At 42.8% G+C, this 64,242-nt stretch overlaps 8 protein-coding genes across 17 annotated transcripts in view; 6 read left to right on the forward strand and 2 right to left on the reverse strand.

The window, feature by feature from the left end:
* The window catches only part of pds5a (PDS5 cohesin associated factor A), a 27,210-nt gene extending 23,861 nt beyond the window's left edge, over positions 1-3,349 (reverse strand). Inside the window, exons 1-2 of one of the 2 annotated variants that reach the window (XM_031876299.1) lie at positions 3,207-3,349; positions 2,129-2,285 (exon numbers count right to left, since the gene is read on the reverse strand). In XM_031876299.1, the coding sequence (XP_031732159.1) occupies positions 2,129-2,242 (114 nt within the window). In that variant the 5' untranslated portion in view covers positions 2,243-2,285; positions 3,207-3,349. Of the gene's footprint in view, positions 1-2,128; positions 2,286-2,993; positions 3,177-3,206 lie in introns of those variants that run through there. The other variant, XM_031876300.1, reaches the window with a different exon arrangement.
* A 675-nt stretch (positions 3,350-4,024) lies between these two features.
* n4bp2 (NEDD4 binding protein 2) lies at positions 4,025-14,680 on the forward strand. Of its 6 annotated transcripts, XM_031876356.1 has the most exons (16): positions 4,027-4,508; positions 5,130-6,117; positions 6,338-6,462; positions 6,638-6,726; positions 7,006-7,082; positions 7,211-7,351; positions 8,241-10,756; positions 10,900-10,985; positions 11,121-11,166; positions 11,669-11,892; positions 11,986-12,110; positions 12,286-12,412; positions 13,517-13,693; positions 13,917-14,085; positions 14,313-14,436; positions 14,522-14,680. In XM_031876356.1, exons 1-16 carry the CDS (start codon positions 4,220-4,222, stop codon positions 14,565-14,567), a joined length of 5,349 nt encoding a protein of 1,782 aa, XP_031732216.1. In that variant the 5' UTR covers positions 4,027-4,219; the 3' UTR covers positions 14,568-14,680. The 6 variants fall into 6 exon arrangements, with proteins under 6 accessions (XP_031732217.1, XP_031732213.1, XP_031732214.1 ...); XM_031876353.1 differs by having other exon boundaries at positions 4,026-4,508; positions 11,669-12,110; XM_031876354.1 differs by having other exon boundaries at positions 4,026-4,508; positions 11,669-11,907; positions 14,313-14,536.
* A 2,193-nt stretch (positions 14,681-16,873) lies between these two features.
* On the forward strand, positions 16,874-21,531 carry rhoh (ras homolog family member H). 2 transcript variants are annotated; one of them, XM_031876328.1, is made up of 2 exons: positions 16,874-17,522; positions 18,583-21,531. In XM_031876328.1, the coding sequence occupies exon 2, from the start codon at positions 19,032-19,034 to the stop codon at positions 19,617-19,619; it is 588 nt and encodes a 195-aa protein (XP_031732188.1). In that variant the 5' UTR covers positions 16,874-17,522; positions 18,583-19,031; the 3' UTR covers positions 19,620-21,531. The 2 variants fall into 2 exon arrangements, with proteins under 2 accessions (XP_031732188.1, XP_031732189.1); XM_031876329.1 differs by having other exon boundaries at positions 18,586-21,531.
* Positions 21,532-28,015: 6,484 nt separating this feature from the next.
* On the forward strand, positions 28,016-33,500 carry chrna9a (cholinergic receptor, nicotinic, alpha 9a). The gene is made up of 7 exons (XM_031876361.1): positions 28,016-28,061; positions 28,155-28,300; positions 28,798-28,952; positions 29,040-29,217; positions 31,296-31,647; positions 32,133-32,743; positions 32,832-33,500. Exons 1-7 carry the CDS (start codon positions 28,016-28,018, stop codon positions 33,000-33,002), a joined length of 1,659 nt encoding a protein of 552 aa, XP_031732221.1. The 3' UTR covers positions 33,003-33,500.
* A 2,729-nt stretch (positions 33,501-36,229) lies between these two features.
* Positions 36,230-37,657, forward strand: LOC116399276 (GTPase IMAP family member 4-like). Its single transcript, XM_031876309.1, has 4 exons — positions 36,230-36,265; positions 36,364-36,427; positions 36,644-37,364; positions 37,636-37,657. The coding sequence occupies exons 1-4, from the start codon at positions 36,230-36,232 to the stop codon at positions 37,655-37,657; spliced, it is 843 nt and encodes a 280-aa protein (XP_031732169.1).
* Positions 37,658-41,212: 3,555 nt separating this feature from the next.
* Positions 41,213-42,722, forward strand: LOC116399292 (D(1) dopamine receptor-like). Its single transcript, XM_031876343.1, has one exon. The coding sequence runs from the start codon at positions 41,261-41,263 to the stop codon at positions 42,626-42,628; it is 1,368 nt and encodes a 455-aa protein (XP_031732203.1). The 5' UTR covers positions 41,213-41,260; the 3' UTR covers positions 42,629-42,722.
* Positions 42,723-49,203: 6,481 nt separating this feature from the next.
* LOC116399258 (intelectin-like) lies at positions 49,204-54,905 on the forward strand. 3 transcript variants are annotated; one of them, XM_031876267.1, is made up of 8 exons: positions 49,204-49,292; positions 50,634-50,723; positions 50,801-50,956; positions 51,082-51,329; positions 52,838-52,996; positions 53,471-53,588; positions 53,780-53,889; positions 53,992-54,902. In XM_031876267.1, exons 2-8 carry the CDS (start codon positions 50,636-50,638, stop codon positions 54,133-54,135), a joined length of 1,023 nt encoding a protein of 340 aa, XP_031732127.1. In that variant the 5' UTR covers positions 49,204-49,292; positions 50,634-50,635; the 3' UTR covers positions 54,136-54,902. The 3 variants fall into 3 exon arrangements, with proteins under 3 accessions (XP_031732127.1, XP_031732126.1, XP_031732128.1); XM_031876266.1 differs by having other exon boundaries at positions 50,798-50,956; positions 53,992-54,901; XM_031876268.1 differs by lacking the exon at positions 49,204-49,292 and having other exon boundaries at positions 50,636-50,723; positions 53,992-54,905.
* A 124-nt stretch (positions 54,906-55,029) lies between these two features.
* slit2 (slit homolog 2 (Drosophila)) overlaps positions 55,030-64,242 on the reverse strand; it is an 85,957-nt gene continuing 76,744 nt past the window's right edge. Inside the window, exons 30-36 of the mRNA XM_031876310.1 lie at positions 64,016-64,153; positions 62,921-63,161; positions 61,615-61,745; positions 61,371-61,525; positions 60,430-60,784; positions 59,774-59,988; positions 55,030-58,248 (exon numbers count right to left, since the gene is read on the reverse strand). Coding sequence (XP_031732170.1) covers positions 57,992-58,248; positions 59,774-59,988; positions 60,430-60,784; positions 61,371-61,525; positions 61,615-61,745; positions 62,921-63,161; positions 64,016-64,153 — 1,492 coding nt within the window. The 3' untranslated portion in view covers positions 55,030-57,991. The remainder of the gene's footprint in view (positions 58,249-59,773; positions 59,989-60,429; positions 60,785-61,370; positions 61,526-61,614; positions 61,746-62,920; positions 63,162-64,015; positions 64,154-64,242) is intronic.

Below are 64,242 nucleotides of genomic sequence, written 5' to 3' on the forward strand. Positions count from 1 at the left end.
CACACACACACACACACACACACACACACACACACACACACACACACTAACTGGGATATATATTCTGGTAAATACTTCTGCAACATTCAGATAAAAAAACCAACAACTTATATGCAGGTTGTGTTGAATAGCTACTGATTGACAAAGCTCACCAGGAATGACTGTCTGCTTGCCCGGGGCTAGTTTAGCGCCACATCGGGCTAGTAAATCAACTCACTTGACCGATTGCATAATGGTAAAAAAAGAAGAAAAAAATTCAGAGCGGATAATGGAAGTAGCTAAGGAGAGAGCCATCTCGCTTCCTTCTCATCTCTGTTGAGAGTTGAACATGTGCAGCACCCTCTGTGCGCATTCAATTATCCAGGAAACAGGAGCTTAGTTGCATGGCATTAGAGGACGTGGGCGAAACTCCAGATTAATTTACTTAAAGATTAAAAATAACAATTAACTTTGTTATTTGGTAACCACTAACAATTTAGATGGGGGCAAATGGGTATCTGTCTGGGGGAAAAAAACACTTATGTTTAACCCTGTATGAATATTCATTGGTATGGGGACACTAAATGAGAACGGTGACCTGGTGCAATATGAACTCCTTCCTTTTAGTCCAAACTACAGAATGCCTTCTTATGATAGTGGCTGAATGTAGATGAACGTGACTGAATAACAGGAATGTCAACCTTATAAAATAAACTGCCAACTGGCTAATTTCTCTGCTGGCATTACAACACGAATCTTAACGCTCTTCCATCAGTTGGTGAAATGCACATGCAATTAGTGTCATCCTTTCCAACTCTCAGCAGTATACAGCAGAGGTTAAATGGATCTGTGAACAGATGTCTTGCACAGTCAACAACTTGCCATTCAGCACAGTTGTCCTGCTTGCCAATGCCAGGGGTTGTTGTGCTTTACAGTCTTAATGTTACTCTATAAACAGTTCTAGGATGTCAGGAAACCATTTCAGAATTACTAGAGTAAACAATCTGATGTGATTAAGAAGAGTCACAAGATCCCAGTAAACATAGGTGCCAACTTTGAATCTGCTGAAGGTTTGAAGTTTGGGGATGCGGACGGCTGTATATTAGGATGCAGTTTCTGGAATTAATATTTTCATAACAAATGTATCAAATGACAACATGAAAAAAAAAATGTGACTATGTGAAAGGGGTTGCTCATTGTGTTTACCTACAAATAATTATCTAAATCTGCGGATCCTCTTACTGTTCAGAGCATAGAAGCAAGATTAGGCTTGTTGTTTAGCTGTCGCAGCCTTACTACTGTTGTTAACTCTCACCGCTCTCATAGCATCGTTTTTGGCTGCAGTGGGCAGCGTTGTTTAGTGAGGAAGCTCTGAAAACCCACAGTACACCACCTGCTCACAGACACAGCTAGCAACTCGCTGGTGAACATAGTGGAGCATTTAGCAGCTAAAACCAAAGCCAGATATTTCCCTCACGAGTTGGTAGAGACCAAAAACAGAGTGAAAAAAAAAATGAATGTTGGATTTAAATTCACCAGGCCAGAAACTCAACTCTGAATGAATGATAGGTTGTTCTGTAACTGATGGAAATAAGGGACCGTTAACAAGTCCTGTATATCAACTTAAAGATGTCACAACTGGTATCAGCTACCCCCAGATATCCCAAAAATTATTATGATAAATGTACCGGTAAATAAAACTATTCAATGAATTCATCCTTTTTTGAAAAATAAATGCAAACATGAGTCCCTGTTTTGTGTCCCTTGGAAGTAAAAATAGCTTGTGTGTGTAATATTTGCTTTTATTGTGTTGACATTTTGGGATCATCCCATCTTTTGAGTCTTAAGAGGATAACATTAACTGCTAAACTTGGAGACCTCAATACTTCTGAAAAATAATATCACCTGTATCATGTCACACTCGAGTTAAAAACATCACAATACTCTGGTATTTCATGTCTATGAGTGTTGCTTGTTTACAGTCTGAGATCTCAACAAGCCAACCATAAGAGAAGGAGGGCCTCTTGTGACCTAGTCCAACATACAGTCAGTCCTATACAAAGTTGTGAGGGTTGTGGCATTTTGCCAGGGGCTGAACGCTGATGTATTACGATAGTGCTTCCGACAGCGAGAACCCGCATCAACATACCTTCAACCGTTTAACCATTTCATCGTTGCTGATTTTGTCCGTAATCTCCTTCACTCCGGGAGGATAGGTGATCTTTCCGTCCCCCGCAGGTTTCTGCTGTTGCGGGAACTCCATGCTTGTTGATGTGGTTAGGGTCCACACGGTCTTCTACTGGCCTCTATGGGTCAGAAAACAAAAGTTCAACACAACCATGCTACCGCACTTACCAAAACCTCGTTTTAAGCACCATTGTCATTTGCCAACGATCAATTGAATCCGCTAAAATTGACAACACCGTACCTGTTTATTTAACGATATTCTAGTCCAGACAACTTTTCAGACAGAAAGCCAACATTAAATCAGCAGTGTACATATTGTTAGCTTGCATGCTAAATTATCCCTGCTAAACACAAGCTCCATATTTTCCGTAAATGTCTCATCATACATGGTATCGCTAGAGAAACAAGCTCAACTGTTTTTCCGGTAACCTTACAGCTATTTAAACAGCTAAGTTGTTGGGAAAACACTTAAAAACGGCACGAAAGCACCCGGCGTATGCCTACTGTCATACAGGTTATCAAATTAGCTAGCTAGCTAGTTGCAGTGCAAACATCATTGGTAAGCGGATAGCATTTTGCGGGAAGGAAGTAATGCTAGCAGCGAGCGGCTAATACACGTTAGCTGTGCTAGCTAACTGGTTAGCCTACTTTGCTAGCTTATAGGCCGCAAACTACTGAGGTACCCATCACATCTCCAGCTATAGACAACCACAGAGGAAGTGAAGTATCCCATCATCTCTGCCTAAAACAGCCATGCTCGTGGTCAGTTCCAGTGGTTTACAACAATTGCAACTACTTTGTGAAGTTTAAAAATCAAGCTAATTTACTTGTTACTATCTTTTTTCAACTTCGACGCATCGCTCCGTACTGCCGCTAGTTTACAGGCGAAGGGCTGCTACCGTCGCCCTCCTCTCACCACCAACTTGCCCCCACAGATGATTTTTAACACCCTAACAAATGCAAAATGAATATATTTTCAAATATACAACTACGACTGAAACAGTATAATATTTGCCAAGCATCTCCTCGTTTGTATTTACCTCTCAAGTGGGCCGTTTTAATTCATTAGTCTGACACAGGTTGGGTTTAGTTTTCGGCACAAAGCTCTCTGTCCGTTCAGCTCAGTCAGTGCTGTCTGTGTGGTGTGAAGGCTGGGTGCACAGCGCCTCCCTCGGTCTCACATGAGTACTGCAGCACCAAATACATGGCGGGAGTCACAAACGAACAGCTCTCACGCTCAAATCACTTCATCCCATTGTGGGGTTTTATCGCTCCCGTGTCAACAGTTTTGTTTTAACTACATTTGTGACTGTGTTTTTATATGAATTCACATATGCATGGTACCATGTTCCTGTTTTGTGTGTGTGTTATTTCTTCTTATCATTGTTATTTCCACTGATACTACTGCTAGTAGTACTAACACTACTCATAGGAGTAGTATATTACTAAATACGTGTGATAGTAATACATTCAGCACGTTAACTTTCTTTATAAAATAATGAATTGTGAGAGGGACACCTAGTGGTCAACTGGTAGATAACAGTTGAAAAAGGGTTAAACTTTACACATTGCGAGAATGCTGCAGCCCATCCGTTTTTGTTTTAAATTAGGAGATTTTTTCATATCATATTACATCTGGCATTGTATAATGTCCCGTTGGTTATGTGCATCAAACAGTTTACAGTGACAGGGCTGCATGAGTACTTTTGACAATATTTTATTTTTCTCATTATATATGCAGGAGTATCAAATTCAGAAAGGCCAATTTCAAATCTCAACAGGGACCATGTGAAAGGGCAAACTTTTATTTTGACGTCAGCGTCTTTATTTCCGGTGTTGACCTCTCTGGCGAACTTGCTATTACGATTCGCCCTTTCTGATGCATTTACACACTGACAGTCTACGTTTTCCACCGCTTGGAGTGCTGTCACATATCACAACCTTGAGTTGTTGCACTTTGGTTACTCTAACCGACACTACAGAAGCATGTTTTCAGCTCCGGGCCACCCAGTATGTAGCTCTCAGCTACTTAGTTAGCTCCGTGTAGCCGCTAATGAGAGCAACCGGCAGCTTACAGCCCAACCACGGAATGCCCCGGAGAAAGAAAAACGGCCAGAGTCCGGCCAGAGCTCCCGGTGGGTCGCCAGAGCGGGGAAGCCTTGGCCACAACAGGGGTTACTCTCTACCGGCGGGATTTGACGGTGCCATGGCGAACAACTTTCCATCCAGCACCTCACTGCCCAGGTCCGTCAAGGAGAAAATCGTGAAAAGCATGCAGGAGATGTTCTCTCACCTGGATCCCGAAGTTATATACATCGTGCTGTCCGAGTGTGATTTTAAAGGTGACGTTAGCACTAAACACAGAATACACTTGTCCAACATTGTGTGTGTGTGTGTGTGTGTGTGTGTGTGTGTGTGTGTGACTCGTGGGAATGCTATTTAGTGTAGCTTGCTAGCTGGGTATTTCTGGGCAGCATTTTACTACAGGATATTACTGTATCATGGAGGTCCCTTGTGTATTATTGACAGTATCAAGGGTCTTGGTTAACTAACCCACGCACCCGTCCACCTGTGTGTGTGTGTGTGTGTGTGTGTGTATACATATATATAAAGATAGATGGATATGTAATGTTATGTGTTAAGTCTACCTACTTAGCACCAGTAAGTGTCACAGTGACGGGGATTACCCAGAGTGGGCGTGTCCTTACCACCAACTGTGTTGTTATTCTTGTCACTGTAATGGTATGTATGACATTGTGTTCCATTTTCATTCATTGTTGGTTTGTGGTGCTGATAGCATTGCTGTGGTAAAGCTGGTGCGGCTTACTATTATTACTAATAAAAAGCTTTATTTTTTCTCTCCTTCCACTTTAATGTATTGAAACATTGAATCACGACTTGAAAATTGACCCACTCTTTTCCTTTATTCTTGGTGGTTCTCGTGGTTTCTTTTTGTGTTCTAGTTGACAATGCCATGGACACCCTCTTGGAACTGGCTGAGGTCGCAGCCCCCGCAACTTCCCATGTCTCCGGCTTCGAGCGCACTGCCGCGGCCCTGCTCAGCCCGTACCACTCCTCTGGGTCTGGACCAGACTCCTCCAGACCATCCCAGCTGCCCCCCTCTCCTCCTCTACCCACCAGCCTCCTGACAGAAGAGCTGGACCTGCTCGTTGACCAGGAGCTACAGGCACTAACTGCACGGCGAGGCGTCGAGGAAGAGCGCCGCAGCAGCCAGTATTTATCCGTTGGTGCGTCGCTCTCCTCTCTCCCTCCACTGCCGTTCCAGCAGCAGGTCCTCCCTGAGCTGCTTCAGGCCAGCCTGCAAACTGGACCTAGAGGGCCCTCTGGAGGCCTGGCTGAGCATTTCTCCGGAACTTCCTCTCCGCTTGACCGGAGCGTTTGGGAAGACGAAAGTGTTGAGCAGCAGCAGTCAAAGGTGGATTTCACACATCTGATGACCGAGACGTCTGAATGCAAGCCGAAGCCTGCTCTGGACCTGGCGACGTCGGGGCGTCCCTCGGCCTTCCAGGTGTATAAAAAGCTGCAAGACCCGTCGCATGCTCTCTCAGACAAGGCTGGGGTCGTGCCCTCTGAAGCGATGGTCGGCGGAGCAAGATCCAAGGCGGACACATTGAATCAGGAGCCGCTTGGCTACATGTCTTTGCCCTGGAACATGCAGGCACCGGTGTTTTCTCCCCGCATCCACGGAATCCAAGGGCCGGTCTTCATTACCCCCGTGGCTCAGTCGCCGTCCGTCTGGTCCTGCCAACCCAGGCCGACTCTGGGCCCTGTCAGCCGAGCGCCTCTCAGACCTGCTGCTACCATTCCAAAGTCCTGGGCCCTGTCCGCTGCCCCACATCTTCCCGCCCAGCACAGCAGGCTTCGTTTGGAAGGGAAAGTCCTCGTGCTGCTACGCGGTGCTCCAGGATCTGGCAAGTCGACCTTGGCAAGGTAAGAATGTTGAGATACTTGCCAATGGAATAAGAAACAACCATTAATTTACATTTATTGATGAACTAAAGTTTTGTTTTTAACAAGAAAATAAATCACACACACCATTTTGTGTATATATATATATATATATATTTAAAAAAAAAAGGTTCCCTCTTGTTTAGTTAGCTTTTTGGAGTGATTATGAAATGTGTGTGTGTGTGTGTCTGTCTGTCTGCAGAGCCTTCTTAGAGCAAAACCCAGGTGGAGTTAGACTGAGCACGGATGATTACTTCACTCGCCACGGAGTTTATCAGTATGACCCCGCTGCTCTAGGGGAGGCCCATGAGTGGAACCACAAACAAGGTAAGCAATACACACACACACACACACACACACACACACACACAGTTCTGATAATAAATGATGCAGCAAGTCAAAAGTCGTTTGCGACCTTTTAAAGATTTTTCATCAGTGTAATTGATTGCCATTGTTTCCCTTTCAAGTGTTTTGTTTCTCTCGTGCCAACTTTATTCCATAGCCAAGGAGGCGTTTGCCAGGGCTGCTAACCCCATCATCATTGACAATACCAACATGCAGGGCTGGGAGATGAAACCATACGTGGCTCAGGTCAGTCCGCTTGCTCCGTATACATGAAGCATGGCAACTTGGATGTCATGTGGCTGACGGATTCGGCTGTAGCACCGCTTTCTCTGGAGAGGAGCTCATGAATGACATGTAACACATGACACCGTAAACGGGTTAGGCAACGTCCAGACCCACTTCAGCTGGAGATGCCAGTTGAATTACACTCATGCCTTGTACCTCTTTATGAATTAACAATGGCATAATATATTAGGGATATATTTGTGGACATTGTACACGTGACGATGTTATAAACTGTTCTAGGCACTGAAACATGGATACAAGGTGCTGTTCCGAGAGCCGGACACTTGGTGGAAGAACAAGCCCAGAGAACTGGAGAAGTGAGAGAGAAATCATAGTAGCATCTGTTTTTAAACGTAGAATGTCAACTCAATTATTTATTTTTTTTTTGCACATGAAGAGCTGTTGGAGACTATTTAATAGTGTTTGTCTCCATATGCATACTCAGACGTACCACACACAGTGTGCCGGTGGAAAGAATCCGACGCATGCTCGATAACTGCGAGCGCTTCGTCACGGTCCAGTCCATCATGGGTTCACGGATGCCTGAGATGAAACCGCGCCTCCTTCTGGAGAACAACCGCGCGCAGTGAGTTTCACCTACGAATGTCTTTTTCAGCGTTCGATTGTATTTAGCTCCATGCTCTCGTGTCACTTCTGGTTGCAAGAAAACAAGATGGCGACGGACGAAATAGGCAAACTCTAGGTTTCAAAAACGTCAGTCCACAAACCAATGGGTGTCGTCACGATGACTATGCCCTCTACTTATGTGCAGTCTATGTTTAGGGCATCTGCTTCGCATCACATTGCGTGAGCATAAAGAAGACCCAGTCGTGAATCACATTACCTGGAGAAGCATGTACTAAATGAATAACTAGTAAGATGTAAAGATTCTCAAAGTCAAGTAATTCAAACAGTAGATTTTAGATTTTTCCTGGGATCACTTTCTGTATGACATTTAAAGACTTTGTCAATGTGGAATAGTGTAAAAACACCACACATGAAATGAACTCTGTGAGGTTAGGAACTAATGTAAAATACATTTTTGACCGACAGTCAACTTGGCATGCACAAGATTTAGATCATTATTGAGAAGTTATGAAGTTATTAATGCCAATAGTATCATTATTTACTGCAATAATTTACCTGTACATTTTTCAAAGTTCTAGAAAAAACTGTCTTAGTTAATTTGGAATATACTCTGTGTTATATTTCTTTCTACGGCAGATGGCTCTCTATCACTCTGTTGGCTAAAGTGAAAAATAGTTTTTATAATTAATAGTTATTTTTTGTTTTTTTTAATAAATGCACAGAAGCTCAAATATTACCTGGTTAAAAAAACGAAAAACCTTTTGGGTTAAAATAAATGAAAATAAGAAATAAATATCATGCTCATCTAATACACATGAATCATCATTGGTCTGTTGTGCTCCGATCAGTAGTTATTTTACCATACATATCTCTCTTGTTTTCTACAGGCTGGTGACTTCTAAAACATCTTGCCCTGACCTTGTCGGGCCGCCCGGATTGGCTGAGGGATGTAATAAATCCCACCCTCAGCTGTGTTCCTCTCTCCCCGACGTGTCATCTATTGGTCGTTGTCGTGAAATGGGAATGATGGAAGAAGGCACCCACAAATCCACGGAGTCCCTCAATTTCCAACCCACCGGAACTCTTACGGAAAACCCTGCAATGTCCGACGGGGTCAACGACATGGATTTGGGCGAATTCGATTCTGAGTTAGACGCCCAGTTAGAGCTGAACCGTCCAATAGGAGATCAGAGAATCCCAGACTGTATTGTGGAATCGGTGATGAGCGAAGATCCTCGCGGGGATGACATGCCCGTTGCTTTCTCTGAATCCATTGCGCAAAGAGTGTGGAGAGAAAGACCGAGCAGGGGGTCCGGTTTCGACCGGTCGGAGCCCGCAGACGGCGAGGCAAAGGAGGCAGAAGGGAGTGAGACGGCAAGGGATGGGGGAGAGAAGGGAAGGCCTCAGATGTTGGATTTTGCAGGAGATTGGCCTTGCGGAGGGTCCCTCGAGCATCAACGGGTGAGGAAAAGAGAAGGGCATGAAGACGGAAACGGGAAGGAAGATGAAGCCGTGTGTACTGATGCTGACAAAAATATAGCGAAGGTGCAGCCGGGACCCGATGTGACGGAGTTTCAGAAGCGTCTTGATCTCATTCAGACGGGAGGAGCCGACATTCGGACGGGCTCTTCCCGTTCGTCCTCGCTTTCCCAGAGCTCTGGGGAGGAACTGGAGAAAGAAGAAGATGAAGCGGCGGTTAACAGCACCAGAGGTGAGTTACCCGACTGTGTGTTGGACTGGAAGGCAGCTGGCTCTAGTAAGGTCAGAGAATCAAGACTTGACGGTTGGGAGGGAATTGCAAGGGAAAGGGAAGCCAGACGCACCACAGGAGGAAAGGATAATGTGTTGGAGATCGTCAGCAAATCTGTGGATTTGAAATCAACCGACCCAACTAATCCAAACTCGCCTCTCGATGGTGATTCACTAGTCATCTCCGAAACTGTGGAGGCAGATGTGTGCCATGATGGAGTGGTAAGCCACAATGTCGAAGGTGATGTTGGCGCAGGGCTGGCCGCTGGTCATACTGATACGGACAGGACAGAGGATGGCAGAGAGACTGAAGCTGATGGGAGTCATATTAGCGAGGCGAGTGAGAGTCCTGCGTGGGAGGGCTCTGTGGAGGCCGAAAGCAGTGCTTTCAGTGGAGGCAGTCAGGAGAGAAAGCAGCGCCATGGTCGTAGATCAGGGAAACAGTGCAAACTGGCACTCACCTTCACTCAAAATTGCCCCGCTCCCTCACAGAGTACTCTCGAAACACCCAATAGCTCAGCCCAAAGCGGGAACAGCATTCAGAATAGCACCGACACCGATGTGGAACCTGACTGTAGCCTTAAACCCAACTTTGACCTGTCCAGAACTGACGCACACCCCCAGCCTCCGTCACCGCTTCCCCTGGCAATCCGAGGCAGCCCCACCCAGACGGATCCTCAAGACTTTGCCCTTCTCTGGCGTCTCAATCGGCGAGACGCAGTCGCCGCAGCATGCCGCGTCACAGTGCTGTCCGGCGACTCCTCTCGCTTTGTGCCGGAGCTGTCGTCTGCCGTCTCCGCGGCGGTCGCAGTGCACCCATCCAACCAAAGAGAGGTACCCTACCACGTGGCACACGAGAAGGGCACGCAGGTGGAGGAGAAGGAGCTCGGGGCGACTCAAGACCGCCTGAAGAGCCTGCGTATCCTCAGCAGCCACTTCAAATTGGTTAGTTTTGACACGCTGGAAGATCTGCACGACAAATGCCACCAGGACCTTGAGTGGACGACCAACCTGCTGCTGGACTCCGGAGAGAGGTTCTTCAGAGAGGACGATGGGAAGGAGGAGGATGGTGCTCGGGGTGGTGATGAGCGGAACACATCCGGTCTGTGTGGAGCTTCAGGAAAACCTGAAGGGACCAGGTTATGTCCTAATGTGCTAGTTGAGCATTTCCCTGAAGGTTGGCCACAGGGAGAGCCAGCTGGGTTTAAGGAGGAGTCTGCAGTTAGTGAGTCATATGAGAGCGCCGATAATACCGATGCGGCCGTTCCAGTTAGAAACATAGATCATCCTGATACAAAAACATCTCAAGGGGATCCAAGTGTGCCTCATGCAGCAAGCAAAGGAGAGAAAGGCGGCGAGTGCAAAGCGACATCAGAAGCTCACCCAGAATGCGTTGCTTGGGGTGGAAGCTTAGATGATGGAGTGATAGTTGAAGAGTCCAGAGTTGAGATGGAGGAGGAGATCGCCAGCATGGACGAGGTCCACCGGCTGCTGCTGTACGAGATGGAAAGAGAGGAGGAGGAGAGGACCGGAAGGAGGCACGCAGAGGAGAGAGGGAGCAGACACCTAGACATCCAGAGCGTGGAGCTGAAACTACCCACTGAAGTGGCGCTGCAGCTAATTGAACTGTTTGGTCCCGTCGGAGCAGACCCAGGTAACCAACACACAGGAACCGAAGAATATTTAATACGCATTTAATACTCGGACGACGACGCAGGCCTCAAACCTTCAGTACCAAAAATAATGGAAGTAGTTTTGTGAACACTGAAAATAACCTCTCCCGTCCACAATATTCAGGTGCATGCTCCACTGATGAATATGCAGTGCAGATGGACCTGCACCTGGCCAAACTGCTCCACCAGAAGTGGAAGGAAACCATTCAGGTGAGCTCTTCAAAGCGACTAGAATCAATATGTCTGTGATACTTCCATGCAATTATAAATCTACCCCTGATACTACCATGATTTACTGTGAGTGGGTGTCCGATTGTTCATTTGCCGGGGAATGCTGTTTTACAGAAAAAGCAGAGACAAGCAACTCTTTCCTTTCACTTGCTTGGTGAAAGTAAGTCCTCACACACACACACACACACACACACACTTAGACACAAACTTAAAGGTGCAGTGTGTAAGATTTGGTGGCATCTAGCGGCAAGGTTCCAAATAGCATCCAACTGAAACTTCTCCCGCTGCCGAGCGTGTCGGATGCTACATACAGTTCCTTTAAAATCCATGGAGTATCATTTAATGGTAATGGCAGCATACCTTTTGCTCAGCATATGATCAATATGGCGTTGCATTCACTCACATATACACACTCAGAAACTTCCATGTAAAATGTTTGTTTTCTCAGTTACGTTGTTTAACCCTGAATGTGCCTCATCCATGTGCTTGTTGGGTTGTTTCACTCTGAATTCAAAAGCCTAGCCTGTAATGGAGGCTGTAATTAGATCATATCCACATTACATCTGTGTGTACAGTGTTACCTCGTATTGTCCCAGTCAATTTAAAGAACAATATTTTTTCAGACATAACATTTAGTTTCACAACCCTTTTTGAATGTGTAGGTTCAGCACACTGGGGTGAGTCACAGGTGGCCCGACCTGGATCACGAGACCAGACACAGCCCACACGGGTCTCGATTAGCGCAGAGGGTCACGCGTCACTGGTCAACCAACTGGAGGCCCGCGGTCAGATGCCGTTCATGGACCACTGGAACGCGCCACACCCCCACGTGTCTCTCAGAAATATCATCAAAGAGGAGCAGGCTTTGCAGGAGAACGTGGAAAAAGTAACACGTACACAGGTATCCATACATATCCTAGTTTGTTCCTCTCTGCACACCACACATCCTGACCCCCTTTCCAACCCTCCTGTCAATCAGACCAGACAAAGTCGTGCAGACCTGGACCGGCGCGATGGAGCCGCCCTGTTGAATGAGAACCAACTGTTCTCCCTCTTCCCCACCATTGACAGGCATTTCCTCCAGGACATCTTCAGAGACCACAAGTGAGAAAACTGAAAACTTCATTTGATTTGGTTGGCAGAGACACCATCTTAAAATTGATAGTACAAACATGCTTTCTTTTAATTTCCTATAGCAAGCAAAAACCTATGTATCTGATGTGTTGAAGCACCGCTCCATACTCCTGACAGACTTGTATACGTGTTTACCTTTGCGTAGCTACAGCCTCACCCAGACGGAGCTGTTTCTCAGCTCTCTACTGGAGGAGGAGCCCGTCAAGACAGTGGTCGCCCCAGAGGCTCCGCGCTCCGACCACCTCAGAGCAGCCAGCAAGGAGAGGGAGAAGGTATGTACTAACAGTGGAGCAGAGCAAATCCGTTTCACATCTTTATAACGTATACTATGTTGTCTGGTGTATGAACCTCTGTGTTTTTATTTGTTTTCCTCACCATATCTTTGTTAGCATTATTTTGTCATCTTTTGTTGTCATTGATTCATTATTACCATACAGGCAGTTTTGTGGGGTCGATCACACTGAGACGCATCGCTGCAGCTTCAAAAAGGCCACGGCAAAGCAGGTTCAGGGCTGTGGAGCAGGGCAGCGTGTACAACCGATCATGTGTGAATAACAGAAATTGGATAATGCGCTCGCTCAACCGCATCCTAAATGAAATTGTTGCAAAATGAGAATTGAATTCCCCCTTTCCACTCTCACACACACCGTAGCTCTCTCACAACCCAACAGCTAGCTAGCTAGATAGCCCGACCGCATCGAAACAAGAAGGGAGTGGTAAAGTAGTAAAGCCCGCCTCTTGCTTGATTTGATTGGCTTCCTGGGCCAAATGTGACATCTACGAGTGGTGCGACACCGCGCCTGGTGCTGAAAAGTTAGAAATATTTTAACTTCTATGCACGTCTTAAAAAAAGAGGAGCGCCAGCCAGCTGAGCCGTACCATGGGAAGACAATAGTTTTGCGTGCAACACGTTTTTAGCAATGTGAGCGACGTCTAAAGCAATAATTCATCTACACTACATCACAAATGTTAAATATTAAATAGTAAATACTTTTTTTTTTTAAAGCATGAATCTATTATATGCTGTACTGCCTTATTTCACCTTTCAGTGTTTCTGTCGTATATATTTTAGGGTTCAGCCAGCGCAAACCCCCAGCTGTGAACAAAACCCTTTCCCCCTGCTGCTGAAAACAACATCAGAGTGGAAACACTGCAGTCTCACTCAGTTTTAGATAACTAGGATGAATCTGTGAACAACAGCGACAGATTTTGGCATTTTTTCATTTGCACACAGTAACAATAACTCCTATGGCTTCATTCGTGTCTCAAACTGTGCATCTACAATAGACAGTATCACAATATTTAAGTTACTGATGACTTTTTCCACCCTTATTTCCCTGTCCGTTTCACTCGCTCCCCTTTTTTGAATTTGTCAGAAGCAGAAGCCCCCGGAGGCAGCCGTACCCAACTATCAGGACACAGAGGACCCAGAGTATGAGGACTTCAGGGCCGAGGCCACACAACAGAAGGGCCGACAGCTCGAGTGCTTCTCAAAGGCTAACGAGGCCTATAAGCAAGGACGCAAAGAAGTGGCCTCATTTTACGCACAGCAGGTGAGGAGCTGAACGTCTTTATGTCTTCATTTCACCTGTGAACCCCTGTTTTTCTAATTTTATCTAATAACTTTGTGGACAGGGGGGAAATATACTGTTTTAGCTCTAAACTTTTATCACCGAGCTTTCCTCATATTTGTTTTATTTTGAAGGTTCAGCTCTTCTTTTAATAGTAAATGAGTCTACGCTCACAGTAAAGGAATTTGCATCACCTCTTTTGTAGGGACACCTTCATGGCCAGCGGATGCGTGAGGCCAATCACCGTGCAGCAGTCCAGATCTTTGAGCAGGTCAACTCATCGCTGCTGCCCAGCAACATCCTGGACCTCCATGGGCTGCATGTGGATGAGGCCCTGGAGCATCTGGCCCAGGTCTTACAGGACAAAACCACAGGTAAGGAATAGTACGCCATACTGTATACACTCCCTTACTATCAGCTGTGTTACTAAACACCAAATCAGGATGGTTAGACTGCGGTCTGAGCTCAAGTAACAAAGACAGCCCACCCTTGTGTAATGGGTAATGGGCCGGTTCTGTTACATGGATCAGAACATCTAACACGTTAACTGAACTGTATTCTGTGTTGGTGTTTTGTTCGTCTCTTGCCCGTTGCTGTGTAGATTGTGAGCAGTGTCTGTGTCGACCTCAGCTCTCTGTCATCACAGGAAGAGGGAACCACAGCCAGGGGGGCGTGGCCCGCATCCGCCCCGCCGTTATAAACTATCTCACCAACAAACACTACAGGTATATACACACACACAAACACACACACGCTCATGCACAACATGCCATTGTCACCCACCTTTTCTCCTATCTCTTCATCTCTCAGGTTCACTGAGCCAAAGCCAGGTCTTGTGTTGGTCTCTTTGAAGTGAGAAGAACCTGGTTACTGGGTTCAAGCTAAAGCTGCTATGGAGGACCACACACACACACTCACACACTCACTCACTCACTCTCTCTCTCTCTCTCTCTCTCTCTCTCTCTCTCTCTCTACTTCCACAATACCACATACTACAGTATATACAGTATGGTACACACTCATCCTGTCTCTTTTCTTTCCCCATCAGTCATATAATCTAATCTTTTAAATTGAGGTGCATTTGAGTTAAAATCATATTCTTAATTTAGATCCTAATAAGAATCGTTGTTCTATTGTGTTTATGAAAGATAACTCCGTAGGCACGGAACACAAATATTGTATTTTTATGCAGCTGTGAAGCTAGAATGTGTGTACATTTTAAAAAAGGTTTTATAGCGCGTCATATATATATTTTTTAATCTACATTTATTTTAAAGAGTTTGATAAACACCCGTGTTTTGAAGGCTTCGCATTGAAACAAGACGTGATTTAATCTTCTTACATTCACCGACGCGGAGTCATGTTTGAGACATAATGTGAGGATTTTAGAAAACTTTGAATGATTGCATGCTGTCTGCTTGGAGGCTTTTTAATCTAGGGATTTAATTGATGCAGCATCTGTTTTTTAAACATATTTTATACATTTTACTTGATGCTAATTCTTCATTTAATGCAACTTATTTCTAAACCAAATGCTGAGCAGGAGGAGAGGTGTTGTTCTTCTCTTGTAGGGTTACAGTGCGTCTCGCTCAGCAGGAGGTGAGCCTGAAACGCTTCAGATGATCAGAAGGCCAATAAATAGGTTGAACACGGGGCTCTCGTGAGTTCTGCAGCGATCGGTTTCTTTTCTTAGCAGCCGCCTCAGCAACATACTGCAACTGTTCATTTACTTAATACAAATATATTGATATTCAAACTCGGGTAAAAGATTCCACATTGTTAGGTTTTCTCTTTCGAGGCCAGTCGGTTGTTTCCAGACTGTTCCTGGTGGCTTTTTTTTAACCCACTGTGCCAAATCCTGTATTCCTCAGGTTCCTACACTATTTGTATAGGTTTAAAACAGCCTCTGTGTGATATTTTTCATAAAGGTGCAACGACAATGTTGACTAATTTTTACTTTGTGTACATAATGTTCTTGAACACAAATTGTATTTTTTTTATTAATTTGTTCAAAGGTTTTACAGAGAATATTGTATTGTGGAATAAACAATTTGTTTACAGTTTAAAACTATGTGTATGTTTACGTCAATAGATATGTCATAGTGGAAAACATAACCCTGTGTTACAGCTGTTTTAACAAAATCAACTATTACAAAACATGGAAAACCCGTTTTAGTAATTTTATATTAGTCTGTGTATCAAAAGACCTGCCAGTTTGTGAGAGATATCACGCACATGGTGCCTTTTTTGAAATGCTGATTTACAATGATGTTTTCTACAAGTCAATACAAAGAGATTGTGTTCTACAAAGGATGACTATTGTTTCATAGCTTCCCCAACATTTATACAATAGCACAAAGCTAGATTTAAAAACAAAGCTCTCTCACTGGGACATAAATATTTAATTCCTTAAGCATATTTTTACTGGACTAATACGGTTTGGGAACCCCTGGGAAAAACTGTAGATATAGAGATGATTAAATCCATATGGCTGGGATGCAGTGGAGGGTAAAACCATGAATTAGTGCACATTTTAATACAAAAGGAATGTGTGTTGTGTTGATGGTGTAGCCTGACATTTACTCATTTATATGGTAGCATATCATCACTTTTTTTAAGTGACATCACTTGAGTCAGTTTGTCAGATTTTTGAGGGGGCAGCTCCCTCAACAAAACAGAAGTTGCTGCAGGCTAGTTCTCCTCAACAGCTGTGTTGTGTAAAACCATAGACTGTATATAAGAAGTCGACGTAGTCATTGTGACGTCACCCATTGGTTTGTGGACTGATGTTTTGAAGCCTCGAGTTCGGAGATTCAGCCGTCGCCATCTTGGATTACGGCCGTTGCCATGTTGTTTTTTCCGCAGCCAATGAACAGAAGTTACCATATTTGGAATGCGGAGGAGTGGCGCAGTCACGCCGTATACGTCTCTGGTAGCAACAGCGACCTGTCAATCACAGTAAGCCCGCCCTAAAGCATACTATACTTTATGGACCATAACTTACTAAATGAACATCATGCTGTATTGAAGAAGACTTGAAACTAGAGATTGAGACCATAAACTCATGTTTACAATGTTTACTGAGGTAATAAATCAAGTGAGAAGTAGTCATTTTCCCATAGACTTCTATGCAATCAGGTTTCTTTTTGAAACCGGAGGAGTCGCCCCCTGATGGTCGGCAGAGAGAATGCAGGTTTTGAGACACTTCCGCATTGGCTTCACTCGGCAGAACCGAAGATTGCCACCTGTGTAAAATCGGCAAACCCCTATTTTAACAAGTGAGTTAGAGATATAGAGCATCGTATCTCGAGTGGGAGGTGGTCCACTTTTGAATACAGAGCTCTTTGTGTACCAACATTACCACTGTGATCATAGAAGTGATCTTTTAAAAAAATATTTTATCTTAACCACCTGGGAGCTCTGCTGCTGTGTGAAATGCCTGATAAAATGTTACAAATCCACAGAAAAAAACCCCACAGCTGCTGTGGGGGAGGCGAGGAGAAAACGAGTCCCACCTCTTCACTCTCAACTAGCGGATGTGTTTTACTTTTCTTCTCTGTCGTACTTTCTCACTTCCCTCCTCTGCTAACTACCAAACTCGGCATCAGGCAGGTGCCAAAATATTTCATCTCTGTTTTAAGTAATGCAGACTTTCGAAATGGCGTTTGAGGAAATCTAGTTCAGGAGATAATTATTTATAAAGAACTGTTTCTGGAGTTTAAAGACTTTTTGTTTTTTTGCGTTTTCTGTTGGGCCTTGAAGGCGGCAGCCGGCATCCGCCCGTTTAAGATCGAGAAGACTGACAAGAAAGGTAATTATCTTGTTCTTTGTCTTGATGCAACACAGTGTTGCTGATGTTACTAGTTCAATCTATTCTATTCTATTTGGAAATTTCATTAAAACTCCATAATGATGGCAAAACCCTGAATTTATTTAAAAAATAAACCTTTTAAAATGAAGTGAGATCTTCATTAGAACAAAATATAATTGTGAATGAGTAAAGTAATATTTTATTGTATTAAAGAAATGCATGTAATATGAAGTAAGGAGTTAAAAGTCAGTAAAGTGGAATCGGTTGCACTGAGGGTCTTATGACTTTATTTATTCCTTATTATTTAACAGAAAGCTGAGAGTGACTTTTTTTGAGAGAACATTTAGAAAGTTCAATTGTGGAAAAAACAACTGATTGACGTGTACCTCCATCACGGAGGTCTTTCCATCTGTGTGTCATGGCAGGTAGTTTTGAGGTTATGACTTCTGCTGCTTTTTAATACCGTTGTCAAACTGTTCATTTAATGTGACAGAGAAGTCATAAAAAAACATCAGGAGATTTTGTTCATCAAAATAAAACAAAAAAAACATCAAAATGTGCAACTATTATCACTATATCGTACAGTAACACACAGAGACATCTTCCTTTCTCAGATGTTCGTTTATGGTGGACTGGTTATGAGGGAGACACATTTTTAATAATTAGGGGACAGACAGGTTGTATATGTATGAGCTTGATAATACAGCAGTAATGGATATATTGTTAATGGACCCCTGTTTAAGTCTTAGGGATCAAGCTGTGAATTCTGGGGCACACCCAAACACACAAAACTGTTACTTCCGTATTTAATCAGTACTTATTCAAACATCTAATGTTTTCCTTTTTGCAGTAAATATAAAACATGTCTGTCACACAAATAAAAAAATGATGTCATCTGCCAGTTGCAGTACTCTGGCGGTTGACTGTTCAACAGATATTTCTTATTTGTTATACAGACTGTATTAAGAGCCACGCTGCGCGGCTATCGACGTGAAGCTGCATGTTGTATGAGGAGAGACTGGGGAGACTTCATGTTGGTGACATGTCCTCTCTTCCTCAGTAGATTTCCCTCCTCATCTCTGAGAGGTCCGATGTGTTTGGACAGAATGACAGCCGGAGGACAGACGCCAGACCGCGCTGCAGAGACCCGGAACCAGCTAGACGAGACGAGGGGGCCTAGAGACCGAAGACGTCACGTGAGGCGTGCGTGAAGCTCACCGTTGGACGTCCGCTAACTGTACATACCTAGTCCATACCAGAGACATTTAAGGACTCTGCACAGAGAGATCTTGTAGGTCAGGTCACCGCTGGAATCTCCAGGAATGGAGTTATCGTACTACCTGCCGTGAAAACGACTACCTGAACACGGGAGCACAGCACACACAGAGTGATCGGTCGTTGTTGACTACCCGATGAACCCTGTGCCTCTGAAGCTCCAGAGAGACGACCCCTGAGACCTCTTCAACGGGACCACAGCCACCTAGAGGCCAGAGACTATCGGAGGCGGCCATGAACGACGTGGAGGAGATGTCTGTGAAGTGCGTCCTGGTTGGGGACAGTGCCGTGGGCAAGACGGCGCTGCTGGTCCGCTTCACCTCAGAGACCTTCCCAGAAACCTACAAGCCTACGGTGTTCGAGAACACGGGGGTGGAGGTGTATATGGATGGAGTTCAGATCAGCCTGGGGCTGTGGGATACGGCGGGCAACGACAACTTCCGACAAATCCGCCCGAGGTCCTACCAGCAGGCCGACGTCGTCCTCGTCTGCTACTCCGTGGCCAACCCCAACTCGCTGGCGAGCGTCCAGCACAAGTGGATCGCAGAGGTCCGGGAGAACCTGCCCAAGGTGCCGGTGCTGGTCGTGGCCACGCAGACGGACCTGCGGGAGACGGGGGCGCACCGGGGCAGCTGCATCTCGGCGGCGGAGGGGAGACGCCTGGCTCATGAGGTCCGCGCCAAAGGCTACCTGGAGTGCTCGTCCTTGGGCAACCGCGGCGTGCAACAGGTGTTTGAGTATGCAGTGCGGACGGCCTTGAACCAGGCCAGGAAACGGGCCAGGCGACGGATGTTCGGCATCAACCAGTGCAAGGTCTTTTGACCTTTGACCTTGACTTGGCGGGCACCTGAGATGACTTTTGACATAATGCGTCTTAGTGTACTGTTCACACTCAGCGGGGGCCCAAAGCTGTATTCCTCTTACATACGTGTGGTTCTTCTTCTCCAACTAAGAGACTCCCTGAAACTCACACCATATTTAAAAAGGAGAACTTCTAGTTCTACTTTGGTGTGATCCAGAAAGAGACGTAGAAAAGAACTTTGATTCTTCTGATCCGTCTATGAAGTGAACCCCCCAGCACGTCTCATGGTTGGATTTCAAACGGGGCATCAGAGATGTTTCGTCGTTCAGAAATACTCCATTAAGAACTTTTGTTGTGAAGAATAAAGCACTTAAAGCTTTAATATTGAAGGTGCACGTCATTTCTTAAAATCCTTATATCTCATTTTGCGGTTGGATCAGTAAATAAACTTTAGAATCGCAGCATAAAATTAATAAGTGTACTTTTACTACCACAGATAAAATGACACAACTGGGTTTTGAAGTTGAATAAACTTTTTACAGATTTGTCAAAATCAAACAGTTTATTCTTATGCTATGAGTATGAAGTCAGTAAATAATGGTGAGTGCATGTTGTCAGTAATTATTTAAACTCTTCAGCATAAGCCGATTGGGTCCATATGTGGTGCATAGAGCTCTACATATAATATATTCTCTATTATTGCTCCAGAAAGGATAATATTTCATAAGACCAGACCAGGAAATAAACCGCCATAGGGAAAGCGCTTTATACGTTTCTCTAGATTATAAATGCATTATATATATATATATATGTCAAATCTATTTAGAAGATACATATTTGTATTCTTTGAAATGTTTACTCAGACATTAAATTTGACTAATGCACAATCGTATTGATATACACAAGATAATTGATACCTTTATTTTGTATTATTTTTATTTTAGTGAAGGATCCAAATTTCTTTTTAATTCTATAATAAAGTAAAGAGACATGAAACATCAAAATTATCTAAAATGTTCACATTTTTACATTTTATTTAAACATATGCCACATGTTGGCGCCAACTGTGGATTTTTTGTGGATTGTAATTTTTTTTTATTTAACTGTATACCTCCTTTTAGAAAATATGGAAAAAAATACATGACCTGCTACCTATGCTTCTTGCAAACGTCCATGAATCAAACCTAAGGATGCAACACACTGAAACAGTATTGTTTAATTTATAAAGAAGCGAATAAAAGACTGGGAAATCATCTACAAGTGTTTGAAATATTTACAGTCATTTTCCTCTATAATGGCTGTGTCATCTCCTCTTTGGTTTCCTTCTCTATCTGTTTGAGGGAGTTTACATTAGATTTGAATTAGAAGTGAGCCTGTATTGAAAAGTGTGCATTCATTCTGAAAGTACCCTTTTCTTGACTTCCATTTTGTCTGACCCAAATAAACTCGAGAAGAATCACGGTGTAATTTAAAGACTTCGTATGTGAACGTCCCGTCTGCTTTGTATGTGTAGTCTCATATTATCATGGCCACTTTAAATAAACATATTTCATAGAGTATCATACTATGTGTCTGATGTACGTACTTCTATTACATGTATATCACATAGACCTAATCGGACTAAAAAGCAAGTAATATCTGTCTGTGTTCTTCACATATCTCGAGAACAGCTCATCTGATCTCCTTCACGCTTGGTGGGTGTTTTGCCGGGGACCTCATTAAGTGCTTTGTCGAATTCGGTACAATTTGGACTCGCGCTACATTGCCATACTAACTTACAACTTTAGCGTTGGTTTTGTCAAAGCGTGCGACTAATGCACACCTGTTTGGAAATAACATTTGCTTTGTGTATTACACCGATGTTTCTGACCTATAGGTTTGATTTTCAGAGGTGGATCTAGTGATTTGCGGGCCTCAGGCAAACGCTGCCTTGTTCTACTTTTCTCTAAATGGGAATGTTGGTATTTGCATTGGTAGAAGATGTCTAAAAATTCTTAAAGTAAAACTATTAACTAGAAGTAGTGAAACTATTACAACCGCAGAGTAAAAGTCCTGCATTCAAAAGTTAAATAGAGGCATTATCAACAGAATGTACTTTGAATTTACTTTACGTCTGTTGGACGTGGGAGCTTTCAATTCTTACATGATGCTGGATAGTTTCATGAATAATGAATCATTATTTTAATTGTAACATTTTGACAATCAAACCTAAATCTGCAACATAACCAATAACATTTCTCTGTCAGGTAAATGTAGTACTACAACGTTTTCCTCTGCAGTGTACACATTAAGTAGAAGCTATATGGCTGAGTTGCATATTTTCTATGTGCTTTGGGGGTCTTTTGCTGTCAATTATAAATAACTGACAGCTATTTCAGGGTACAATGATTTAAAATAGTAATATAATTAAATGATTTTCATATCTAAACATCATAATAAATCTATAGCAGCTTGGGGCCCTTTAGTCTGCCTTAACAAATGGTAAAGTCTGCCCCTGGTGTTTCCCCCCCCCCTGTGAACCAAAGAGTGTTTCACTGGTGTTTCTTACCGCGCGTAGCCGTAACTTGGGTGTGTGACACTGCTGTGTGATGGCAGGTGTACTGCTGAGGATCCAAAAGAAAGACAGGGTTGAGTGTGAAGTTGTTCGTATGAGCCGTTCTCTAGAAAGCCAGAAGCAGAAACACCACAGGCCGAGCATTCTGATCGGCCATGTTTTCAATAAGTGTAATATCAAAACATATACAACATTGAATATTAAGCTGGCATTCGCCAAAAATCTACACATTGTATTAGATGTTCATTAACAAATAATTGAATTGGTACATTTTTTACAATGAATGATTCCAATTGTGATTTTTTTTTTTTTGGGGGGGGATGTGTATCAGATTATCAAAGGGAATTTTCTTGAAGGATGAGAAGGTCAAACTATTTCAAACAGTGCTGTTACACATAGTATGTGCTGAGCGTCTGTCATGCAGTGTTCATGAACGCTTCACTGAGTGGCAAAACAGGAAACTAAAGGAAGAGTTACAGAATAAATGCAATCACCTCAGTGCAAAAGTTTAGCTAACTGAGAACAACGCGTAGCGAGTGTAACAACGCGTAGCGAGTGTAACAACGCGTAGCTAACACACGTACACACACACACACACACACACACAGTGTTAGGGCTGCGTCAAAAGATTCATTGCAGCCGAATGGTAGTGAAAGCTCAAAAAGACGACCAGGAACAGCAAACAACCAGGAAAATGGCCCCCCTCGCCCCCCAAACGTTTCTCCCGCACTTTCTCTACATGTCTCCGTCTCATGTGGTGTTCATAGCCGCTGAGGATGAGAGGTGCTGAACAGGCTTTTCAAGGATATGCTGAGAAACACATAACCACATCCCAGCACACTTGCACACATTATAAAGTAAAGCGCCTCACGCCCATTCACTCATTCAGTCTCTTATGCTCCTATGCACAAACTTACACGTGTTTAAAATACATAACCTTACATACCGATTAACTATTTAAGCACTGGAGGTGATAACCTATAATAATAAACTTACGTATTATAATATAACTTATTTTTACTACAATAAACCTCTAAATTGTCTTTCACAAACTGTTAAGGACGCTAAATAGTGTGTCACCTGACACCCCGAGTGTGAACGGATTCATTCACAAAACAGCTCTCTTGTTGAGTTTATTACATATAATCCAGTGATACATTTATTTCAAAATACTGTCTGTGTGTTGGTAATGTTTTAGCATCAAGTGAGTGACAAAGAGAAACGCTCAGAGTTTAACATGTTTGACTGACTGCTGTGGCCACGTCTCATCTCTCACTCGCCCACAACTACCACAATGCCTTATCCCTATCTCACACTCACACTCAAGCACACACACACACACGCACACACACACTGTACAGGCTGAATTCACTGCAGGCTGTTCTGACACACTTCTCAAGGGCTTCTGGGGTTCTGCATCCAATCCATTTCCACAGCAGACATTTTGACGTGTCACGGCAGAGGAGCAGCACAGGTGTAACTAACAACGCGAGTAATGGCTACTTTGAGTATTTTCATTTTGTCACTACACATTTCAGAGGAAAATGTTGTATTTTGTTACTCCATATTTACTAATAAATGATACACTCTAAATTATTTCACCGTAAATTAACGGTAACTTACTGGCAGCAGGGACGCCAGTAATTTACTGCATGTTTAGAAGAAAACTAATAAACTAATAAAATCATTAATGAAGCTTAACTGAACTCATTAGCATCAACAGTGTAACACTGAATTAAAATAGTATCAAGAACAGTGTAATAGAACTGCTTCACAGTCTGGCTTGTTAACAAGTCTTATACACATGTAAAGTTAATTTGAACTGCATGAACTCACACATGAATGAAAGCAATAAAGAGAGAGAACACCTTAAAAGAGGACTTGACTGCAGCGTCTGGCTGGTATCCTCAATCTCTGATGACGAGTAACTGTAAAACAAACAAAATAAAAAAATTTGAAACACAATGTTCTGAACTTCTGGAAAGTTCTATGACATCCAGGATAAACAGACAAACTTTGGGTGTGCAACTGTGGGTTTGCATACGCCTCACACATGTTAACACATCAGTGCAAGTCTTTGCAAAAAGCTAATACAAAAATACCATACAGTTAAATCAACAGACTATATGATGAGCTGATTACGTTAGGTGAAGAAATGAAGCTAAGACAATGGACAACAATGGACGATCGTTCAACACTAAAATGAGTTTGATCTGGTGTTAATGTTGCTCCTGGGATAACGCACACTAACGTTACTGTTAGCGTTACCTCAACTGTTCATCGTCTTGAACACGTCGGTGATTTCTGGTCCGCTCTCCCTTTTGATAATCGTTCCGTTTGCGGTCCTACAGTCGGTTCAATAATAGCACAATTGAACACAAGTTAGGTTACTAACGTTACATCTTAACACTGTAATTGGTGATTAACTTTATTTTTGTTACCTTAACTTGCTATGCTGTTAGCTAGCTAACCTTTCTTAGGCTAATTGAGCTCGAGCTAGCTAATGTTACAGAGCTAGCTCCGCCAATATTAGCAACCTAATGTAACGAAACAGACCAAGTGAAACACTATCTGAGATGTTAACAGTTCAATAATCATCAAGACAAAACAATAATGGAGACTTTGAATTTCGGCTTATAAACGTAACTTTACCTCGACTCCTCGGTTGATCTCCACATGGCTAAGAAGGATGAACTGAAGCAGTCGGTCACGTGTTGTCACTCAAAAATGACTTGTAGGCAATAAGCAGTTTGAATAATAAAAATATTCTATCGTCATTACAGACTCATCAACCTACAATAGACTACGATGTAGATGAATTGTGATTATCTGAACTTGTATAGAGAAGCGTGTATCCACCACTTCACAAAAAATACTGTATCGTGCTGTTACATTACGGTAGTCTGCTGTTATTGATAATTGCTATTCATTTACGCCATCAACTGTTAATTTACATGCAAGGGATGAACATTTAACTGTATGTTAGTTATTATGAAATACTGTAAGATACCGTTGAAAATCCACCATAAATTTACAGTAATTCGTTACAGTGTATAGAATACAATCAACGAATAAATGACGATGTATTATTAGGATAAGATACAACCTTTAGGCTTTTTGATATCTGGGAGTAAATACACAAGCTGCCCCGCAGTATATAATGTGATTAGAATTAGCCCCACTGTTAAATTTCATTAATACATCAATAATAATCCAATAATGGAATGCATGTTTGAATTTTTCAGAAAGGAGCCATTGTGCATAATGAGGTCTTTTTACTTTGGTGTTTGGATTTTTTGTACTTTGACTTGAGTTTCTTTTATTGGTATTTCCACACCACTCAAGAGATGCGAGTACTTCTCCGCCGCCTGCTGAGTTGTATGCGGCCTGGTACTTTGCGTCCTAAAGTCAAAGTTTGTCCCCCTGCCATCGGGGAGAAGGTACAGAACTATACAAACACGTACAAACAGACTGAGGAACAGCTTCTTCCCCAGAGCTGTAGCCTCCATCACCCCCCCCCCCCCACACACACACACACACACCCCTGTGTAGCTGCAACTCAGTCATAAACAGCTAGCACCACCCCCCCCCCCATCAGGCTGCTGAAAACTCTACTGACTTTACTGATACACTTTATACTCTGTTTGCACTGTCAAAACAAATGTTTACTGCACTGTTTGCACACATTTTATTTTATTATTACTTTAGTAACGTTCTTATTCCTTTTGTATATTTGTATCTTTAGTAACGTTTTTTTTATTCCTTTTGTGTATCTTTATCTTTTATATTGTTTATCGTTGCTGTTGTTTGCTGCTGCTGGCTGGCTGAGGGCTACCAATGAAATTTCATTGTATCACTACAATGACAATAAAAACCTCTTTATCTTTATCTTATCTTATGTTTCTTGTCAGAATGATCAGTTCATTATTGACGAAATTGACAGAAAATCCCCAGACTCAAGTCGATCACACCAGATTACTGTTTCTTCTATACTGCAGGTGAGCATTGTTCACTATAGTCGTTGCTGATTATTCTACACACACACACACACACACACTTCCTTAGCTGTTACTACACAACTGCTCTTTCCATTTTCTGTCTCTACGTCTCTGTCTCTCTTTCACTGTCTCACCCTCTGAAGCTTCCCCACTCTCTTTTCCCTTCAGCCCCACTCTCTCCCCCGTTTACTGCAACACCGATGCGTACGCCACCACGTTTATTCACCAGCTCTTCTTTTTGTACAGTATATATGCACCATATTGCATGTTAAGCATACAAACACACATTTGCACTGTCTGCTTATCTCTCTCTTTCACACACGCGCACACACACACACACACACACAGGAAACACCTGTCATATGCCAGCTCAGTACCACAGAAACTCAGTGACACATTAACACATCCCATCACCATACACGGTACTCTGCAGAATAACAGTACAACGATGTCAGTGACATTTCCTACCGATGTTTTTTGATGCAAAAGTTCTGTTTTACTGTGAGCTACGAAGTCCATGTCTGCCTCTGTTGAAGTGGTTTCATTTCAAGCACTGATTCAATTGTAACTATGAGTAAAAGACAAAAAAGACTTCTGAAGAAGAGCATGACCTTTCGTTCATCAGGCTTTACTACAACTGCCTCTTAAGCATTAAATACAACATTTGGCCCCGGTGGTTCTCTTATTAAAGAAATATTCAGAATATTACAAATATAGTGATCATATACAAATTCTACTCTTAAACAATATTAAATCTGAATATTTTTCCGCATTTGCATGTACTGTATAAAATTAGTATCTACATTCTATATATATACTGCATATTCTAAAAACTGAAATAGTATACAGCCATTTTTACATGCTGTATAAAGGCTATGTTTATTCATTTTTGCCATTCATTTTGATTAATTATACAGCTTCCAAACTCTCAACCTCTTTGTTGAGGCAAGATAATGTCACCACAAATATTTTGGTTTACACACACACACACACACACACACACACACACACACACACACACACACACACTAAAGTGTAGAAAACAAAAACAAAAAAAACATCCAGCATGGGGCCTGGACATGTGAAGGAAAAACATTTAAAATAAAATAAAACAAAATATAAATTGCATGTTACACAAACAAGGTTTTATGCATGAAATTGAAGCAAAATAGAGGATACAAACACTCAAAATTTCCATAATGGTAATTGTTGTCAAAAATAAAAGTGTAAATCTTTATTGTCCTTTTGTCGAAGACTCCTATTTACAGGGGGACACCTGATCCTGCATCTGTGTGAAGTTTATCGCCATCACAGCATGTATGACACACGTGTCATGACATTTGCGTGTGTTCATATTGAATGACCTGAGCACAGGTAAGAAAGTGTCCCTGTATGTGTGTGACTGAAACATGTCATTAGCTGTGTAACGCAGTAAGGTTCAGTGTGAGCATGTGTGTGTTTGTGTAGTACAGCTGGTTGTGGCCATGTACACAAGTAGATAGTGCTGCAGGCATCACATTTCCCCCAGTACGTGTTTGCTATGTGATACTGCAGTATACCTGTGTGTGTCTGTTTGTGTGTGTGTGCGCGTGTGTGTGAGCGATAGCCCCAGGTCCTGTTCCAGAGCAGCGATCACATGCCGACAGACAGTGTCACTGAGGCGAACTGCGACTAACAACTAGCGAAGCATTCAGAGCTTCTGACAGGATGTATTGTAAGATTCTGAGAGTTCTTCGTGGTCTCGCTCAGCGTCTGCAGGGGTGCACGGAGGTCAGAATAGAGTGATGCTCCGGATCTGGACCCGGGCCATCTCCACGACCGCTTTCGCTGAATAATTCATCCCTCGGCTCCGGACTGGTTGAAAATGAGGAAGGCAGCGCTGGTGGTTTGGATCAGCCTTTTGGTACAAGGTCAGTTCTGCGTGATGTTTATATCTGACCGGTATCGTAAAGCCAACTCTGACTTTTGTCTACATTTGCTGTCGTACCCTCTGCTCTCCTTAGTGTCCCACGGTGCTCAGGGACATTATGCTCGCAAACTCCTGGCTGACCTGATGGAGAACTACTCCAACGCTCTAAGGCCAGTGGACGACACAGACAAAGCCCTCAATGTCTCCCTGCAGATCACCTTGTCACAGATCAAAGATATGGTGAGTAGAGAGGAAACTCTAGCATGTATCAAAGCTATGCAGTGACTGACAGAACCCTGTTGATAAGGAATATAAATGAAGATATAAGTTGAAGTTAGTTAGAGCTAAATTAGAGTGCTACTGCATGTCCAATGCAACAAAGTCTTGAAAGAATACTCCGGTGTTTCAGTACTTTGATCTATAGCCTGTTGTTAAATCCTCCCAGACAACGTATCTCAACGTAACACACAGCTGAGACACCCACGTGATGTCACTTGAGTCAGACAAAACGGTTTTCACAGTGACTAAATTGCTGGTGTGCAAATTTGCTCACGGTTAAGAGCTACAGAAGAGTGTGGCTTCTTCTTCTGTTTCTGTCGAGACCACCAGAGGCCAGCACTGAATAGCACCGTACTGGAGTTCAAAGAAGGGGCTGCATCCAGTCTGTTTGAATTAGTTTTTCAGGAACAACCTATTTTAATGTTAACTGTCTCTCTTTATATATTTTTTCTGTGCAGGATGAAAGGAACCAGGTGCTGACCACGTACCTGTGGATCAGGCAGGTCTGGCATGATGCCTACCTGAAGTGGGACAAGGAGGACTATGACGACCTGGAGATGATCAACATCCCCAGCGACCTGGTTTGGAAGCCCGACATCGTCCTCTACAACAAGTCGGTAACGCGGTTCACAGTGCACCTATGACGCAGCAGCGTGTGTATCCGACTGACGTGTGTCCTCTCCTCTGTACGTCTGCGTAGGGCAGACGAGGATGCAGGTGCATCCAGCACTAATGTGAAGCTGCGTTATAATGGAGAGATCGTCTGGGACTCTCCAGCGATCACAAAGAGCTCATGTGTGGTGGACGTCTCCTACTTCCCCTTCGACTGGCAACAGTGCAAGCTCACCTTCGGCTCCTGGACCTACAATGGCAACCAGGTGTGTTTAAGCAGGGCGGAGGCAACGGTTATGCTCTGTTTAGTATTGAGCATCTTTGTGTCTAATAACTTAATCATGACTCAACCTGAGAGGAACACCCTCAAAAGTGCAACGTATCTTCATACAATGGTTTGTATGATATCTCACGAAAAGTTACATCTCGTTTTTTCTGGGTCTTTTCTGTGGAAAACAAGCAACACGTGTCTATTTCAATTTCTGTCTTCACAGGAATCAACTTAGTTAGGTCTAGGCAACAAAACTACTTAATTAGGTTTAGGAAAAGATCGTGGTTTGGGTACGAACAAAGGTCTCCTGGCTAAAAGATTGCTGGTTGTTGGACCCAACCACAGTAACTCCCGTCCGCCCTGTGTGTGCTTTTGCGGTCTTTGTACGTCCTCGTTCAAGATTACTTGGATAACATACAAAATAATTTTGTGGGATATCTACGAATTATGGCACATTATTTTTCATAGGTATAGCTACGAATGGTGGATGTGACCAGCCTGAAAATAGTTATTCTGCCCACACTCATCCCCTTCAAATGTGGCTTCTAAAACATTTGTATTTTTCCTTTAATAGTGTCAGTTTCAATTGTATTCTAATGGTGGCAAGTTTTCACACCTAATAAAAATACCAAATCATCCATATAAACAAGGCAATCCTTTTCTGCAGCATAATCTATTTCACCGCTGTCCGTCTGTAAACTTGATACATATAAAAGTGGGCCGCTCCTAGAGATGATTGCAGAGAATTATCAGCTAAATCTGCAGCTCCACTGTTTTCAGAGCTTTATGGTCATTGTTTAGCTGGCCGGCAACAACAGACACAGTTAGCAACTCGGTGGTCAACATAGTGGAACATTTAGCAGCTAAAGAGCAGTGTGGGTAAAGTGGTAGAAACCAAAAACAGAGCGAATAGATAGGAAATATTGGACATTGCTTTGTGTAATCTGTAATGGCTAAATAAGCCAATGTCTGCTTACAAGTTGTGTTCACAACTTGTTTCTGCTATCCCATAGTGACCAAGAAATCGGTTACTGCAGGTTTAAGTTACTTTCAAAGATTAGGATTTGGCATTTTTGCCTCAATTCAAGAGAGGACAGTGTAGAAATGGGGGAGAGAGTAGTATGCCATGCACCAAGTGCATGTGCGGCTGACCTGTGAGTCGTCTGCATAAAGCAGCAATTAGGCAGGAAACAGAGTAGGGCCCAAACACAGACACAGGGAAAGCAGGAGGACCATGCAGAAATTAGCTAAATGACAAATAAAAATGGAATAAGGTACACAGGGATAAGTAGTGCAAAGGCACAACAGATACAGCCAGGAAACATGACACAAAAGACAGGACTATAAATACACCAGAATCTAATCAGAAAACAAGACACAGGTGGGCAAACATGAGGGAAGCTGAAAGCTGATTGGTGTAAGAAACAAATGGGAACGGAGCGAAGCTAACGAGACTAATACAACACAGGTGATTCACAGAAAAAAGGAGCGAAAAACCATAAAGACAGGAAGTCAAACAACCACAAGACACAAGAGGCAAGGAACTTGAAAATATAACAGGAAACAAACTAAACACAAACCAAGATCATGACAGTCCAGCTACATCGACAAAGCAAGGAGAAAGTCGGATTACAACACACAGCGACTTCATTCTCTGCTCAGTTAGACTTTAAGCCACTATATCTTTACACAGCAAATAGTGTCTTGCTGCTATATCAGTGCTCTGAATCCTGTACATCGCACCTTTAAGAAACAAAAAGTAAAAGCAAATGGGATGACAGAGAAAGATTTGTGTGATTTGCATCTTCTTTTGATGTTATGTGTTGGTTTTCATGTTGTTCTTTTGGTGGAACTGAAATTGCGAATACAGAATGGTGTAATCAGTACAGGTCATGTACCAGCCTCCTGCCCACTATAGACAGTTATTGGCTCCAGTTCCTCTCACTTGGGCATGGTTGGATAAATAAAGAATAAATAACTACTTGGTTTTTAACTGCAGTATGATTGTTAGTCCACATGACATTAGCACATTTGCCTGTGTGTTGATACCCACAACGTGCGTCCTCTGCACAGGTGGACATCAGTTTGGGGATGGACCACGGCGACCTGTCGGACTTTGTGGAGAACGTGGAGTGGGAGTGTCACGGCATGCCGGCGGTCAGAAATGTCATGATGTACGGCTGCTGCTCCGACCCCTACACCGATATCACCTACACCCTGCTCCTGAAGCGCCGCTCCTCTTTCTACATCTTCAACCTGCTCCTGCCCTGCTTCCTCATCTCGTTCCTGGCCCCGCTGGGCTTCTACCTGCCGGCCGACTCGGGGGAGAAGGTTTCCCTCGGGGTGACGGTGCTGCTGGCGCTCACCGTGTTCCAGTTGCTGGTGGCTGAGAGCATGCCTCCTGCAGAGAGCATGCCCTACATAGGTTTGAATTATTTTCTCCACATTCACTTTTGCCTCATTATTGAACTATAGAAACTATACAAGAATACAAAGTTATGGATCATGAAGATAAAAATATTTATAGTAAGTCAACAGTAGAAGATACTCAGTCAAGATTTTGACTTAGTAATTCTCAATATTTGCTTAATGTCTTATACTCTTGACTTATCATGTCATAAGTTTGACTTATCATGAGTATTTGATATCATGAATAACTTCATCCATTTTCCTGGCAGAAATGGGCTTCCGTATAAAACTAATTTATGCATCTTGGACATAAACCCGTCAGTTAAATAGTGTGTCTATGTATAAAGATGTATCAAGGACAAGACACTTCCATGGCATGTCTTTCCTGATCATTGCTGTTGTATGTGAATGCTCAACGTCGTAGTCTACAAATCAGGGCTGCTATGTATGTGTTGTCTTACCCCTCCATGAATCTGTCCTGTCTGTTGTCCTCTCCTCTAGGGAAGTACTACATAGCCACCATGACTATGATCACAGCCTCCACGTCTCTCACCATCTTCATCATGAATATTCATTTCTGTGGCGCCGAGGCCAAGCCGGTCCCTCACTGGGCTAAGGTGCTCATCATTGACTACATGTCCAAAATCTTCTTCGTCTACGAGGTGGGGGAGAACTGCACCACGGCTGAGAGTGAGAAGACCCCGCTGTACCCGGAGGAACCCGCCAACGACGGTGGCAGAGGCGGCCACCGCGACAACCATTTCCCTGAATACCACCACAACGGCGACCCGTACGAGTACAGCAACGGCCACGGCGTGCGCCATCACGGCAAGCATCACAAAAGCCAGGCGAATGGCAACGCCAACAACAGCCGCCACCAGTACAACCACAACAGCAACCACACAGCCAGGCTGGAGAGGGGCGAAGGGAAGCGAGAGCCCACACAGCGCTACCACCACATTGGGAGGGACGAGTTGGACTACCAGGCCTCTCCTCATCCGCGAAACCTCCGACACCTCAACAGAGGGCCGAAGGAGCAACTCCTCTACCCCACGGAGAAACTTGAAGTCCCAGCCTGCCCCTGCTGCTGCCCCTGCCTCCAGCATAAACAGGTGCGTCCACTGTGGCATCTCCGTTTACCCACTTATCTGATTAGTTCTCCAAAAGTTTCTTTCTGGTTCGTCTGTGTCTCATCCTCAGGTGGTGAAGAACATCCAGTTCATCGCCAACTGCTTCCGTGAGCAGAAGGCCACTTGTGTCAAGGCCGCAGAGTGGAAGAAGGTTGCCAAGGTGATGGACAGGTTTTTCATGTGGATATTCTTCTTCATGGTCTTCCTCATGAGCATCCTCATCATCGCCAAGGCATCCTGACAGCCTCCATCATCTTATTACCATTGCGATAACTTCCGTCCTCCCGTCATCGCTGGAGCTCAGCACTACTCAAGACTCATCCTCATTTTTACTTTGATGCAACACCAAATTACTGTTTTATATGTGTGTCAGCATTGTGTTGTGTGTGTGTGTGTGTGTGTGTGTGTGTGTGTGTGTGTGTGTGTGTGTGTGTGTGTGTGTACGCGTGTGCAGGTTCATTGTTACTTTTTTGCTTTGACATAAAGAGGAAAAGGTCACCGCGCACAAGTCATCCAATTAACCGCGCGGGCGCGGGGAGCTCATCAAAGCCTCTCGCTTCATTAACGTCAGGTGTGCTTGCATGTGTGACGGAGCAGTTGAGCGGTTAGACAATCCCGGCCACGCCTTGAACATGCATGAACTCTCCATTATGGATGAGCTAACAGAGAGACATCCAGCTATAGGCGTCTTATTACTTACACTACGTTTTAGGGTGAATGGATGATGCCATTTTCCAGAGTCGGTTACATTGAGAGCACCAGCAGATTAACCTTGATAGGAGACACCTCAGGCGAATGAGGTAACAAATATTAAACTAACAGATGTCAGCATGAAACTTCCACAGCTGATTACTTACATCGAGACAAGTATTTGTCTGAATTACAAGTTTTCTGAAAATGTTACATTTAAATATCCAAATATCTAATGCTGACTTTTGATACATTTATCAAAAGTCATGGACGCAAATAGACAAAGTAGTAAAATAAATACCTAAATGTGTGTTTTTTTTTAATTTCCACTAGTCTGAAAGACACAAAATAGTCCAACATCTCAAAATGTACCAGTTGCTGGAAAAGCATGTTTTTACCTGGGGTGTCTCGACTTATGAAACAACCTCATACATGATCAGAAAGAGGGCGAATCCCATGGCCTTCCTTGGTGATCATTAGTCTTTAGTGTTTTTCTAGTCTAGATGTTAAGAAACTGGTTTACGTGAATTGTGAATACTTGAGTGAGACTTTGAGAGAAAGAGTGAATGTTTACTTTACTCACATATTTAGACCTTAAAGCCTACTACCTCCACAGCGTAAACTGTGAATGTACTGTACCTTTTGACTCATTTTAACACTCCGCTCATTGGTCCAGTAAAAAACTTTGATATTAAATATGGTTTTACTCACTGTCTCAGCAGTTTTGCGTTACGATACAAATCTAATTTGTTTTACATGATGAAACTGTCAATTTCTGTATTTCTTTTTTTTTAAATATATAAAATCTCTTTTCATTGCCTCATACTTTTTTTTTAAACATATTCTGAAAAGTCATTCCCCTTGATCTGTTTGGAAAGCAACAGGAAGGTAAGAATAGGCAAATATCTCTTTTTAACGATACTGAAATGTAGTTAATCATTGCAATACTATGAGCCATCATTAAGGACACACGCACACACACACATACACACGGTGTGACAGACATGACGCTCTACACACAGTTCAGCAGGCAGGCGATTGAATGAACTTTGTTGTTTAGTTCATTCAATCGCCTGTGAGAGCCTCTAGAGGGCAGATATGCTATAATCAGAATGTTCAGTTACTGACTGAACAAATGGTACATGCATAACAAAGAGAACATGTAAGCACATATATTTAGAAAGTCTTGTATAGACAGCTTTAAGATATCAAAAGACATCTGTGAAGTTTATAAGATCCGCTTCTTGGGCTATGAGATGTAACAGTACAATTTTTGAAAGAAGAGGTAAAAAAAAAGCTACATTAATTTAGCATATTGTTCAGCCCAGTGCTGAACAATGAGTCTTCAACATCAAGACAATACTTGGAAAAAAATAGATCCTTCTATCGAAACAATAAATCAATGGGATTCCCCCACTAGTGAGCCCTCTTATTCAAGATTTGATTGTGACAGATACAGCAAAAGAGGACTAAAATAAGAGCATTAGTGATGATAAACTAAATAAAACAAACATGTGTAGTGCCTTGAATAAACAAATTAAGTTAAATTAACATCTTAGTTCCTAGTTTTGTGTGATTTAATATCATTTCTAATTTACTAATAAAAAACTTAAAAACAGCCAGTCTTAAGTCTTTGTTAAGGCAGGATTTAAATAGAGTCAATGAAGTAATAAGTCACAAAAAGAGTTGTCGTAACACAATCAATGTGGTACAAAAGAATTGACAACAGACTGTGAGGTTTCAGCAGCACACCATGATAGAAACAATCAATAACTTGTCTGGTAGATAACATTACACACACTGACCTCCGCTTCCGTCTAGTGGAGCTCGTAAACCAATACACACTGTGTACATTTCATGTATCAATTTAAGTGTAGAACATCTGGAGATGCAGCACTAACAGCATGTATGAATGTTTTTTAAATACATTTCTAGCCATTACAGTGGCAATGTTGGTCTGTTGGTCGGTCCAAACTGAAATATCTCAACAACTATTAAATAAACTTTTGTTCACACTTTCCTGACCCCCTCAGGAAGAGTTGTAGTAATTTAGAGATCCTTGGACATTTTTTTTTTTCTCTAGTGCCACCATCAGGTCAAATACTTTGGTTCATGGTCTAATACCCAGACAACTAATGACAGCAGTGTCAGCTGTTATTTCTGTTTAGAGCTGATTAGCAAATAGCCAAACTAAGGTGGTGAACATTATACACCTGCTAAACATCAGCATGTTGGCATCATCGTTGCCAGCCTGTAAGCATGTTCTGATACATTTTTTGGAACCAGTGTTGCACGAGAGCATGGTGGAATTAGCGAACTTGCTAAGAAGCCATATTACCGACAATGAAGCTTGCTAGAGCGCTGATTCACAGTTTAACATCTGTATGCAATGTCCATTCTGGCACCCACCAATACAAAAAGATGACATTTTCCATGTGTAACTTTAGCCACCACTCTGAGGTGAGTTGTGTTTGCCTGCAGTCTTTCCTTTGTTTTCTCTCCGACCAACAGACGTAACCATGGTGTTGGCTGTAAAGGGTCTATTGATCCCTGGTGGTTCCTCAATGACAATTAATCACTTTTAAGATAAAGAGACACAGCACTCAAATGACGAGTCTGTTGGACTTTGATCACACCCCACAAACCCCTCTTGTACAGTAGGCTATCCCTGCCTGCTTCCCAGATCTTTGCCTCAGCTGGACCATTGACCTCTTGTCTACTCAGAGATAAGATCTGCTGTTCTGAGTGTTTCAGAGACAGACTATTGCTCCACACTATATGCGGACTGATATTCGAAAGACGATGATGGTGATGGTTAGAGTTCAGAGGGGGTTACACATCATAGGGCCAGACACACCCACAAGGTTGGGATCTATATAGCTGTTCTGTTCTCTTTTCTTCTTGATTCATAGAGCCACGTGACGAGAATCAGCATGTCCTCCATTAGCAAGCAGCTGTCTTCTATCAGCTGTGCAGGTAGGTTGGGATTCATGTTTATTTCTTTGACCGGATCCTTTCTTTCTGTCTTTCTTTCATTTGAACTAGAGCTGTCACGATCAGATTTTCACTACTCAATTATTGTGGCCAAAATCATTAATGAAAACGATTATATTGCGCTATCCATGGATGATTTGATATTATCATATGTGTATTATTAACATATTTAATCTAAATCTTTTTTTGTCTCTTAAGGCAAGAGGCCATCTTCCTCCTCCGCTGAGATCAGATTGGTTTTGCTTGGGAAGACTGGCAGCGGGAAAAGCTCCACCGCCAACTCCATCTTGGGCCGTAAGGTCTTCGACTCAAAGATTAGCAGCTCCTCCGTCACACAACGTGGTTGCACGGTCTCCGGAGAGTTTCGAGGGCGACACCTGAAGATCCTGGACACTCCGGGGCTTCTGGACACCAAGCAGACTCCACAGGAGGTGCAAAAGGAGTTGAGGAGGAGTGTTAGCCTCCTCTACCCCGGGCCCCATGTGTTCCTTCTTGTTATCCAGATTGGGAGGTTTACTCAGGGGGAGAAGGATGCGGTGCGGCAGATTAAACAGGCAATAGGTTTCAATGCTCTGAATTTCTCCGTGGTGGTTTTTACCCATGCAGACCTTCTGGAAGAGAGGACATCCATAAAGCATTGTCTGATAGACAGGTCCAAGGATCTTGCCGAGCTGGTGGGAGGATGTGGGGGCAGGTACTGTGTCTTCAACAACCAGAGCTCCAAGAACAAGGAGCAGGTCTCAGAGCTGCTTGCCTTGGTGGACATCATGATGCAGGGTAATGGAGGAACGTGCTACGGCAGCAAGTTGCTCCAGAAAGCAGAGGAAGATCTGACTCGGGAGCTACAGGAGGAGAGGCGGCTGCTGAACGAGAAGGAGGAGCTGTTAAAAAAGAAGCAGGAGGCAGCCGTAAGAGAGTTGTATGAAAAAAAACTTGAGATGGTTCAGCAAAAAAGCAAGAGGGAGACGGAGGAGCTGGAGAAAAAACAGGAGCAGGAGAAGCAGAAGGGGGAGAAACTGACAAGAGATCTGCAGGAGGCCTTTAGACAAGTAGAGGAGTATGACAAGAAGGAGAAGGAGAGGAGGATACAGGAGATGGTGAGAGTGATGGAGATACGTAGAGAGGAGGAGGAGAAGAGGGTCGCTCTTCAAGATACGCTTGACCAAGTCACTAAAACGCTTGAGGAGCAGGAGGAACAGGAGGAGGAAATGACAAGAGCGATGGAGGAGAAGATCCAAAAGGACAGAGTGGAGCATGAAAAGAAGCAGAGAGAGAGGGAACTTCAGCAAATACAGAAAGAGCAGAGGGAGGAGATGAGGAGAGAGGCTCTGGAGAAAGAGCTGGATGAAGTCACCCAGTGCTTGGAGGAGCAGAGCAGGAGGGAGGGGGACAGGAAAAAGCAAATGGAGGACTTGCTCCGACGTGAGAGGGAGGAGCACCAGAGAGAAAGGGACATACAGATGGAGAATCAGAAAGCCGAGAACAGGAGAACCATGGCCCTCAAGCACGAGCTAAAACTCATCAGGGCGAAGGTTGAGCAACAAAAAGTGAGCGAGGAGAACCTCAAGAGGCAGCTGGAGGAGAACCTGCGGAGGGAGAGGGAAAGGTGCGACAAGGGAATGTATACTTTGAAAAAGCAGTTTCACAAGAAGTCGTGCAACGAGACGACCCAGAAGAAGTCTGCGGAGAAACACAGCTCAATGACTACTGTGGCTGGATATGCGCAAGAAATGGGACTGGTAGGGCTGAACGCAGCTTTAGAGAGTGTCAGAGCTCCCTGCTGTATACAGTAACATGAACCTTTTTACTGTGGATTTATCATTTTAAAGCATAAATAAACTCATTGTTACTGTCTTTTTTTCAAGCATATGTGTAAAGGTACAATATTGTGACTTTTAAATTGTTATTGTTATTAGATTTAACCATTAATTCCCACTTGCAAAGGACATTTAAATGAACACAATGTGATTTCAACAAAATGTATTTAATTCCAGAGAGTCCTAAATCAGAAAATGCACAGAAAATTGTACAAACTCTCAAAAATGCTGGAGATAATCTGATTATCAACTCCCGCCTCTGGTTTGGAGTGCCTGATTCTGTCTGCATCATCTCGATCTGTATTCAAACAAAACCCTGTTGCCATTAAAGATCAAATATGGCTTGAGTGCTATTTTATTTTAAGTGTTCCTCACTGGTGCTCCAACTTCAGCTGGGCCATCTTGTTCTGCCTCTGGGGCAAAACGTCTGCTTTTATCCAGCATGTCCTGTGTGTGTGTTTGTGTGTGTGTGTGTGTGTGTGTGTGTGTGTGTGTGTGTGTGACATAGAGAGCTGTCTACAGTAAAATGAGGCTACGGCAAGCAGCTGGTTAGCTTAGATTAGCATAAAGACTGGAAACGGGGGGAAACAGCTAGCCTGGATCTGTCAAGAGGTAGCAAAATCAACACAAGCTAAATGTGCTCGTGAAGCCTGGCAATCACAAGATCATGATAAGAAGGAGAAAGGCCGACAAGAGTATACCAGCAAGGGAGCAATTTGCTACTGTGGACGGGGCTGTAGAAAAATGTATTTTAGTCACCTAAAAGAGAGGCCCACCTAAAAAAATATATATCAGTTGCTATATTTTAAATATTGTCCGACGGGAACTTTCAGTTCTGTTCCCCGTCGAAGAGGGATGTCTGACAGCAAGATAAAGCGGTGAAAATATACTTATTATAGTGTGTATTAGTGTGTGTAAATATATGTTTTTAAGTGGACCCTGCGTGGACTATCTCACTCTTTATACTACATCACTTGTTCTGAGAGTCTAATAATGACGCGGGCAAAATGCATTTGAATATATGACTGTAACAGTCACTTGTAACTTTGCTCTTTTGTAATTAGAAAAGCAACTCAACGTGAATCCACTCAGACAGATTTGTGAGTTGAGTCTCTTGACCCTCTCGCTCATATATCTGCTGCACAGAGAATTGTGGATCAAAATAGCCAGAAAAGATGAAATAGGGAAATTGGTGACAAATATGAAGGAAATTACTGGGGTATTAGAACGTTTTTACAGCACACTTTATAAATCAGAGGCTGATCCAGAGGAGGGTAATCGTGAAAAAACTGCTATCTCTTTAATGAAGCCCTAAAAATACACAAAGAACGTGTACGAAGAATCATCAGGAGAGCTACCAAAAACATACAACAAAGCTCTGATATCATTAATCGTTAAAAAATATAAAGACCCCACCGACCCTGGAAATTATAGACCTTGTGAGTTTGATTAATATGGACTGCAAAATCCTCACAAAGATTTTGGCTATGAGGCTGGAAGCTATTCTACCACGCTTAATACATGCAGATCAAGATTCATAAAGGGAAGGTCATCCACTAACAACGTCAGACGTCTGTTACATCTTAATCGTGATGAAACCACTCCCATAGCTGCCTTCTCTTTGATGCTCAAAAGGCATTTGATATAGAGTGGACCTTCTTGCGGCATATAAAAATATTTGGGTATGGGGAAGCTTTTATTAATGTAATTTATTCAAATCCACGAGCAACAGTGATAACAAACGGAATGATATCACCCCTCTTCAACCTGATGAGACCCTCTTATCCCCCTACTCTTTACGCTATACTTGGAACCTTTTAATATGGTCCCTTTAATGCAACAAATTAAGGCAAATTTAGACAAATGGAAATTGATGAATCTCAACCTTATTTTTTAAAGCAACAACAGGATTATCATTGACCACATTAATAAGTCCACAAAAGTAAGTTCATGGGATGGGTCAAATGAGATAACTACAAAAAAATACGTTGAATATCTGTTGTTCACACAAAGTCAAATACACCAGGTGGAAAGCAGAGAGTCACCAGAAGGGAAGTGAGGCGTGAAGGATGACATCATTTTTGAAATATCTTTTATGACTGAATGATTTCAGCTCCTGTTTCTCAACCACATCCTGTGACATGTGTGTCCAGTTCATTTTAAGTAAATATATGAACAGATGAGTTGGCTCTCTCTCTCGTTTTAACTTATTATACTGTTCAGCATTACCTTGAGTTGGGCGATCATTCAATACAATAATTTGTCATCTTTCCATGGAATAATATTGTGAGATTGTGATACAATTACGTTTTTTAAATTGTTAACAACAAGCAGGACTTACATTTCTCAGAAATGGGATAATTTTGCACTAAAGCTCTTAATAAAATGAGAAAATACTTTTCATTTGTAAAGTATTTAATTTACACACTATAGGCTACTATAACAAACATGCATTTATTTAATATAAACTATTTATTGATTGAACAATCAGAAAACATGCAATATTGTGATATATATACATTTTTTCTCGTTTTCCAGTTTTGTTTTCATCTATTAGAGTGTAGATTGTTCAGTACTTTATGTGCCTGATTGTATTTAGCCATGCTAAAATATAAAGCACTTCTTTGTCATGAAAGGTGCTGTATAAATAAAAAACAAATAGTTATTACTATAGTCTGATGTTGCAAGCAGCTCAGTCCTACTAATGGCACAGTGGGACTTAAATTAATACAGCTCAATGTCTTCGTCTTTTCTGTCAAACTTCTCTCAGCGCCGAGCGTCTCTGCGCGCTGTGTGTTATGGGTGCACCAGCTGGTGGTGCATGTGTTCCCCCAGCAAAATCTGCTCTGCGCTCGGAGCAGCAACGCAGATCAGTCCGCATGGAGCAGGACGGGCGCTCAACACTCCGAGGGACTTTGTTTTTTCTGTTAATGGGACGAACGGATGGATTTCTTCTCGTCCTTCTAGTTTGACTAATGGCATAGCGCAGGACCGGGCAATGAATAACACCACCGGCTTGGCTCTGGTAGGAGCCGGCGTACCTGCGGAGGTACCTGCGCACCGAGCTCTAACGGGCTGCGTCCTGGCGCTGCTCATCGTCTGGACGCTTTTTGGCAACTTCACGGTGTGCGCCGCCGTCTGTCGCTTCCGGCACCTGCGCGCCAAAGTGACCAACATATTTATCGTGTCCCTGGCTCTGTCGGACCTCCTGGTCGCCGTGCTGGTGATGCCGTGGAAAGCCGCGGCTGAGGTGGCCGGCTTCTGGCCGTTCGGCGGGTTCTGCAAAACCTGGCTGGCCTGCGACATCATGTGCTCCACGGCCTCCATCCTCAACCTGTGCGTCATCAGCGTGGACCGATACTGGGCAATCTCCAGCCCGTTCCTCTACGAGAGGAGAATGAACAAGAAGGTGGCCTCTGTGATGATCGGCGTGACCTGGACGATATCCGTGGTCATCTCCTTCGTGCCCGTGCATCTGAACTGGCACCGCGCGGACGCGGCTGATCCGGCCGAGGATCACGCGCCTCGCGGTGAGAGCGTTGACGGGAGCTGTGACTCCAGCTTGAGCCGCACATACGCCATCTCCTCCTCCGTCATCAGCTTTTACATCCCCGTGGCTGTCATGATCGTCACGTACACCCGCATCTACCGGATAGCCCAGATGCAGATCCAGATGATATCCTCCCTGGAGCGGGCGGCGGAGCACGCGCAGAGTTGCCGCTCGAACGTACCTGTGTGTCCTCACCTGTGCACAGAAATAGGCACCAATTCCGATCAGTTGCATGTCAGTCTTCATCCCGAGTCTCAGCGCCCCAATGAGTCCCACCAGGAGCTCAAAGTCTCCATCAGAAAGGAGACGAAGGTCCTCAAAACTCTGAGCACCATCATGGGTGTTTTTGTGTCCTGCTGGTTGCCATTCTTTGTCCTGAACTGCGCTCTGCCCTTCTGTCCCGGGCCAAAGGCCAAGGGGGCCCGACAGGGCCCTCACTGCGTCGGCGAGAAAACATTCGACGTATTCGTGTGGATCGGCTGGAGCAACTCGTCCCTCAACCCGATCATCTACGCGTTCAACGCGGACTTCAGAGACGCTTTCCTACGGCTGTTGCGCTGCCGCGGACGCGGCTGCTGTACCGCGGTGAATGCAGCGGCGGGGACGGCGATGGCGAGCAACGAGGCCGGACGCCCGAGGCGCGAGAGTCCGCTGAACGTGAAGCCGGACGTCTCCTGCGCCACGACTCTCAGGGGGAGCGAGGACAGCGGGAACACACCGGTGACGGTGTTGTACCACAGAGGGACGACAACGGAGCAGGTGATGGACACCGAGGAGCGCCACGACAAGGACGGACTGACGCGGATACCGATATAAGTGACACCACTTGTGAAATCCTGCGGGACAAAACATGCAGAGAAGGTGTTATAGGACAGAGTAGGAAATAAGAAGCATTAAAGCAAAATTTACTCCAGAGGTCATCAACGTGAAGAAATAGCTCCACTACAAGATACAAAATATCTCCTATCCCTATTTGTACCATGAAAAACGGTGTTTTCACTAGTAAATCTTCTGGCATAATTAGAGGCGTTTGAGCTATTTGTATCTGTCTGTGGGCTTTATAGCTTATTTGTGTTCAAAGTGTACCCAACAAACATTTGGCAGTCTTTATAAAATGCATAACATTTTGTTTTGAGCTTGTAAAAATAATGTTTTCCTTTTCCCTGAGCAGGACAAACAGGGCCAGAACAGGGTATGACTAAAGCAAGATGAATAAATGGAGAGATGACTGAGTTTTACTTTTTTTTTTTTTTTTATCAAATCAAGTTAAAGACAAACTCAAAAGGAAAGAAAGCCTTTCATTGTACATTGACCTTACATTCACATTTGCTGAATAAACATGAATAGAATTCCGTGGAGAGACAACTATCATGAGGTCAGGATTTCTCTGAATCTCTAGAAATGGGATTATGTAACTAACTCACATTAGCACCCGTCAGCTGTGCCATCTTGTGTGGATGCACTCTGCCCCCCCCCCCCCCCCCCCCCCCCCTTTATCCACTGAAAGAAACAAACATGAATAATTTGTAAAGGTTGTTCCTGTGAAAGATGCCCCGACCAGCAAGAACACAGAAGCTTTTTACGGTCACAACCCTGCTCCGCAATGAACTCTCCACAGAGTAACATCTGTTCATTTCTGTTTAATGAGACCTCCTTGTTAGTTTTCAATATGAAAGCGTGTGGTACAGCCTCGAGGGACCACCAGTCTTAACGGGGCCGACCAGATTCATGATTCCATACTGAGCTGCAAATACTTTGGTGGTTGTGATTAAATTGCAGTTACAGGATATGAAGGAACAGTTCTTGCACTTTTTCCTGCCGAGAGTTAGGTGAGAAGATTGATACCTTTCTCATATCTGTCCATCAAATATGAAGCCACAGCCAGCAGCAAGTTAGCTTAGCACAAAAACTGGAAACAGAGGGGGACAGCTCAGCTAGACCTACGATTACCCATAACACCTTTCTCTAAGTAAGTTCGTAAAGATGTTTACGTGTATTGAGAATCATAATTCCAACTTCAGGTGAGAATTTTGCAACCAGCAGTTAGCTTAGCCTAGCATAAAAAACATGGCTATCCTGGTTCTGTACAAAGGTAACAAAATCCACCGACTAACATTTATCAAATCTGATTGAAATTGTTTTCCATTCTGTTTATGACTAAAGAACAGGTGGAAAAAAGATTTTGTCATGACAATCTTTTTCTAAGTCCCTTAATATCTTTTTTTAATCTGTAAAACAGGTGAAAAAAAGTTTTGCCAGGGTAGGCCTAATCTTTTTAAAAGTAAATGATTGTCATTTCGACCACAAGAGGGTTAAAGTGAACCACTACCCCATGTTCTAAAAGCATTCATGTTTCTTGCAGGTGAGGTTAAGTTCTCGATGCACTCTAGGTGCAGCAAATAATATTGCTAACACACGATATGTAACGTGGGGTAGTGGTGCACTTCAACCTCTTGTGGCCGAATTGAGAATTACAACAACAAACCCACAAAAATGTTGTCTCCTGCCACTTGCTTTAACAGATTATCCCGGCAAACCCCTTTTTTCACCTGTTCTTATATCATAAACACAGGAGAGAAAACAATTTTGACCAGATTTAGAAAATGATCACCAGAATTTTTTTCTCTGGCTTTTGTAATTCACTTTGTGTGCCGGATTATTTCTTGTTTACAGGCAACCAGTGCAGACTCCAGGAAATTGGTGTTACTCCTAGCTGAGATATATGCCTCATTTCCACTTCACAGTTTTGCCTCGACTTAAGTTAAGTCGAGTTTTGACTCGATTTAACTCACTTTTGGTACCAAGTCGTTCACTCTTTTTTGTTTTCCACTGCAGATATTGCCCCCTCAGTGTCGGTGGGATTTTCAGCTGATCGGCATAGCTACGCCATGTGAAACTGAAATCATCTTCAATGCTGCACTTGCTGAATCCTTTCATCCACTACCAAACAGAGGAACGCCTGCACTTTATTAATCATATAATGTTTTGCAGGCTTCTACTTTTTTTTAAAATGTGGGCTGAGTGAATAAAAAAATTGTGCTCGGTATTGACGGCAGCATGGCTATTTAAAAACGGCGTGTTTGTGAAGGATTTCCAGTGTCACACTAATGACAATTCTCTCTGACCAATCAGTGGTCTGCAGTTTTAACACCTTCTAGGATGGTCTCAGCTCGCTTGGAACCTCCACCAAGGTGATAAGTACCACGTTCTATGCTCCAGTTTTTATAATGGAAAACCAAAAATGAGCAAGTCTAGAGTAGAGCCGTACTGTACTGTGCAGTGGAAATATAGTAAGACACTGAGTGGTTGTAATTCGTAAGCTTTAGAGGTACTGCTCAGCATATTTTGCATAGACTGTAAGAAGAGGACGTAGTCATCTTGACGTCGTTTTGAAGCCTCGAGTTCGGTAATTTTACTATCACCATCTTGGATTACGGCCGTGGCAGTTTTTTTTTTGCAACCAATGAACAGAAGTTCCCATATTTGGAATGTGGAGGAGTGCAAAGAGATGCCGTGCTCTGGTAGCGGCAGCGCCCTGTCAATAACGCGCCCTAAAGCATACTCTGCTTTATGGTCTATTTGACTCTAAATGGACCATCATTTACTAAATTAACATCTTGCTGTATTGAAGAAGACTTGAAACTAGAGATTGAGACCATCAACTCATGTTTACAATGTTTACTGAGGATATAAATTAAGTGAGAAGTAGAGACATTTTCTCATAGACTTCTATACAATCTGACTTCTTTTATTAAACCGGAGGAGTCGCCCTCTGCTGGTCAGTAGAGTGAATGCAAGTTTTAAGACACTTCAGCATTGGCTTCACTCTGCAGAACTGCAGTTGCCGTCTGCTGTTTTGCTACCTTTTGACAGAGCTACGCTAGCTGTGTCCTGTTTCCAGCTAAGCTAAGCTAACGAGCTGCTGACTCCAGTTATATGTTAAATGTAAAGAAGACAGGAAAGCAGTATGGATCTTCTCATCTAACTCTCAGCTAGGGCTGGGCGATAATTCAATTTAATAATGTTTTGTCTTTTAATGGAATCTTAGCGTGATAAAATCATATATTCGAAATACACAGTTACGTTGTCTTAACTGAAATCTAATTTCTCAGAAAATCTGATATACTATGGATCAGTGCAACAACTAATGGACTGTCTTAATTTCCCATTTCACTGAAAATGTATACAGTTATCACATGTATTATCTGTATTACACCAGTGACAACAGGTTTGTGTTTATTCTGATCATGCAGGAGTGAGAAAACAGCAAGAAGGCACATCCGTATAAGTGTTTCTAGAGCGGAAGCGTGTGCAGCCTCGCGGTGTTCGCGGTGTAATGGGCTTGTAACCTACATAGGACATCCATCAGCTGTAGGCGTCTCCAACTGTATGTAAGAATAGCCACCATACCAAAGAGGATTAATAAAACATAGGTCGAATGCATTTTTAAATATGTGTCTCCCATTTACAGTCGCCATATGCAGGTTACTGAGTGAGAAAAAGTCATCACAGGCTGTTCAGAGAGAAGTGTGCTGGGGTCCTTTCTCTGAGGAATGATAAAGTGATTACATCTATTAATATTGACTGACTAATGGCTGCCCTTGTTTCATTGCTCCGCCGTCTACTTTCTCATGTCACCCAAAAAGGAGCTCACTTCATCAAGAGTGGCTTTGTTCACTTGGGGAAACTTTTAATGGGCCACATCTGCCCACCTTGAATGTGTGAGAGTTAAATGAGCCCACGAGGCTCCAGACAGGACAGAGAGAGAGAGAGAGAGAGAGAGAGAGAGAGAGAGAGAGAGAGAGAGCGAGAGAGAGAGAAAGAGTTACAAAGATTTACAGAATTGTGTAGGCCTACTGCAAAGGCAGGCCACTGTAATTACCGCTGGACAGATATTCCCATTCAAATCAATGTAGCAGAATGGTGAGAGCGGCGCCATTTTTTACCGTTGTCAATGCGACCAGTGTAGCAGGCTAACTTCCGTATTAACTCAGCCAACTTATGGTAAGTTGAGGACTCACTGAGGTGAGACGAACAGTGGAGTTGTAATGTTACGAAGCATAGAGAGCCAGAGTAAAAGAGTCAATTTAAACAACTTAATGCTTCATACAATCACAGTGTAGAACACCAGAGGAGTGACAACTTAGTCCGACTTATTTTTGAAGTAGAGTCATTTTCTCATAGACTTCAATGCTTCTTTTTGCAACCAGAGGAGTCGCTTTAGAAGTGGGTTCACAGCCTGGCTGAGTTAGAAGTGTCAAAGAAAGGTTATGTTTTTAAGCTTAAATAACTATAATTTTGTGGTCAGTGAAAAAACTGATCACTTTTAAAAAAAGAACCTATGCTGATTGTGGAGAATGGAAAAGGAAAAGTAGTCTCCCATTCCAAGGTCCAATGCTTTGTCTACCCATCCGTCCACCCACCCATTTATAACCGTCACTCTAATTCTTAACGTTTTTTTGGGGCAGGCCAGTCACAGGGAGTAAACTATGTTATAGTTAAGTGTTGGTGACCGGTTGTGACACGTCTTTACAAGTTAAAGGTTAAGAAGCTGCTAATAGTTCAACCATAATTGAATTAATTTTTTGCCGTAAAACTATAAAATATTCAATGAGAAAAAAGGAGAAAAATCCCCCTAAATTGACCACATTTTGTGAAGCAGGTTTCATATTTTCATTCCTGTCTTTCCGATGATGGTGAGACCCCTCATATTTATCTTACCTCTTTTATATTTTTGAGTTGTGACCCCGAAAAACAACAATATCTTCTTGTTATCTAAGGTTTTTAACAGTTCCAGAGAAAAATTGTTGCCCTCTAAACTTCTCAAAAACCATAAAAAAAAAAGAAAAAAATGCAAACAAAGGTCGTAAGAATAGAAAATGTGTGTATCAGACTGTTTTTCCTTCCTGCCTGTACAACGAATCTCCTTGTGACCCCTAAGATTTCTCTATTATTGCATATATATTTGCGGTTGGAAATCACTGCTTTAGGTAAACGTGTCTTTCCATTCATGTAGATTCATCTCATGGAATACAGAGTCAACATGTTGTTGTTTATAAGTTGACAAAACGCATAATCTTTCAACCTATTACTCAAGAGACAATTTTGAAAGCACAGACTTATTTTTAGAATTCACAACTTGAACGGGCAAATATAAAATATGTTTTCCACATCATTGTAAATATCTCATTGAATGAGAAATGCGCTTTTATATGTTAAAGATATTGACCGATGGATTTGCTTTGACCTCCCACTTTCTTTGTCCTCTGATTCAGTTTGTAAAGTCTCTCCTTCCAAAAGTCCTTATAATCCCTGACAATTCGGTTTCTGTGGGGACATAGGATCAGATCGCTGCATTGTTTTTCTGCAATAATCCTGGTAGTGGATGGAGAGGTCCCTGGTCTCTGCATTATTAATAATATATGAACAACACATGTAGTCCGATTTAGTCCTGGTTTAATCATGTCTATAAGCACACAACCTTTTCAATGATTTATTAGTTTCCTTAGTTTAAACTTTAAACTAAGGAACTTAGAGAGAGATTACAAAAAAAAGAATTTGATAATACAGAAGCCAATTATTTGTCAAAAGACCTCATCAACAAGAAGTCCCAGCGAACAGCCACATGTGGCCGGGGCAGCTGGGAGGACACAGCTGGCTGCCGGTTTTCATTCCTGCTGCCGTGTGGAGCAGTTGAATTATTTGTGAACGCTTCTCACAGTGTCCGCCTAACCTCTAAAAATAGACCAGTGCGAGACACACACACACACACAAAGAGAGAGAGTCGTCATGGTTTGAGTCTTACTGGTCAGGAAACAATCCCGATACATTCGAGGATAAAGTCATATCCAGCGGCAGGAATCAGAACCTGTTCCCTTAGTTGCGTTAGAGGATTTGAGTTTAGTAAAATAACATAAAAAGTACACTTTCACATTGGGATTAGTCAAGATAGAAAACGGCATCATAAAGAATACAACTCAGTCAAAGAGTGTGAGATTTGTCAACAACAAAGACATTTTGGACGAATAACTGAACACAAGCACAAATCCCACCAGCTATAAACAATTAGCTCCACCATGTAATGTACACATTGATGTAATCACAATAATTATGTCACAATAATATATATCATTCTGAGATGGGCCATTCTGCATAATGAATACTTTTGGTCCTTCAAGTATATTCCGGTTCTAATACTTGTAAGAGAGTATTTCTACACTGCGGTACGTGCTACTTCTTCACCCACTGATAACACTACAGGAGAGCATCTCATTCCGGAGAGCCCAACATGTGGCAACAGTAAAGATAACATCTATCAATTGTTGATGATTAACGATCATCTCGAGTCTCATTCGCCATAACAAATGCATCATTGTTATACTGGCTGTCAAGTAAAGATAAGATCCTGGTCCGGCTGCAGAGCGAAGGTCTTCCAGCCCAGGACAGAATCTTAAACCGCAGGGTTACAACTTTCATTGAGGTAAGTTGACTTGTTTTTGTTCAGGTTTTATTAAAGAGCACATTGATGATCATTTTCTGTGCAGTAAGACGTATTTCCTCACAGTAACTTAATGTTCTCTCCGCTGCTTCACTGACTAGATATGACACTTGCAGATATAATATAGCTATTAGAAAATAGCGCAGCAAACTAAAAAAAATGTTCTACTATTTTTGATATTCGTAATCATTATCCTGCTTTTGAATAACATGCTCACAGACCTTCTTTAGGAAAACACACCTTTTTAATTCTCCAATTTACATCACAACTATGAACAATTTCAGCTCAACGGTATTGTATTTCTATATATTCTAAAATGAGTATAGACCACTTCACCAGTGTAAAGGTCAAAATGTAGAAAGCTAATGCTAACAAACCTCACCACTGTAGCATGAGCACGAGTAACACAACAAGGCTGTAAAAGGCGGAGTAGCCGATGTGGTGACATTTTGTAGTCTCCTTTAGCCACTTGTTAGCAAAGACTTTTATTTTGACATGTAAAAGCTTCAAAATTCATAAGAGGCATATTTACTGGTGTATTTTATGTCGTAAAACAAAACTTTAAAATCTCTTAAGCTCTTGTTAAGCACAGACCTTATTTCAGCCATCTAACTAAAGACCCGTTCAACATGTTTTTGTTTTTTTTGGACTCATCCCTGCAGCACTCTATAGCAATCAGGGAGCGACGACCATAAACAAAGATGGCGATGTCTGAAATGACGAGCTCGAGGCTTCAAAACAGTAGTCAAAAAAAATAATGGGTGACATCTTGGTGATGACGTCCACTTCTTATATACAGTCTGTAACCAATAACGAGGAAAACGAACATGCGCATTTAGATTAAAAACATCAGTAAACATTACGTAATGTGTATTTTTTATATTGTGTGGAAAAAATTCAGAGCAATCATTGATTGAGGGATTGCTTCCGCACAGCTCAACATGGTGGCGGCTGCTAACAGCTAACAGCGCAAACAACAGCAACAGTGCGGACAGAGCTCACAGTGATTACCAGAGGGGGACCGGAGGGTGGGCGCTACGCTACATTGGCTGTTGGCCGTCGGTCTAGTCAGCGGGACACACAAACATACACGTACTGCCGGACCGGCTACCAAAGCAAAACACAGAGAAGCTCGGGGTTGACTTCATTCTCTTCTTCTTGCTCAGGACACAAATACTCCTAAATAGTTTAGTCGTATAGAGAACCATTATTTAAATCGAGAGACCAGCTTCAGTATCAGTGAGTCATTGAATGAAGAAGGAAAAACAACAAAAGCATATGGCATCTTAAATGTTTAGGTATATTGTATATGTTTTTCCACAGAGATGTTGCACCACACAGTTTTGGTGGTTTTGGTGGTGTGGATGACAGTGGATCATGCATCCTCTGCAGCTGCTCCTTCTCCACAAATAGGTAAAGGTCATGCAACACACACTCTACTTTCCCACATCACTTTCATATCTGAGTGAGATCTGCTTTACTTTCAGAAGACGAGGAGCTCAGCCACACAGAAGCCGCAAATATGGCCGAGATGACGGAAAAGCTCACTAGCACAAACTTCGAACAGTTGGATAAATTAAGGAGCAGGTCCACATATGTTGCGAGGAGCTGTAAGGAGATCAATAACAGATATAATGAACAAGAAGGTGTTTTTCTGGACAATACTTTCAAATTTAACACATTATTGATCAACAGTTTTTCATTAATTCAAGGTGTTGCAACCCACTATAAAACATTTTTTCCCCTATAACATTTACTGTAATATTGGCAGATGGGTTGTACTACTTGACCACTGCTAATGGCATGGTCTACCAGACTTTCTGTGACATGACCACCGCGGGCGGCGGCTGGACCCTGGTGGCGAGCGTCCATGAGAACAGTGTTTATGGGAGGTGCACGGTGGGCGATCGCTGGTCGAGCCAGCAGGGCAACAACGCTGACCTGCCAGACGGAGACGGGAACTGGTCCAACAGGAACACGTTCGGAGCAGCAGAGGGCGCCACCTCGGACGACTTCAAGGTACGTGAGCGTGGTGGAAAATAATCGCACTTACTGAAGGTTACTTTAGTAAATTCTTAAAGTACTGTATTCAAGTGTGATTTGAGGTACTTTGCTGGCAGGCTATATGTGCAATTGTTTTCAACTTCCACTCTACTATAATTCAGGGGGAAATATTGTTTTATTTATCTGAAAGTGGGAGTTACTGGTTAATTTCAGATTTAAAACTTTTAAGATTCTAGAATAACAAGAAGTGGTGTCCAGCTGGGTGTTACATTTCAGTGTATTAAGCAGTTCTACCAAAGACAGATTTCCCCTTTCCACATGGTTTCACTTTAATAACAAATCATCCAATATTTCACAAAAAAACACCGAAAGATTTTGAGAAAGATCTTTCCATCCCCTCATATTTATCTTGTGACCCTTTGATGGGGTGCAACCCCCAGGTTGGGAAGCACTGGACTAAACTACCGAAATGTATATTAAGTATCTAAAACTAGCTCCACCTCAAACACCTACAACTAATAAACAAGTAAAATGCTGCTTACACGTTGACACATCACTGTTAACTAGGCGGCAACCTCCGGATCTGAAAAGTGAAGTCAGTCCTTAAGTGTCTTAAACTTGCATTCTCTCTAATGGCCATCAGGGGGCGACTCCTCAGATTGTATAGAAGTCTATGAGAAAATGACTCTACTTCTCTCTTGATTTATTCCCTCAGTAAACATTGTAAACATGAGTTTATGGTCTCAATCTCTAGTTTCAAGTCTTCCTCAATACAGCACGATGTTTATTTAGTAAATTATGGTCCATTTAGAGTCAAATATACCATAAAGCAGAGTATGCTTTAGGGCGGGGCTACCTTGTGATCGACAGGTCACTTCCGCTACCAGAGTCGTATACAACGTCTCTACGTCACTCCTCCACATTACGATTACGGTCACTTGCGTACAAAATATTAATCAACCCTCTTCTGTTATCTTAACTGTTTTTTCTTCCATGGTTTTTGCATGACTTTGTACCAACCAAAAATATCATCATAACAGTGTAGATCTGTATACACCCGCACAGTCATGAGAAGCGGTCTTATCAATCAGTGAAAGTGAAAACTATGGGGAAAGACTCAGGGTGTGTTGGGGCTTTAAGCTCCCACACCTGCACAGGTGTTTTCAATGATCGTGTCTGATTAGATCGTCTCGTCAGGACTGTACAGGTGTGTCAGTCTCCTTCACTCTCCACAGTGCAGTGTTGAGTGGGACAATTCACACTCATTCACTTTTGTGATTGTAAGATTTTCAGATTTAAAAACAACATTTAGTCGAGCTGTATTGTGCTTACTGGAACATCGGTACTGGTCAAGTTACATTTATCTTCTTATTTGTCAATAAAAAGTAAAGGCCAGAGAAGCTAAAAAATGAGCACAATGAAAAAAAAATCCACTGAATGTTGACTGATGCAAAAAAAAGAAAAGTTAAATGTCATCTAAATCACAAAAAAGAGTTGTGACAATAGTGTGTGCGGTTTCCCAGAATCCAGGATACTATGATATCGTGGCACAAGACATGTCTGTATGGCACGTTCCCAACAACTTCCCACTGGAGCACTGGAACCTGGCAGCCATCCTCCGCTACCACACTGACAACCGCTTCCTCCGCCTGTATGGAGGGAACCTCTTTCAGCTCTTCAAGGTGACTTAGTTGTGTGGTTGTTTTAAAGTTACACTGGTGTAAAGTAACGAAGTACAATTTTGAGGTAGTTACAAGTTACTTTGCGTATTCAGATTAGTTTTACAAAAGATAATTATTGTATTTATTATTATTATCGCCAACTGGGAGATAGTGAGATCGGTCCAGTGTGTGCATGAGTGTGTGTGTATCTCTGTGTCTGTCCACGGCTAATCTCGCAAATTGCTCCACCAAACTGCATAATATTTTTTGTGAGAGACCAGCTGATCTTAACAGCTGATATCATGATCAACAGCCCCAACAATAACAGCAAGGAAATAATGAGTGATTGGCAGATGTATGAGAAATAAACTACGGGCTTAGGCATGCAAGATTAGTCTTCCTGGCTGAATTCATGCTAGAGCTTTATTTGTCACGTATCTCGCGTACGTCAGTAACGGCACTATATATGTATTGTATATTGTCACATTCCTCCAGCAATATCCAGTGAGATACAACGTTGGCTCATGCAGCAACAGAGGGCCGTCTGTTCCTATTGTGTATGACCATGGAGACAGAGAGTCCACCAGAATGTTATACGGACCCAGGTCAAGAGGTAAATGTAATGAGAGGGAAATAGAGATAACAGAGATTCTTCGCTATAATGCTTTGCTTGAATTAATAAACATTGTATTACTTTTCAAGGTTAAAGGTTACCCTCAAATTATAAAATTGCTAAGACATTAACTAACTTAACCAAATTCATCCATGTAAACAAGAAAAACTTTTTTCTGTTTCTGTGAAAAGGGGAGTTTGAACCAGGTTTCATCACATTCAGAGCAATAAACAACGAACGTGCAGCCATGGCTATCTGCTCCGGGGTCAAGCCCAGTGTTGCTGGCTGCAACACCGAACATGTGAGTCCCACACCTCTGCTGTCGGTCAGTCAACACAGAAAATGATAGACAGTGTAGTAATACTGTTGTTGTTGGCGTGTGTGTGTGTGTGTGTGTCTCCAGTACTGTATAGGAGGAGGCGGATATTTCCACCCTGAGCAGTGTGGGGACTTCCCATCCTTTGACTGGGACAGACTGGGAATAGACCAAGGCTGGAGCGCTTCCAAAGAGATGACTGAGGCCGCTGTTTTACTGTTCTACCGCTGAGACGGTTATTTGCACACATAGCTTATGACTATTGTTTCCGACGCGTCAACAATCATACTTGTAGCCAGCATGTCTCGTTTTTGTGTCCATGAATTATAAATCCTAATATTACAGTCACTTGTAATATGATGGTCCTGGGACAGAGGATGTCGTATGTGTACAGATTGTAAAGCTCTCTGAAGCAAATTTGTGATTTTGGGCTGTACAAAATATATTGAATTAAAATGAAATTGAACTTGTAATGACGCCGCACACCAGCAGATAGAGCTGTTGATCTGCATATTCAAATAAAAATATTTAGCATTTTTTGGAAGCTTTTTGAGTAGTGTCTTAAAGCCACCCTCTGTAGTATATATTCTCTGCCCATTGACCCGTATTACACACAAGCGATCATTTTAGCTCAAAAATCTCTCTCCCTGAGCCCTCCTACTGAAGATTGTGACATTACATCTGACCTCCATCACCCTGTGGTGGCCTTGCCTGGGTCCGGGACTTCGATCTATCCACTCCACCGAGTTCTGTCTGATATTGGGCAAGTGACCTGCACATGAGAAGAGTGAGTATGTTCAGCACTGTGTAGTCAGCTTTGTCCACGATGGTAGACTGATATGTGGGGCTGCACGTACACTGACCTTTCATCGAACAGCTGCTAAACACAATGGAACCACATCAATAACTTTTTGATGTCTTTGTATATTTCATTTATTAATTTCATTTAATGATTATAGTTTCTCAATAAATTACTCATTTATTAATTGAAAATAATTTAAAACATGGTTGGAATAGACACTGTCCCAGCCTTTCCACAGAGACACATCTGGCTCTCAGGTCATTACAAGGAAAGGAAAACACATTCTGTTTTATTCATTTATGCATTTCTATTTACTATTAATTAATTAATTAATTTATGTGTTTATTTTTTTATCGACGGACTGACTGACTTATTGAATGAATGGGAAATTGACTATGGCATTCACCAGAATGTGGCATTTATTTTGAAGTCGGCTCTTAAAAACAAAACAAACTAGCTTCACCGTGTTTAAAAAAAAAATGGAGGCTGTCTTGACGGCAGTGAGAGGCCGTAGTACAGGTGGGTGACAAACCCAAACCCTTCTGTCGCATGTGACATCAAAGTACTCCAATTACTACTTGTTTTTAAATCAATTTGGAATGCTGCAGTTTAGAAACTCAAAATGGCCTCCGCTCCGTCACTGCTGTAGCGTTCCAACGAGGGCTCCGGCGGTGCGGTCCTTTTTGAGACGCTCAGTAATCCATCGTGTTTTTAGAGACTTTATAAAACTAATAACTCCAACAATGTATGTATTCTCTGGTTAGTCATCCACGTTGAAGGAAGTTGTTGTCATCGTTAGCCGCTAGCTGAAGCCTGCTGCTACTGAGGGAAAGATGTATCCAGTGTTTTCAGTTTAGTGTGTCTTTGTCTCCTCTGTGAGTCTAACTTAAAAAATAGTACATTCTTAGAATTTCGACTAAAACAACGTAAGTATAGTTTTTTTAAGACATTGAGCGTAAACACACATTAATCTCCTGTTACCTCTAATACAAAAACATTATATGATGGGGCTGGCATTTCTTTTGTTAACAAATCCCATGAATAGACGACAAATGCGTTGGTCCATCCCACAATACTTCCGACTTTCCTACCTTGTCTATCAAGCTGATTTGTTCATGCACAAATATGCAGTGTATTTATGAATAAGGAAAAAAATATTTACAAACAAATCACAATAAAATGACATTAAATAAAATAACAAAATTTGTTTTCAGGATATGTGACTAAAACAGGACCAAATAGTGCATTTCTTGGGGACTATTTACAGCTGCGGATGAATTCGCATTTGGTACGCTAACTATGCTAGTATTTACAGCAGCAAATCGGTCTGTGTGGGATTACCTCGAACAAATACGGTCAACCTTATTGATGTGTTTATAATAGTATTGGGACAACAATGAAGGTTCCGGCACACGGAGGAATAAACTATATCACGCTTTGGCTACACAGACAGCAGATAATGGGCAGGGGGGGGCATTGTTATTTTGACTCTTTTCATTGGTTTTGTTGGCAATGAGAAACCGTAACCGGCTTAGCATTTAGTATAGTGGGACTAAACTGGTTTCACAGTTATGTGCATGCTCCAAAATTCCTCTAACGGAAAGTGGAGGAGCATATGAGATCGGGGAAGGTTAATTTGTTGAGAGAGAAGAGTTGCGTGTGTTGATGAAGACGTATCGAAGGGGAACGTTTCCAACTTGGACCTCTTCGATCATCAAAAAAGAAAAGGCGAAGGTGTGAGGTAAATATTGTGTTTAATAAACAAACATCAGTCAGGGAACTGACATTAGTCTGGGGATGGAGAAGAGGGGAATATAAAGCACAATGCACATGTGTAGAGGGGGACGGGGACGTATTTATCTGTTACACAAGGTGCCCCCGTACAGTAGGAGCAGGAAGTTCTATATAACATACAGATCAGGATCCAAGTCTACGGTACAAAAACTTAGCAGCAACATGTTAACATCGGAGACCGGGGGGGTGGGGGAGGGGCTAACAAAGTAGTTTCATTTAGAAAAAGTCACAGTATTCTTTAAGCATAAATTTGTTAAAAAGGTAAAAACAGTTCCTAAGCATCCCCTAGGGTCAATGCTACTCACGAGATTGTGTGTGTGAAATACATAGGTAGGGAAGAAAATGATCTATACATTTATACTCTAATATAAAGACCTTCTGGCAATGGCACAGTACAAACTCTCAGGAAACGCGACAAAAAAATATACAATGTCTTCACGTCACATTTGCAGATTAAAATGTAACTAAGATCTCTGGCAAGCACAATAGTTTCAGTGATCCAAAAAAAACAAAATTCTCTTAAACCAAAATAAAGAACACCATTTTGTTAGTTCAGCTATCTTGACAGATTATGTCTTTTTTTAATACAAAAATAAGGACAAATATAAATTAATATATATTAAAAGAATCAGATTGATACATATGGGATCTACTGAATAAGTACAGGTATTTATGATACAATAAATACTTGTCATTCATGACTGGGGAGGGGGGGTAGATAAACAGAGTGTACTGTATCCAACCTGGCAGGTATTATGTGTAACTCTTCTACATGTGAGAGCACTTGTGTGTGTGTGTGTGTGTGTTGTTCAGTAGCTGTAAGAAATAACAGGAGTTTGACCACAGCTGTGTGTGGGATCGTGCACACAGTCTCCGAGGGTTCTGGGGGTCTACAGTGGTGGTTCCTCGTGTTGTAGGGGGGGGGGGGGGGGTTATCGCTGCCCGCCGTCTCCCGTGCTCTCAATGCAGCTCCTCCTAGCGGTGAGTCCGTGGTACTACCAATTAAGGTTACTCCTAAAAACACACAACTCACAGACGGGAAGCAGGAAGTCTATGGGGAGGCGGTCGGCCATCCCGGGGGAAGAGACAAGCGTGGCACGCCGTCAGAGTCGTCACGACCAAAGAAAAAGAAGTAAGGAAAAAGTCAACTCTTGTGTGTTTTTTTGTCTTTTTTTTGTCTTTTTCTCCACTTCATAATAAAAAATAAGTCTGTTTTTGTACTTTACAATACAATTCAACATCCCCACCGAGGAAGCATCAATCATCAGTCCAGCACTGACAAAGAAACAAAATTCTTTTTTAGTTGTTTCTCTTTTTTTTTTTTTTGCCTTTTTTTTTTAAGGGTTTAAAAAAACAAACAAAAAACAGGGATGGTTGGGGGGAGGGGACCGTGGAAGGTGAAGGGTTTTTCTCAGGAAGGAATCGGGACCTTGGACATCCAGTAAGGCGGGCAAGAATATAAATCTGGAGGGGGGAGAATCGCTCTTTTTTTTACGAGGAACACTTTGTACAGCCACACTTGACCACTTTCTCCACTTCCTGGACAAAAGACGAGCCGTCGGTGCACTGGAAGGTGTATTTCCTGCGTTTGCTGCGGAGGGGGGTGCAGCAGGTGCCCTGTCCGTCTGCTCCCCCCGCGCAGCTGCCCCGGCACTCTAGGCGGGAGACCTTCTCCTGGGTTTGGCACGCCGCGTAGCCTTGCTGCCTCTGGTAGACATCTCGGACCCGTTCCCCTCGGCAGGCCACCTCTGCGGGCGTGAGGAGGGAAACGCAGAGTTAACGAGTTATCCGCACATAACCGCTTTGAAGATGGCAAAAGTGACGTGACTGGTGAAAACAACTTCACCGGAATTCAAAGTGTCAGCGGAGAGGACAAGACGAGGATATGAAAGTGAGACAGGGGGACGCCATGGATGACGACACAATGCAAAAATAAATAAAAAATGCTTCAAAGAAGCAAAATATTAGGAAATGTTGAGAAAAAAATCGGTCAATGGAGTACAACACGTGTGAAACTATCCCACCACTACAAAACACTGAAACATTGTCCAAAATACAAACAAAGCTAATGAATACAGAAATAATAATAATAAATAAATAATTTGTCTTCCTGTAAAACGTATCAGTTAATTCTTAATTAACAGGAGTTAATTTATTCACATGCACTACTGATATTGATATATAAGTTAGTTTGTGCTAAACAAACCACGTATCCTCATACAATCTCCTACGCAAAAGTTTATCCTCGTTTTTCGTGCGTTTTCCTACAAAAGTCAGAAATACTTGTCAATTTACGCTTGTTACATGTAAATGGTCCTTTCAAAATAAACTTCCCATCTTCACAGAAAACATTTTAGTTAGGTTTAGGCAACATAACTGCTTAGTTAAGGTTTAGGGAAAGTTCATCGTTTGGGTTAAAATAACTACGGGAGTGACGTTACTGAAGAAAGAAAGTTACGTGACAAAAACATCAACGACGACTTCGCGTATCACTCGGGGACCGAACAGCGGTCTCCTGGCAGAAAGATCGCTGGCTGTTGGACCAGTCCACCTCCCTTCTGACCCGCCTTGTGTGTGCTTTTGTGATATTTAAACTTCTTTGCTTTTGATTACGTGGATAACTTACAAAATCATTTCCCGGCATATCTACGAATTATGGCGCATTATATGTTCGTAGGTATAGCTACGGATGCTGGATGAGAACAGCCTGAAACAACTAGATTCTACATCTTAAGAGTTTAATACTCGACAGACAAGATTGTCTATCTCGGATGAGAGAAAAATAATAATTCTTATATAAGATAATACGACTATGTTGAATTTTCATATTGCTCTGTGTAAATTGAAAGATGACAAAAAAAAGCAAACTACTTTAGCTGCTTGTTGCATGAGGTGAAACCAAGGTGACGCAGTGGTTGGACGTCTTTTGGGTTGAAGAGGAAAAAAAATATATTTGAAAAAAAGAGGGCGACAGTAAGATGTGATCAGGCAGTCTCACCTGAGTAACCCCCCGCGAGGGATTAGGAGGAAGCTCAGGAGATGCTGAGTTGAAAAAGCAACGGGTTAGAAGCCTTAATGCAGAGACATTGAACACTGTTAGACACACACACACACACACACACACACACACACACACACAGACAGCTAACAGACAGCCAAGCAGAAGCTTAGAAGACAAGATAAACATGCTTTAGATTCAAAAGCTTCTACGGCAATAAGTTATTATTTTTAGAAGGATGTTAGTAACAACGATGAATATGTTTTTTTCCTCACCTTTGTCGCACGCCTCTCCTGTGTACCCGCCGTTACACTCGCAGTACGCCTTGCCCAGGCCCGACACTCTGCATTTGCCGTGTTTGCATCGGGACGGACTGCAGGTGTTGGCTGCGTCCTGGTCCTGCTCGTCGCACAGGACGCCAGCGAAGCCGGGCTGGCAGCGGCAGGAGTAGGAGTAGGAGTTGATCGGGAGGCAGGTGCCGTGGATACACCTGAGGACGGGGGAGGGGGAGATGGGGAAAGGTGAAGATGGGGTACAAATCTCCTGGCCAAACTGTGGTTTCAACCCTCTAAAAGCATGTTCTCTTTAAAAACATTGCCCAAACTACACTATTTATCCTAGAAGCTTTGGAAACAGTCATTATCAACAAATTTTCATCTTTCCGGCGGTCTTAGGACACATCATGTGTAACGAACGCTTCCGTCAAGAAAGCATTTTAAAGTTCTCTCTACTTCTAGCCATGGCTGTGCTGTTTCCATGGAGGTGCAGGACTTGTATATTGCTGTTAAAATCAAAGCCAAAGAGAGTAAAATGGGACCGGAGCAAAAAACGCCCTGAAACTGCTTGGGGTTTCAGAGGGTTAAACCCATACCAGGACTGTGATTGCCCCAACCACGGCACACAGACACAGAGGCACAACAAAACCACTCACTTGTTGCCGTCGCAGGGGTTGTTGACCTGCTGGTCGCACACCGTTCCCGTCCAGCCCGGGTTGCAGGTGCAGGTGAAGCCGCGATGCCCGGTCGGGTGGCAGTCTCCCTGGACGCAGGCGCCCCTTTGGCAGGGCTGGCAGCCCGCCTCCACCCCGTGGCCCAGCCACTGTCTGGCGTCGCCCAGTGCGGCCCCGGGGCCCGGAGCCCCTGCCCCCACTCCGGCCCCCAGGTCCTGCAGCTTCCCGTTGATGTACAGGTTACGGAGGCAGCCGTGGAAGCTGGTGCCGTTGCGTCCGCCCGAGCTATGCTGCAGGGACGAGAGGCCCCCGGAGGCCGAGGCACGTTCTGGCATACCTGGAGGAGGAAAGGATTACAGAGGGGTACATCAGGAGTGCACAAATACTTCTTCATATAATGGCTTTCACACATAAGAGGGTAGATTAAAATACACTAGATTGTTATTAAAATACGCCAACATGATTTAGTTTGAATTCCTCTGGATGGATGTTCTGATCTGCAGTTTTGGGTGCTCCACTAATGAGAGCAGTAATCTAGACAGCCAGCGCTTAAAAGGGCTCATTCTAAAACCAATCAAGGTGCTTATAGTGATATTATTGTTTTGTGGGCTTCACATTTCAAATCAGGACCAACATGCACATCAAGGCTACTTATGGTTTCATGTTTTAGTTCCAGGATTTTAAGTCAGTCCACTTGAGCCTCTCCAATAGACAACACCTGAGAACAAATACAAATCTGCCTGATTTCCTGCTGTTATGATGTATTAATCACACATGACCAACAATGTGAATGTAAAGGGCATTCATTAAAAATAATATGTTAAATAATATTCCTGTTTCTTTACAACTATATCTTCACAAATAAACCAGACTTCCCTGCAGTTGTCAGGCATCCACGCAGACACACAGAGACGAGTCCTTACCTCCCAGGTACAGCGGAGAGTCTATGTTGAGTGTGGACTCTTTGCTGATGGAGTTGATGGATTTGGGTGGCCCGCCGTCGATGGACAGAGACAAAGTCTGTTCCGATGCGACCAACTCCACAGCGTGGAAGCTGCCATCATTCACTGTCTCCACGCTGAGAAAGAGAGAGAGAGACAGAGAGAACCTTTGCATCATCCATCATGTGGATGTGAGCCGGACGTTTCTGCTTGTATGTGCATGTACCTGTATATAGCAGAGGGAGGGTAGGATCCGGTTTCGTAGCTGACCCTGAGGCGTCCCCTGTACAGCTCCATGGCGATGTGATCGTTGTCCCCTTTGTACAGCAGCACGCCACTGTCCTCGTCTGTGGCAATCTGAAAACACGCCAGGATGTTTGAGTTAATGACCGAAAGAAAATGAAAGTACCAGTGCAACAATGTTAAACTATCCTGCTTTTAAATTCCTAATTATATGTTAAGGGTGGAGGATGAATGACTGAATGAGTAAAGAAGTCCAATATTGACTCTCTGTTTTTGGTCTCTACCAACCCATCTTGTGCCTATTAGCACACATTGTTGGAAAACAGAAGCTCAGGTTGGGCCAGTCTGTCAAGTCTAAACTACTGCTACAACACTTAGTCTACTCTGTTTTTTTGCTGCTATTGGAATCCCGAAAATGTTAAAAGAAATCACTGGAAGCAGTCAGAGTTCGATGCAAGAGAGTTTATTCTTTGAGTAGGAAGTAAACCCGAGCAGACACCGGAGTCCAACTGCCTACCCTGCTCTGAACACCTTATTAACAGCCTTATATAGTTCCTCCGTCTCGGGCCAATGCTGCACCTCTATTTTAAACTCCTCCATTGTTGCCCTGCAAATAATGGTGTAATATTTTTATGGTTCCACCCAAGTTTCATGTTTCTAATGGGATCTCGGAAACTTTCCTGCTCAGGCATGTTCTCCTGACACCAGTATTTCCAGGGGTCTCTAAAATGCATTTTTTTATTCTTTCCAAGTTATATATTGAATCAAACAGGTTATATGTTAAATCACTTGAATCATACTACATTCACACATTCTGATATAGTGATTTCACAGATGTGTGCTTAAAGCATTGATTATATTTGATAGAGCTGACTTACTGTGACAAATCAAACTCCAACAACATTTGGGTCTCTAAAAGAAATTCAACCAGCGAAACTGATGGTTTGCGTTCCCTCTTTAAACCAGATGTGAGCTAAAACATAAGAGACACAAACTGTGACTAGTTCTCTACCAACTCCTCCTGTAGCTGTTTAGCTGCCAAACATCCACGGGTTATATGTTAAATCACTTGAATCATACTACATTCACACATTCTGATATACTGATTTCACAGATGTGTGCTTAAAGCATTGACCAGTCACTAACTGTGTCATTCTGTTGTTGGGCGCATTGCAAGTAGTGCGCAGTGGGGTTTTTAGAGCTTTTTTCACGGTCTGGAAACGCCACCATGACAGCGGCAAGATCTCCAAAAACAACACCTGCACGATGAGACTTGGTATGAAGCTCACCTGCAGGCTGATGTTGGTCTCTGGCGAGAGGAGACTGGAGGGGAGTTGCAGGTAGGACTCTCGGTTGACGAAGTTGACGCTGACGAGCGTCTCGCAGCGCTCGCCCTCGTAGCCGTGGAGGCACTGGCAGCGCGGGTCTGCTCCCATGACAACGCACTGCGCCTCGTTCAGGCACTCGTGGTTGTCACACTGGCTGGTGCGAGGAAGGACCATCGGGGGAGAGAACTTGCAGAATAACCCGCTGCAACACACACACACACACACACACACACACACACAATGAATACAACAAGTGTGCCTGAAATTGTGTTATTTAACTTCATTTTTTAAAGTATTATAGTGATATATTAAGTATGAGTTCCAAAGTACTACTAATGTACAAGGAATACTCGTAAAGTGGTTTCTTTGATTTCTATGAAGCAAACATGTTATATCATAATCATATCATCAGTCTGGTGTACAGCTATCAACCACACCACAGTCCCTTTACCGTGCAATGTTTCTCTGCATATGCCCTTGTATGGCTTTCAATTTGTTTAATTTAATTGAAGTTTATTTTTAATATATATTCCTCTTATTAATTATGCTTTACTTTATCTTTCTATCTGTGTTTTTTCTGTCCGTGTGCTGCTGCAACAATAAAGGTTTATCTCTTTTTACGCTGTCTCTATTCTTCTTTTTCAAAATCATATTATTGTCATTTTGGGGTGCTACAGGGTGGTGCTTTCAAGGACAATTCAACATCTGAGATTTGGTAATTAAAAAAGAACTATGTTAGATGGAGAGATAGTGAGAGATAGATAGATATAAAGAAAGAACTGATAGTGAACACAAGGGGGAGCCCTTTCTACACCACACACTGCAAATAAATAAACATTTAGCATGGAATCAGGGAGAAAGGGAAGTGTTTTTTTTGACAAACAGGAAAAAAAGACTGCCACATTAAAAACAATGTAAGAATCTGTTAGAAATGTTCCTAAAAGAGCAGGAGACAAAGTCAGCAACGCAAAAAACTTTACATGCACTGCATAAATACTATTACAGACGCTTTGATATCGCCGGTACGTGTGAGCTCCTGCTGCATGTCCACCTCACCTGTATCCCTCTGGACAGACGCAGGTGTACCCGTTCACCGCGTCAATGCACTGGCCTCCGTTCTGACACTTGTTCTCCTCGCAGTCGTCGTAGTCCAGATCACAGTGCTCACCCACGTAGCCTGGAGTGCACTCGCACCTACAATGTACACGCACACACACACACACACACACACACACGCACACACACACACACACACACACACACACACACACACACACACACAC

The sequence above is a fragment of the Anarrhichthys ocellatus genome, unplaced genomic scaffold (assembly GCF_004355925.1).
Source record: "Anarrhichthys ocellatus isolate YVR2014 unplaced genomic scaffold, GSC_Weel_1.0 scaffold107, whole genome shotgun sequence".
Lineage (NCBI taxonomy): Eukaryota > Metazoa > Chordata > Actinopteri > Perciformes > Anarhichadidae > Anarrhichthys > Anarrhichthys ocellatus.

Bases quoted from the DNA above. Each gene is read 5' to 3' on its own strand.
- n4bp2 (XM_031876350.1), top strand. From the start codon at position 4,220: ATGAGAGCAACCGGCAGCTTACAGCCCAACCACGGAATGCCCCGGAGA. The intron at 6,727-7,005 runs GTCAGTCCGCTT...AAACTGTTCTAG, and splicing joins TGAAACCATACGTGGCTCAG to GCACTGAAACATGGATACAA. The intron at 14,086-14,312 runs GTAAGGAATAGT...GTTGCTGTGTAG, and splicing joins CTTACAGGACAAAACCACAG to ATTGTGAGCAGTGTCTGTGT.
- rhoh (XM_031876328.1), top strand. From the start codon at position 19,032: ATGAACGACGTGGAGGAGATGTCTGTGAAGTGCGTCCTGGTTGGGGAC.
- chrna9a (XM_031876361.1), top strand. From the start codon at position 28,016: ATGAGGAAGGCAGCGCTGGTGGTTTGGATCAGCCTTTTGGTACAAG. The intron at 28,062-28,154 runs GTCAGTTCTGCG...TGCTCTCCTTAG, and splicing joins GATCAGCCTTTTGGTACAAG to TGTCCCACGGTGCTCAGGGA. The intron at 31,648-32,132 runs GTTTGAATTATT...CCTCTCCTCTAG, and splicing joins AGAGAGCATGCCCTACATAG to GGAAGTACTACATAGCCACC.
- LOC116399258 (XM_031876266.1), top strand. From the start codon at position 50,636: ATGTTGCACCACACAGTTTTGGTGGTTTTGGTGGTGTGGATGACAGTG. The intron at 50,724-50,797 runs GTAAAGGTCATG...CTTTACTTTCAG, and splicing joins TGCTCCTTCTCCACAAATAG to AAGACGAGGAGCTCAGCCAC. The intron at 53,890-53,991 runs GTGAGTCCCACA...GTGTGTCTCCAG, and splicing joins CTGGCTGCAACACCGAACAT to TACTGTATAGGAGGAGGCGG.
- LOC116399292 (XM_031876343.1), top strand. From the start codon at position 41,261: ATGAATAACACCACCGGCTTGGCTCTGGTAGGAGCCGGCGTACCTGCG.
- LOC116399276 (XM_031876309.1), top strand. From the start codon at position 36,230: ATGCGGACTGATATTCGAAAGACGATGATGGTGATG. The intron at 36,266-36,363 runs GTTAGAGTTCAG...CTTGATTCATAG, and splicing joins GAAAGACGATGATGGTGATG to AGCCACGTGACGAGAATCAG. The intron at 37,365-37,635 runs GTATGAAAAAAA...CTTGAGGAGCAG, and splicing joins GAGGCAGCCGTAAGAGAGTT to GAGGAACAGGAGGAGGAAAT.